Raw genomic sequence first — 65,605 nt, forward strand, 5'->3', positions numbered from 1 at the left:
CACTACGTACGTGGGCTTTCTTGGAATAAAATGTGCCACCTTGGTGAATTTTTCTATCACGACCCAATTCACTGAGAAACCCTTCGTTGTCTTGGGAAAACCCGTGATGAAATCCATGGCCACGCTCTCCCATTTCCATTCTGGCACATCCAATGGTTGTAGCAAGCCTGCTATCTTCTGCCTCGGGGCCTTCACCTGCTGACAGACTAAACATCTACTGACATAGTCAGCTATCTCCCTTTTCATATTATCTTATACACATCTAGATGTGTATAAGAGACAGCCTTTCGACTGAGGGCATCGGCTACCACATTCACCTTACCTGGGTGGTAGAGGATCTCATAGTCGTAATCCTTTACTAACTCGAGCCACTTGCGCTAGGGGCAAGCATAGTAGGCCGATAAACCGACACGACCAACCAAAATCGGCCAAAATAGGGTCGATCGGTCAGAAATCCATCAAAAATCGGGCGGGGTCGGTTTGGGAGGGAACCGCCGACTGTTGCTATAAGTCGGACACCCAACAGGTCGGGTTTCGACCCTACCCGACCGACTTCATGAATTAAAAAAATTATTTAATATATAATCAGTTCAGTGTTGTCGCCTCCCTCGCCTAGGGTTTATTTTTTCATTCCTTGCCTTCAATTCACACTCGCAGTCGCCCGCCCCTACTCGAATCGCACCACAAAAATCGTTCCTTGCCTGCAGTCCATGACTCCAAGTTTCCAAGTCTCCATAGGTCTTCCGTTCCTCTTTGTTGCTCCGGACTGCTCGTCTTCTTCCATTCCTCTTCGCAATCACTGCTGCAGGCACACCGTCCAGTCCTGAGTCCATGACTCTAAGTCTCCACAGCTCATCTTCTTCAAGACTGCTCGTTTCAATATACACACTATTTTTAAAACAGTGTTTTGTACCTTCCTTGCTCAGTTGCTCGTTTTCGATTTTCAACCCGAGGTCCGTTTTCGATTTGCAACTGTAGGTCCGTTTTCATTATCGATTTGCAATACATATTAGATGAGTTGATGTCTACATGAACAAATTTTTGGAGTCATATGCCAACACTAAATAATTATTATTATTATTATTTTTAAGACTGAGAACCAAAAAGACAATTTTGTCTAGAAAATATGTCAAAATAATATAACAAATTAGTGGATGTCGACCTGAACAAATCTAAATGTATGTATGTGCATGTGTGTGCAAATACATATTGCACTTCAATGATTAATTATCCAATTAGCGCATCTAGTGTAGTGAAAATGATGATAAAAAAATTTATATATATTTGGCATAGAACTGATGCTTATGTAAAGCTGAAATCCTTTGAATTTTTGTGAATTGTGTGATACTGATGAGTGATGTTTGTCATATTGTGGTTCAGTTACATGGCTTCAATGGATATGGAGTTCGATGGAACTACAACTGATGCATCAAAAAATGAACGAGATGCAGAAGGAATGGATGCCAATACAAATATCATTAATGTTGATTCAGCAAATGAGACATCAGACGTTCCAAATCCACCGAAAAGAAGGAAGGCGGTGAAAAAATCCATGGTTTGGGATCATTTTGATAAGCTAAAAGGTGATCCTAATGACCCTCATGCTCAATGTAAGTACTATGGAGTTATCTATCAGTTCATTCAAACGTAATGGTACTGGACTATGAAGAAATCATCTGGCGAAAATTGCTAAAAAATACCTTACCAAAAAAAGATGAGATGCCAAAACACAGAGATGACAATGTATCTATTCAAAACGTAAAGCCAAAGACAATTTTTGGCAGACTAAACTGGTCACAACGTGTATAGTGAGTCATACTTAAGTTTGTTAGGATGTTCAGGAGTAGCGTTGGTGGGAATTGATAATTTATTGACGGAATTTCAACATTCAAGTTTAGGGAAGTAAAGGGATTTAAGAAATTGTCGATAGATTACACATGTTGCAAGTCAACCTAGATTTTGATTGTTCCGTCTCGTTACTATGGTAGAGAATGTGCCTTAAGTTGTATGTATGAGAAAAAGCATTTTCAAAGAACATGTTTGTGAATAGGAAGTATAGAGTTTCTCTCACTACGGATTGTGGACATCGGGGACAAAATATAAATTACATTGATCCTAACTGCCATTTCATAGATTCTGATTGGAGATTACATAAAGAATACTAGTTTTGTCAATTGAGAATCATAAAGGCGATACTATTGGAGTAAAACCATCGAAAAGAATTTTGAAAGGATGGGGCATTGAAAGCGGTAATGAACTTGACTGTTGATATGCAGCTCGAATGATTATGCCATTGCTTATCATTTTGAAGATATCAATAAGGGATTAATTGTTTGGTGGAGAATTTTGCATGTTCGTGTTGTGCTTAATATTAAATCTCATAGTTCCATGCTGATGCTTTTAAGAACATAGATGATTGCATTGAAAGGATCGATCACTGCTTACGGTTTTATAAGTTATCATTCTCACTCGCACGTTTTTTGAAATTTAAAAAAGTTGCAATGAAATTGAAAAAATTTCTTCTTGTAAGAGTTATGTGTGTCTTGATGTTACCCACCTAAGATCTAGAACTCTGACATTATTTATTGCTTGATGCAGCTGTAAAGTTTGAAAAGGCTTTTGATAGATTAGAAGATTGAAAGAGCTTCTTATAGACACCGATTGTCACCAAAATAAGGAAGATTGGAACAAATGCTAAGATGTTGATTAGGTTTTTAAAGGTCTTTTATGATGTGACATTGAAAATTTCAAGGTCTTTGTACACCATTTCGAATATGGTTTTTCATCAGATTACAGTGGTTCAGAATTGTATACGTTTGAATGCTGGTAGTGCAAATGCAATGCTAGTTTGAATGGCCAATAGCATGAAGGCCAAATTTGAGAAGTATTGGGGGAACAATGAAAAAAATAATCTGTTGTTGTATGTTTCTATTGTGCTAGATCCTCGAAAAAAGCTAAGGTTCGTATCTTTTTGTCTTAAAAAATTTTTTGGCCCAAAGGTTGCCAAATCTATAGGAAATGTAGTGGAACAATGTTGTAGACGTCTCTTTCATGAGTACAGTATTACTCATACTCAGAGTGGGAGTGGGAGTGGTAGTACTTCTACTAATACACCAAATGTCACAGCCTCGGAGACCATGATTGATTGTGATCTAACTGAAAAGATGGGTGAAGACTTTGTCTATGATACAATTGATCTTGATTTTGAAGGTGATAAGACTACACCTTTCGAACAGGGGTCAGAGATTGATATTTATTTGTTGGAAGCGAATGTTAAGAATGAAGGTGATTTTGATATACTTCGATGGTGGAAGAGGAACAGTCATCGGTTTGAGGTTCTTAGTCGTATTGTTAGAGATATTTTGGCAATTCTAGTATCTACTATAGCATGTGAGTTGGCTTTTAGTACAAGAAGACGTGTTGTTGATTCATCATGTTTTTCATTGGCTCCAAAAACAGTGGAGGTTCTCATTTATATTCAAAATTGGCTAAATTCTGATCCAATAGATCTTAAAGTTCAACATGACATGGAAGAAGCTTCATTATTTGAAGAAGATATTTATTCATCATTTGTATTTTGTAGTAGTAACTTGTTAGATTAAAATCTTAATGAGGTTGTCTTTCTCTTCTTGATCTTAATTATATAGGATCCAGAGGGGTTATGGACAATGAAAAAGACATTCAAGACCTTCCAGATTTTGCGAAGTTGTCCGTTAACAATTAAGTATTTATCATTTGATTTTATTGTAATTGGGTTGTATTGGACGATTGACTTTATGTTTTATTGTAATTGGCTTGTATTTGACAATTGACTCTATGTTGGAATTTCTATTTTCTAGTTTGATTGTATTGTATGTGTCATGTGACATGTGAGTGTGACTATGTGTCATGTGATATTTCTATTTATGACATATGTATTAAATGTTTGTTTTCAATTATATTAGTTTTGTTTTGCTTTCAATTATATTGTATGTGAGTGTGACTATGTGTCATGTGACTCTCGACTCTCATATTAGTTTTGTTTTCAATTATATATGAAATATGTATTAAAGGTTCTATAAGCAATTAAGTGAAGCGAGCAGTAACACAATCTCAAACAATGTACACGTTAATTTTTAAATATTAAGGGTTGTCAAATCAAATCATTCGCTCATATTTTATTTTTAATACCTCTAGGCTAGCTCTATTCCATAAGTATTAAAAAAATAAAATGTGAAATAGTATCTTGAATTTTGACTCACAATCACAAATTAAAAGAGAAAACTAAACATGATTGATAAGGAAGTTAATAAATAGTTGGTTTTTTTTATTATTAAAAATTGCTATTTATAACGACTTGTCGACTTCTACCTAATAGCCAAAAAAATTTATAACGATTTATAATTTATAATTGCAATTTTTCTTAGAATTTTAATAAATAAATATAATTTCTTTTAAAGGAAGAAAAAAGGAAAAACCAAAAAACCAAAAAAAAAAAAGTTCTAACCCGACAAAAACCAACCGACCGACCGATTGGCTGGTTGTTTTTTAGCTCATTCGCCGGCCGGGGCCGGTTTGAATATAGTCCAAACCAATCCTGGTTGTTCGGGGTCGGTTTGGTCGAAAACCCGACTCCGGCCGGCCGATCATCACCCCTAACCTGCGGTACCTCATATTTAACTCTTTCTGGGTGAAGAAGTATTTCAGACTCTTGTGGTCGGTGAAAACTTGGATCTTTTCCCCCATACAAGTAGTGCCTCTAGATCTTCAGGGCAAACACTACCGCTGCCAATTCCAAGTCATGGGTAGGATAGTTGCACTCATGGTTTTTCAACTAGCAGGAGGCATAAGCGACCACCCTACCATGTTGCATAAGCACGCAACCCAAACCCTTCTTAAAAGCATCACTGTAGATCACGAAGTTCCCGAAGTCGTCTGGTATGGTGAGAACCAGGGCTGAAACCAACCTCTGCTTGAGGTCCTAAAAATTGTCCTCACAAGCTTTGCTCCACACAAACTAAGCTCCCTTCTAGGTTAGCTGAGTCAACGGTGTGGCCATGCTAGAGAAATTCTCTATAAACCTACGATAGTACCCAGCCAATCCCAGGAAGCTACGCACCTCACTGGCTGTTGTAGGGCAGGGCCAATTGGTAACGACCTCAATCATAGCTGGATCCACTAAAACCCCGTCCTTCGACACCACATCCCAAGGAAGGACACCTTCCGTAGCCATAACTCGCACTTAGAAAACTTTACATACAATTTGTTTTCCCTCAGCGTTCCTAGGACCTTCCTAAGATGTTCCTCGTGTTCTGCCTCTGTCTTGGAGTAGACCAGAATGTAATCAATGAAAACGATTACAAAGGTGTCTAGGAAGTCCCTAAACACCCGGTTCATCAAATCCATGAATACCGCCGGAGCATTTGTCAGACCAAAAGACATCATAATGAACTCGTAATGCCCGTATCTGGATCGGAACGCAGTCTTCGGGATATCGTTGTCCCTGATCCTCAGCTGATGGTAACCTGAACATAGGTCAATCTTGGAAAATACAGTAGCACCTTGTAGCTAGTCAAACAGGTCATCGATTCTAGGAAGCGAGTATTTATTCTTGATGGTCACCTTATTCAACTCCCTGTAGCCTATGCATAAACGTAACGACCCATCCTTTTTCTTCACAAAAAACACTGGTGCACCCCACGGAGAAACACTGGGTCATATGAACCCTTTATCAAGCAGTTCCTACAATTGAACCTTTAGTTCTTTCAATTCGGCCGGAGTCATTCTATACGGAGCTTTGGATATAGGAATAATGCCTAGCTCCAGTTCGATCGTAAAATCAAGCTCCCTTGGTGAAGGCAATCCTGGAAGTTCTTTCGGAAATACATCGGGATAATCTCTCACAACTAGCTCAAAGGTTAATGCAACCTCGATTTCTCTTGTGTCAACTACGCTAGCCAAGATACTCCAGACACCTTGGTTAATCAATCTCTTGGCCTTTACTGCTGAAATCACTTTGGGTAAAACTACCGTCTCGGCCCCTTTGAACATAAAACTGGCTTCTCTAGGGGGGTTAAAATTCACCTCCTTACGAGAACAATCTATACTAGCATGGTTGGCAGCCAACCAATCCATGCCCAAAATTACATCAAAGTCACACATGTCTAATACTGTCAGATTCACATCAAGGGTGTGGTTCGTTATTTCCAACTGACACGCTTTTATCTTTTCACTTGCTATCATAATTTTTCCTGACGTGTAGACACTGATAAAACATAACCCAAGGGTTCCAAAACTAGCATGGAATGCTTTACGAACAACGAAGAAATGAAAGAGTGGGACGAGCCAGAGTCAAACAATGCCAAGGCATAGTGCCCTAATATTGGAGCGTACCTGTCATCATTGTTCCCGAGTGCTCAGCTTCCCGGCGACTGGTGGCATAGACCTGACCCTGCTGCTGCTATCGGTTTGAACTACCCTGATGCGAACGCGGGGGCTAACCCCCCGCACTTTCGGAACCACTACTAGGGCATTGGTCTGCGGTATGGTAACCCGAGGCCCCAAAACTCATTTTATAACCCTAATTCCCTTCTCCTTTTCCAAATTAACTATTAAACCCCCCCCTCCCCCCCTTTTTTTTCCTTTCCCTTTTTTTTTTCCTTTTTTTATAAACATAAAAATATGCATAAATTCCTGGGGTTCACACTCTTCCCCCTTCATAAACTTTCGGCCTTGGAAAATTCTAAAATCCTGGAAGACTCTGGATGCAGTGCTCTCATCTCGTTCCTCTCGCCTCCCAAGTTGCTTCCTTCAAACTGATGGTTCTGCCACAGAACCTTCACCAGTTGGCAACCTCCTTGCTATTGCAAAAACATTCGCTCCGCCTTGGCCACAATTTTGCGCAGGCTTCTCCTTCGTAACTCAAGTTTTCATTCAGGCTGCAATGGCTCAAAGTCCACCACATGGAGACGGGTTCGTTAGATACTTCCTCAGCATGGAGACATGAAAGACATTTATGGACCGCCGAAGAGGGAAATTGGTTGCAGGGCCCCAAACGTAAGCCACAGAGCCTGACCTGCTCCAAGATCTCGAAATGGCCCTACAAAATGCGCGACTTAGCTTACCCTTCTTTCCCGAATCTCAGGGACCACCTTCATCGGCGCCATTTTCCAGGTACTTTTTGTCACCTACTTCGAACTCCAGATCTTTTACGTCTAACATCTGCGTAACTTTTTCTGTCTTACTTGCGCTACAGCATTCTTAGCCCTGATCTTCTGCATAGCTTCATTTTGTCAAACTCCACTAAACTTCAGTTCCCACCAGTTTCCTCTCCCCAACCTCTCCCCAGCAAAAGGAGACCTACAACAAACAACTCTCGTGGGCCCGAATCAAAAAAAATAAGAACCTCTAACTGTAAAGAGCTCAAACGGCGACATGCCAATGGTTAGCCTGATAGCTATTATTATAAGCAAACTCTGCCAAATGCAAGTGGGAGTTCTAACCCCCTGAGAATTCCACACACGAGCGGCGCAACATGTTCCTCCAACGTTCTAATTTAAAACGTTTCTGTCTTGCCATCAGATTGGGGTGAATAGTTGTACTGAAGTTCAATCACCGACCCTAAAGCTGCTGGGAGGCTCTTTTCCAAAAACTAAGGGTGAAACGAGGGTCCCCCTCCCCCCCCCCACCCCCCCATGTTCGGACCACAATTTGGATACTGGCACACCATGCAATCTTACTATCTTCTTCATATAAAGCTGAGCCCACTTACTCACTACTTTACGTGGGCTTTCTTTTGGAATAAAATGTTGCCACCTTTGGTGAATTTTTCTATCACGACCCAATTCACTGAGAAAAACCCTTCGTGTTCTGGAAAAACCCGTGATGAAATCCATGGCCACCGCTCTCCCATTTCCATTGGCACATCCAATGGTTTGTAGCAAAGCCTGGCTATTCTTCTGCCTTCGGGGCCTTCATCTGCTGACAAAACCTAAACATCTACTGGGACATTAGTAGCTACTCCTTTTCATATTGGGCCACAGTAATTACCAATTCACATTCTTGGCGTACATTTTGGTACTACCTGGTGCATCAAAAACGGAGAGTTGTTGAGCTTCTACCAAACAGTCCCCTTTCAGCCATCATCTGCTGGGACCACATTAACCATCCCTGATACAAAAGACCCTTGTCCACCGACCACAGAAAATTCACTTTTTCTGACCCAACCCTACCTGACAAACATTTCTGAACCAGGTCGGGTTCACCCTGCGGTGCAACAATATCCTCTGCCTTCAAGGGTTTTGGTTGCACTGTTTACACTGAGCTAGCTATGAAGTGACTTCCCCCACTGCCACCGCGATCTCTGCTCGCTCCAGATTCTTTACACAACTGAGCCTGTTTAGTTTATCAAGACGGCCGAATGAGCGACCTTTCGACTTGAGGGCATCGGCTACCACATTCACCTTACTGCGGTGGTAGAGGATCTCGTTAGTCTAATCCTTTTACTAACTCGAGCCACTTTGCGCTAGGGTGGCGAGCTATGGTAGGTCCGAATAAAACCCGACACGACAACCAAAACCGGCCAAAAATAGGGTCGACCGGTTCAGGAAATCCATCAAAAATCGGGGCGGGGTCGTTTGGGAGGGAACCGCCGGACTGTTGTATTTAAGTTGCGACACCCAAACAGTCGGGTTTCGACCCTACCCGGACCGACTTTCAGGAATTAAAAAATTATTTAAAATATATAATCAGTCAGTGTTGTCGCCTCTCTCACCTAGGGGTTTATTTTTTCATTCCTTTTGCCTTCAATTCACACTCGCAGTCGCCCGCCCTAACTCGAATCGCACCACAAAAATCGTTCTTGCCTCTAGTCCACGACTCCAAGTTTTCCAAGTCTCCACAGGTCTTCCATTCCTCTGTTGCTGCTCCGGACCGCTCGTCTTCTTTTTCGTTCCTTCTTCGCAATCACTGCTGCAGGCACACCGTCCAGTCCTGAGTCCATGACTCTAAGTCTCCACAGCTCATCTTCTTTCAGGACTGCTCGTTTCAATATACACCACTATGTTTTAAAACAGTGTTTTGTGCCTTCCTTGCTCAGTTTGCTCGGTTTTCGATTTTTCAACCGAGGTCCTTTTTCGATTCTGCAACTGTAGGGTCCGTTTCATTATCGATTTGCAATACATATTTAGATGAGTTGATTGTCTATATGAACAAATTTTTGGAGTCATTATGCCAACACTAAATAATTATTATTATTTTATTTTTAAGACTGAGAACCAAAAAGACAATTTTGTCTAGAAAATATGTCAAAATAATATAACAAATTAGTGGATGTTCGACCTGGAACAAATCTAAATGTATTGTATGTTGCATGTTGTGTGCAAATACATATTGCATTTCAATGATTAATTATCCAATTAGCGCATCTAGTGTAGTGAAAATGATGATAAAAAAAATTTATATATATTGGCATTAGAACTGATGGCTTATGCTAAAGCTGAAATCCTTGATTTTTGTGAATTTGGTGGATACTGATGAGTTGATGTTTGTTCATTATTGTGGTTTCAGTTACATGGCTTCATGGATATGGAGTTCGATGGAACTACAACTGATGCATCAAAAAATGAACGAGATGCAGAAGGAATGGATGCCAATACCAAATATCATTAAATGTTGATTCAGCAAATGAGGACATTCAGACGTTCCAAATCCACCGAAAAGAAGGGAAGGGCGGTGAAAAAAATCCATGGTTTGGATTCATTTTGAATAAGCTAAAAGCGTGATCCTAATGACCCTCATGCTCAATGTAAGTTACTTATGGAGTTATCTATCAGTTCATTCAAACGTAATGGTACTGGACTATGAAGAAATCATCTGGCGAAAATTGCTAAAAAATACCTTACCAAAAAAAGATGAGATCCAAACCCAAATGACATTATCTTTCAAAACTAAAGCCAAAGACAATTGTTTGGGGACTAATATGGTCACAACTTGTATGTGAGTTCATTATAGTTTTTTAGAGAGTTCAGGAAGCGTTGGTGGGAATTGTAATTTATTGACGAATTTCCATTCAAGTTTATGGTAAGGTAAAGGGATTTAAGAAATTTTGTCGATAGATTACACATGTTGCAAGTCAACCTAGATTTTGTTGTTCCGTCTCGTTACTATGGTAGAGATGTGCTTAAGTTGTATGTTATGAGAAAAAGCATTTTCAAGAAACATGTTTGTGAAATAGGAAGTATAGAGTTTCTCTCACTACGGGATTGTGGACATCGGGGACAAAATATAAATTACATTGATCCTAACTGGCCCATTTCATAGATTCTGATTGAGATTACATAAAGAATACTTAGTTTGTCAATTGAGGAATCATAAAGGGCGGATACTATTGAGTAAAACCATCGAAAAGAATTTTGAAGGATTGGGGCATTGAAAGGGTAATGACTTTGACTGTTGATAATTGCAAGCTCGAATGATTATGCCATTGCTTATTCTTTTGAAGATTCAATAAGGGATTATTGTTTGGTGGAGAATTTTTGCATGTTCGTTGTTGTTGCTTATATATTAAAATCTCATAGTATGTGATGCTTTTAAAGGAACATAATGATTGCAATTGAAAGGATTCGATATCTTACGGTTTTATAGATCTTCTCCTGCACGTTTTTTTGAAATTAAAAAAGTTGCATTGAAATTTGAAAAAAAATTTCTTGTAAGAGTTATGTGTGTCTTTTGATGTTACCCACTAGATAGAACTCTGACATTATTTATTGCTTGATGCAGCTGTAAAGTTTGAAAAGGCTTTTGATAGATTAGAAGATTTGAAAGATGCTTCTGTTATAGACACCGATTGTCACCAAAATAAGGAAGATTGGAACAAATGCTAAGATGTTGATTTAGGTTTTTAAAGGTCTTTTATTGATGTGACATTGAAAATTTTCAAGGTCTTTTGGTACACCATTTCGAAATATGTTTTCATCAGATTTACCAGTGGTCAGAATTGTATACGTTTGAAATGCTGGTAGTGCAAAATGCCATGCTAGTTGAATGGCCAATAGGCATGAAGGCCAAAAAAATTTGAGAAGTATTTGATGGAACAATGAAAAAATAATCTATTGTTGTATGTTTTCTATTGTGCTAATCCTCGAAAAAAGCTAAGTGTTCGTATCTTTTTGTTCTTAAAATTTTTTTGGCCCAAAGGTTGCCAAATCTATAGGAAATGTTAGTGGAACAATGTTGTAGACGTCTCTTTTCAATGAGTTTACAGTATTTACTCATACTCAGAGTGCGGAGTGGGAGTGGTTAGTACTTCTACTTAATACACCAAAAATGTCACAGCCTCGCGAGACCATGAATTGATTTTGTATGATACTTTAACTGAAAAGATGGGTGAAGACTTTGTCTATGATACAATTGATCTTGATTTTGAAGGTGATAAGAACTACAACCTTTCGAACAGGGGCTCAGAGATTGGATTATTTATTTGTTGGAAGCCGAATGTTAAGAATGAAGGTGATTTTGATATACTTCAATGGTGGAAGAGAGGAACAGTTCATCCGGTTTGAGGTTCTAGTCGTATTGTTTAGAGTATTTTTTGGCAATTCTAGTATCTACATATAGCGTGTGAGTTGCTTTTAGTACAGGAAGACTGTTGTTGATTTCATAAATGTTGTTCATTGCTCCAAAAACAGTGGAGTCTCATTTTATATTTCAAAATTGGCTAAATTCTGATCCAATAGATTCTTAAAGTTCAGCCATGACATGGAAGAAGCTTTCATATTTGAAGAAGATTATTATTCATCATTTGTATTTTGTAGTAGTAACTTGTTAAAGATTAAAATCTTAATGAGGTTGCTCTTTCTCTTCTTGATCTTAATTATATAGGATTCCAGAGGGGTATGGACAATGAAAAGACATTCAAGACCTTCTTAGATTTTGCGAAGTTTGTCCGTTAACAATTAAGTATTTTATCATTTGATTTTATTGTAATTGGGTTGTATTTGGGACAATTTGACTTTATGTTTATTGTAAATTGGCTTGTATTTGACAATTGACTCTATGTTGAATTTCTATTTTTTCTAGGTTTGATTGTATTGTATGTGTCATGTGACATGTGAGTGTGACTATGTGTCATGTGATATTTCTATTTTATGAATATATATTAAATGTTTGCTTTTTCAATTATATTAGTTTGTTTTTGCTTTCACATTATGATTGTTATGTGAGTGTGACATGTGTATGTGACTCTCGACTCTTCATATAGTTTTGTTTTTCAATTATATACATAATTAAATAATAATAAATAAACTAAAACAAAAATAAAATAAAATAAAAATTTACCGTTCGAGGTACCCTTAAACCCAACTTTAAAATGAAAAGCAATTAAATAGTCAATTAATAAAATTCATGAATTTTGCATGAGAGTTTAAAACACCTAACTCCTAAACCAGACTCCAAAACATGATATTAAGTGCGGAAGCAGTAAGTCGTCCTAATGGTCAGGTCATGGATCTCTCTTGTCATGCACCGGTCTATCATTACCGTTACCTTAAAAATAGGAAAAGAAAAAGGGTGAGTATGAAAGTATACTCAGTAAGCGGCCCACTACTGGGCCCATTCAGTGATCTGTTAGTCTTTCCATTGGACCAAAATGCACAAGGGCATCATAGGCATAAGCATAGGCATAGACATAAGGGGCGAACCCGAATGCACGCTTTCATAAATAGTGACACAAAGGTCACAGGCATAAATACAAATGGTGATCCCAAAAAGGACACCATACATAAGCATAAGGTGTGGGCCCGAAGGCTCACAACATGCGATGTGCATAACCCAATGGTAACACTAATAGTCACTAAAATCCCATATGGACATAAGCATACAATCATGAATCCTGGAACTAACAGTAATTAAAACCTCAGACAGACATAAGCATGCAATCAGAATCAGCATCAAAGTTTATCACAGTTACCCATACATCAACTCTATCATAGTCTATTCATACATCAACCTTATCACAGTCTACTCATACATCAACCTTATCACAGTCTACTCATACATCAAACTTTACCACAGTATTCTCATACATCAACTTCAGCACAATTACCCATACATCAAATTTTATCACAGTCTACTCATACATCCAACTTTACCACAGTATTCTCATATATCAACTTCAGCACAGTTACCCATACATCAAATTTTATCACAGTTACATACAATGACATAAGAATTTTTCAGCAAGCTTATCAAAATCGACAGTAAACCACTTACCTCGGGATAACGAACTGTCCCGAAACGAACCCTTACTCCGCTCGAAAACTTCCTTCACCACCACACGTTGAACCAACCAAAAACTCCATAGGTGAAGGTTAGCTTAGGCCTAAGAATCCCAAATGACAATGGGATGCCAAAAAGGGAACCAAAGCTTACCGCAACAGGGGGGCGGAGAGGACAGCGTGGCCGAGAGAGAGAGCGACGCAGCTCCAAGTCACGGCTTCAGCTGTTCGATCGCCGTTTCGGGTCGACGGCGAAGACGAGCGTCTCACGACTTTAGCGGTTTCAGCGTTCGGGGGCTTCGGGCTTGGTCGACGGTGAAGACGAGCACGGCTGGAACGACTGGAAACTTGCGCGGCTGAAGACCCACGATTGAGCGGCGGACGATGGTGAGACACACTGGGCAGCAGGCACGAGGAGGTGGCGTCGGAGACGCACAGTGAAGGGGAAATGCGAGGCTGGAAGGAGGAAGAAGAAGAGAAAAAAAGAAAAAAGAACTTTTCTTTTTTTTTCACATAAATATGCATAAATCCTTGGGGTGTCACATACTCACTCTCTCTTTCTTTATTTGTTATAATGTTACTATTTCCTACACATACTAAAATAATATGTACTCAAACATAGATTATTATGATCCAAACTAAGATATCTGCACCCTAAATATACACTAGTATAATCTATAAATTATTATAACCCAGTCTATAATAACTAACTTAGTACCCCAAACATCCCTTTTTATACTCATCTTCACCAAGATAACTATTGAAAAAAGAAGTATTACTATCTAATTGGAGAACTATAGTTGACAGAGTGAACTAGATCGAAAAATATTAGCTTCAACTATAGGTGGATTTTGACTAAATGAAAGATTTCTCAAAAACCATTCTTAGATTTATGGCAGGTCATATAACTAAGGTTTAAAATGTCGATGTCGACGAAAATATCAAAGCCTTAATTTTATGAAAATTTCGATAGAAATATCGATACAATTTCAATTTTGATGGATATTTTTAAACAAATTATAAAAACAAAAAAAATAATAATTAAATTTAAATTAGTGCATAAACATTTTCTGACCTTTAAACAAGTTAACAAGCCTATTATTTATGTTATATTTACGTTAGTGACGTTTTGTTATTTAATTATTATGTTCCAAAAAATTTTCTATGATATAATAAAAATATCGATATCGAATCCACGAAAATTTAGAAATACCGATCTAAATGTCAACATGTCAACGAAAAATTAATACAATACAATATAACAATACTAATAAAACTTAAAACTTTTTTCTGAAACTAAATTTAAGCACTCAAAATAATTTATCTAAAACTATCATAAATAACATTATAGGGGTACAGAATTTCAGCACTCAAAATAATCTATCTAAAAAATAAACTTCTCACGAAAAAAAAAAAAAAGAAATAGAAGATGAAACTTTGAAGAGATGGGAGATGGTATAAAAAGAAAGAGAAAAATTAAAATTAAAATTAAAAAATAATAATAATAATAATAAAAGAAAAAAACATGAAAAGTTATTTAAAAAAAGAAATATTCAGATTGTGACAATTTTTTTAAATGGATCCATGTGTACCACTTCTTTCAAATCTTCTTTTAATCTTAACTTGTTGGTTAGACATTGGATTTGAACACAACGCTATTAATACTTTAAAGCACTAACAAAAATGGGACACTAAGATTCAGTTTGTTTGGGGTCTATACGACTTTAATTCAAAATTTGGTTCGACTTTGGATGGGGATAATTTGTTTAGAGTTGCTCGGATTTCAAATCACGAAATTCAAACAGCTAAATTTCTCTTGAACAAACAAAAACAAACCTGTACACAGTGTCCACAAAATTTACAACTCTAATAACAAAAAACGAGTGAAACAAATTCGGTACCAACACATAAAATGACCAAATAACAGATGACAGATCTTAATTTGTGAGAAAAAAAAATATATTAAAATTTCGAGGGCATAAGAAGCAGTAAGAAACAAGATTGAACGATGGAGCTAATATACCCAGCCTTGTTTCTTTTGTTTCTTTTGTCCCTTTTTGCAATCACTAAGCTTCACTCTCTTGGAACCTTGACCTTGAACCTATACATGAGCTTCTTCTTCTTCGAGGTTGGATTGTCAATAGTAAATAACACCTTTCCCAATTCACAGACTTGGAAACTTTGAGAGATGACTGGTTCATCCGTTGCGGCCATTTTTCTTGTCTTTTGTATTATCAAAGTGTATGCTTCTTTGGTATTAGGCACAAATTCAGCACTGTAGCTCACCTCCCATCCCACAACACGTAGCTCCCAAGCAATAATGCACTTCTGTAATGCAAGATACATACAAACGCATGTATTCATAGAAAGTAAAGAAAGGCTTGCATAAAATGAACATAAAACATGAAACAGAGACATAACACGACTCTCAATCACCACCTCATAAATTATAATTTCAACAGTTTGCTTAGTTGATGGTTTAATTGAGACTTCCGTTGCTTGATCAGAAGCATCGAAATCTGGGTTGCAATCACAATAATCAACACTCAAGCCACCATATTCAATTGGAACTTGTTCGGGAGAAATATATCTGCATGGTTACATCGTAAGCCATAAGCCAACTCAGGAAAACTTCAAATTCTTTGATAATCATTTAGGACTCATGGCTAAAAATGAAATTTTTTGTTTTTTATTTTTGAAAATTATGTCTATTTTCTCCTTATTTTTCTAGGATGATAGGCATCGTCCTTAAGTATAGCCACATCCCAAATACAAAAACAAGTTTTTAAATACTACAATTTTTAGTTTTCAAAATTTAGTATCTTGATTTTTAAAACTTATGGTTAAAAAATAGATAATAAATGAAGAAATTTGAAGGTACAAATAGTGTTGATAGCCTCAATTTTAAAAAACAAAAAACAAATGGTTATCAACGAGACCTTTAGCTTTTTTCGCTTTTGTAAAAATAAGTCTGTAAACCCCTACTTGTATGCAATAAATTTCGTGTGCTTTTATTCAAATTCAAATGTTGCTTTAACAAAAGTGAAATGCATTATTGAAACATGGGGAGAAACATGCATAAACTTACCAACAATGAAAATGTTATCAAATGAGTTTAACTTAATAGAAAACACTTCATAAATACATAACAACAAATTCTTTGTTAGAACTCAAGGACACCAAATAAACAAGCCAACAGAACTGATGCTGTTCAAAGTAAGAGTCCTGTCGTTACAACAAATTCTTTCTTACTTACTTGAAAGGGTCTCGGCGGATCTAGATAGGACCCGGCGAAGATATAATTTGCTTTTGTCCTCTGGGTTAGAAAAGGGTTGATCATAGTATAAAATGCAAGATACCACCAAGGAACGTTGATAAATACCTTGTGAGATTCCATTCAATAAAATCAGCAAACATCAACCAAAAACTAAGTATATTATATTGGAGAATAAAAACACAAACACACCACAAAGAATACATATAAGCAATGCAAGAAAATAATTCAAGACAATGCATGAACCTGTTTGGCTACGAATTCAGGATAATTGTCCTGAAGCACCTGAACTGCCTGTTTGGTGGCCAGTCGAAGCTCTCGCTTACCAGGGCCAGGGGAGTTTTTGAGGTCATTAACCTGAAACAAAGTAGAAATACCTCCCGGACGAAAATCAAGTTTCCTAATACTCCTTTCTAGGAACTGAATCCTCCAACGCAAGAACTTGGTTCGCTTTTCTTCATCGGAGAACATTTTTGAATATAAGTCCTTGTTCTGGAACTCTCCAAACACATTGTAACACACTGGATGACTCTCCCTGCTGTAACCATGCATATACACCACCTTCTCTAAATCATCCCCCAGATTCTCGTCCACGAGTGAGTCGATACCAAACTCCTCCCTCCACCGAATTGTGTTTCGAAACATAATGAATGCATCCCTCACTTTGAAGTCCCTCGCCCTCAAAAACTTCAGCAGGATCACATCCGTCCTGTCATCTTCAAGAAGAGGAACCCCCCAAATTGACAGCTTCTTCTCTGGCAAACTTGAATCCTGGACTTCCTTTGCTCGATTTTCCTCAAGTTTGGAATTTCCTGTTGGTGGACTGGGAGGCGTGGTATCAAATTGGAATACATGGTTCTTCGTACCTTCTTCAACGAGTTGCCTGAGCTCCTGAAGAGCTTTCCTCTCCGGATCTGCAAGATCATCCACTCTGTTACTTTCCTCCTTGAAAGAAACCGAAGTCTGAGGAATCTTCTGCTCCTCGATTGCATTGAATTTAGTAGATTCAACAGAAACAGAGTCAAGTTCTACTGATCGACATGGTGGCTGCAGTGGCTCTTCTTTCTCCACCACTGCTGCCGGAGGAGGTAACGAAACCAGTTCGTTTTCAGCAGTAGCCAATGATACAGACTCCAGAACAACTTCTGATGGTGAAATGGAATCCTTCTCGGGTAGAACAGGAGAATCAGCCACCGCCGACAAAGATTCAACAAGAGGCGGCGGGGGATTTTCTTCCTGAGTGCTAGATGGTGGGCGGTCCGAAAGGGGTAGAACCGTCGGGATCCGGTCGTCCATCAAAACTTAAGGTGTAGAAATCAAACGAAAGTGGAACTGAGTTGGAAAGGGAAAGAGGGCGTTAAAGAATTTGCGGCGAAGTGAGGAAGGCGGCTGCAGAGGTCTATGGCACAGATGAAGGGTAAAGTAGCGCAGAAAATGAGAACGAGGAGAGGGGGGGAAAGCGGGTCCGGCCGGAAGGAAGCAAAGAAGTGGAAGCGGCAGCGGTGGCGGTGGCGGTGGCGGTGGCTAACATGATGAGGGTCGGTTTTGAACGGAAAATTGATAGGTGGGGGATCGAAGACATCCGGCTTGGAGGATGAATTTCATAGTGCGAGGAGAGGAGAGGAGAGAGGAGAGGAAAATGTGTTTGGTTGTGCTGTAGAAATTGTATAAAAATTTTATGGAAATAAATTATTTTTATATTTAATTTATAAAATTAATTTCAAAACTGTGTAAAATTTTAATAGATTAATTGATAAATAATAAATTCAATTTAAAATTTTGAGAAAAATTAATTTTTTGATAGGACTATTTTCAAATATAGAAAAATTAATCAAAATATTTACAAAATATAATAAAATTTTAAAACTATCAATGATAGACGTTGATAGATACTGATAGAAGTCTACCAATGTCTATCATCGTCTATCATTGATAATTCTAAAATTTTGTTATATCTTGTAAATATTTTCAATAGTTTTACCATTTGAAATAATTTTCTTATTTAATAATTAAATAATATTATTAATTACAAATATTTGTAAAATGAGAAATTAATAATTAAAGTTATTTGATTACATAATTTGATAGAATCAATTTGATGAATTTATATAATTATGATGTATTAATTAATAAAATAACTAATAAATTCTAATTAATTCATGATAAACTAATTATAATTATTAAAAAATAAATTGATATGATTTTACTCAGAATGATCATTAACTAACTACAAATATAATTAACTTGTAGTTTTATTGCATTAATTTAGATTAATTAATTTTAATAATATATAAAATAAAAGAATAAAGAAATGTATTATAAGAGGAGAGAGAGTGAGAATGGAGAAAACCCAACTTTTTTTTTTTATGGGAATCATTCATGGGTATAATGGATGCATGGGAATAACTTATTCCCATGCCAAAGCTACAAAACTTATACAAAACAATCCCTTACTCATTCCCAACCTTATTATCATCCCAATTCCCTTAATCTAAATGCCTCTTAAGAGGATTGGGGCTAAGGCGGGCAATCCGAGTATCCCCGATGAAGATGCCTCTTCCGCTTCAAACCCGAACCCAAACGATATTTCTTATTAAAATTAAACTTCGAGTGAGACAATACATAATTCAATGGTTCTACACAAATTATGTTTTTTTTAACAAGTACAATTGTGAGGATGGAGGATCGAACCTCTCACCTTTAAGATGAAGGGTCATGCTAATTATCCCTGACTATTAATTGTATTATATTTGGCCAATTGTTTTGATAGCATGTCTTGGTGCTATCTCGACCAAGGTCGATACTGAGATAAAAGATTTAGGGTTTAAAGTTTAGGGGTTACAGTTTATGATTAAAGGCTCGAAATGCACTCGATTCAAAAAATTCCTCTACACCGTTGAGTATCTTAAGTTTCTTACTCATATGGGCCCGAGTTTGAGATTGGAGATCGAGTATTTTTTTAAGTTATCACCATGGAAAAGAATACTCAGATTTGACAGAAAAGGTAAGTTGAGCCTAAGATATATAGGACCTTATGAGATAGTTGAACGGGTTGGACCAACAACTTACAGATTAGCCTTACTTGCAGAGTTATCTAGGATACATGATGTTTTCCATGTATCTATGTTGAGGAAGTACGTTCCAGACCATGCTCATATTTTACAAACATAGCCAGTATAGTTGAAGAAAAATTTAGCTTATGAAAAGGAACCAATACAGATTCTAGACAAAAAAGAGCAAGTATTGAGAAACAAGGTTATTACATTGGTTAAAGTGTTATGGAGAAATCATGGAATAGAAGAAACCACATGGGAAGCTGAAGAACAAGTGAAAAGCATCCCCATTTATTCAGTTAACTGAGCTTGGGGCAAATTTCAAGGACGAAATTTCTCTAAGAGGAAGGTAAATTGTAAAGCCTTAAACTTGTTTTATTAGTTAATCATGTTTAAATACTTTTAATTGTGTATTTAATGTTTATTATGTTGGGGTTGATGCCCTAAATCTCATAGAGTCCTATAGTTTGTAAATATTATTGAACAAACTCATTGTGTATTTAATAAAATATATGATATTTTATTCAAATTCATTGTCTATAAAATATATGATATTTTAGTTGCATTAACCACAAACAATAAATTAACATCCAAGGTTACCTTGTGTCACACCCCGCCCCAGATTACTCTCTTAACCTGGAAAGAAGTATGACTGCAATAGTTACCAGCCTAATGTCGCCACTTACTACCTAACTTAACCTCTTAACCTGATTCAAACCCTGAGTGTGTCTAGTTGCTGAGGTTGAATTGCCGAAAGGGAATTCCATAGGAATCGAGCTGGAGAGTGAAGAATCTTGCTGAAGGTCGAGCTCTCAGGTAAGCTTGGGCCAGTCTTGATTATTTGAGGATTCCGACCAAACCATAAGTAATTCTAGGCTAAAATTTTAAGATAAGCTTGCTAAGATATTTTAGAGCAAGTTTGTAGAAGGAAATTTTTTGAGAAAAAGCCTGAAAAATTAATTATTAAAATTGTAAGTTGAATCTAGAATCTTGAACAAGCAGGCAACTGCTTTGGTTGAACAAGCAAGCAGCATGAAGGGCCAGACGGTGATGTTGAACGCACATGTTGAGGGCTGAGTTGCATGTAAGGGATAAGTTGGTGCAAGGTTACGCTGCAGCATGAGGTGTGCCACTAGGTAAAAGCATCGAGTATGTGTTGATGTGCCACAAGTTAGGCACATAAGCTAAGCGATTGGTGAAAAGGTTTCCATACAATGGTCAGTCGGCGTGGGCTGGAAACTTGAACGCATAGAAGGCTTGAATGCCTAAGGCAAGACATGAATGCATGGTGACGGACGCATGGTGAAGAAGTTGCTGCCTAATCAAGTTAAAGCTTGAGAATTTGGCTAAGTACTCAATGCATATTGGTGTTGGGCGTTGGAGGGTTGACATCAAAGACTGTGAGTGACTCTAAATGTTTTCTAAAAGCTTTATGAATGATTGTTCAACTTATGTTTATTGAACATACTTATATGATGTTTACTATGGCATTGATTGTGATGTGTGAAAGAATGGCTAAGTGTTTCACTAGCTATAAATAGGCAATAGCCCTAGGTGCTATTGAGTTACTAATCCTAGTAGAGCTAGGGTTGTGCCGTAAGAAGTATGAGAGTCTCAGTATTGAGGGACCGGAGGAGAAGGTACTTGAGCCAAGGACTAGATATGAGTTGGAACTGGAAGTCGGGCTATGAGAGCTTATGGCTATTTGGACTTGGACAGAGTAGCCATACACCTCAGGTGATGAATAGAGAAGTCACACCTTGAGGGGAGACATTGACAGAGGAGTCATGTCTTATCCTGGGAGCCATACCTCATGTGTTGAACAGAGGCGTCACACTTGAGGAAGGTGTTGGACAGAGGAGTCACACCTTAACCCTAGGATTGGTTGAGTAGAACTAGGTGAGGGTAGTGGACGACCGTCATCCACCTTAACCTAAGGATTACTTAGAGTAGAAGGTTGGAGTAGGGGTTTCCTTCCCTAACCATACAGTGAACCAACGGGGATGGAGTAGAGAGTAGAGCTTACAAGCCACTTTCAGATGAGAAAATGCCGATTATATTCTAGTGCGAATACATTGTGATGTATTATGTTTGCACTATGTTTTATATACTTACTGTTTATTAAGCTATGCTCAATTTAAGCTTTCAGTATTGATTTCCAGCTTCAATGCATAGTTTATTTTAAAAGCTAGTCACTCAGGGCTTCTAGCTCATGTTTTCAAATGTAACGACCCTACTTTCCTACTTATTTCTAGGATGCTACTTCATGCATGCATAGGCTTAGCCGTACATTTTCTTTTAAACCATCAAATAAAAAAACCGAAATTTTATTTAATAGTGCTCAAATGAGCAAAGATAAGAAAACATAATTAAATAATAATAAATAAACTAAAACAAAAATAAAATAAAATAAAAATTTACTGTTCAGGATACCCCTAAACCCAACTTTAAAATGAAAACAATTAAATAGTCAAATAATAAAATTAATAAATTTTGCATAGAGTTTAAAAAGCCTATCTCCTAAACCAGACTCCAAAAAAACATGATATTAAGTGCTTCAGTCAGTCGTCCTAATGGCCAGGTCACAGATCTCTCTCTTATCGTCGGTCTGTCATTACCCTTACCTGAAAAATAGGGAAATAAAATGGTGAGTATAAAAGCAGCCCACTACTGGGCCCATTCAGTGATCTGCATAAGGGGCGAACCCGAAGGCACGCAAGCATAAACACAAGTGATGAATCCTGTAACTAATTCCATAAGCATGCAATCAAGGCCATGAATCAGCATAGTTACCCATACATCGACTTTATCATAGTATGCAATCAAGGCCATGAATCAGCATAGTTACCCATACATCGACTTTATCATAGTCTACTCATACACCTACCTTAGCACATTATCCCAGTCTACTCATACAGCCTTATTACATTGTCACAGTCTACTCATACATGACATAAGAATTTTTCAAAGTAAACCACTCACCTCAAGATAATGAACTGTCCCAAAACAAACCCTCACTCCGCTCGAAAACTTCCTTCACCGCCACACATTCCTGAAAACAAATTCCATAGGTGAAGGTTGGCTTAGGCCCAAGAATCCTAAATGACAATGGGCTGCCAAAAAAAGGAACTGAACTTTCCCAACAGACAAATCGGTCGGAACTACCGCAATCTTACAGCGACCAGAACCGGCGACAGGCGAACGGCGCTTAGGGTTTAGACCGGCAGCTGGCGGACGGAGAACGGAGACGGAAGAAAACGATCGAAGAACTCGGCGCGACTGGAACGACTGGAATCTTGCCTGGCTGTAGCGACTGGAATCTTGCGCTGTTGGAGACCCACGATCGAGCGGGTGGAGGCGGTCGAAGCTTCAAGTCGTCGAAATGACCAGAACCTACGATCGATCGACGGACGGGGAAGAAAAGGCGATCGGCTCGCCGCTCGTCGCTTCGGTTCGACGGACAGGGAAGAGAGAAAAAAACGATCGGCGAGACATGTTGGGTTGAGGAGCGAGGAAGCGGCGTCGGACGAGCACTGTGAAGGCGCTTCGCGAGTCTGGACGCAGGAAGAAGAAGAGAAGAAAAAAATTTTGTTTTCTCTTTTTTTTTTCCTTTTGCACGCAACCCAAGGTCCCCAAATCTCATTTATAACCCTAATTCCCTTTTTCCTTCTCCTAAATTAACCATCAACTCTTTTTAAATAAATGTACAAATCTTTGGGGCGTCACATTAAATGTTTCCCCTCCCCAGGTAGTGGTCAATTCCCAGAAGACGTCTCTGGTGCTGCTCTGCCATTCAAGACTTAGGTTGATGGAAGACAGAATTGTTGTTTTACTTTATGTTTGCACACATGTGTGAGTGTTCAGGGACTAGGATATGTTGTTGGGCTCATTGTGTAAAAGTTGTATGTTGTAATGTAAATAGTCCTGTAAACCTTATGTTATGTTAATATAATAAAGTTCTGGTTAAGCTATGCATTGAATGTTGAGATTGTATGTATTCAGGGTTTGAATCAGGTTAATGTTAGAGTGTAATAACATGCAGCGGAAGAATCAAGGATCCATAAACATTCATATTCACTAATTTTGACAGAAACTAAAGCATGCTCATCTAAATAAGAGGGTTTTAGATCATACCTTTGTAGAAATCTTCAAGATCTTAATCAAATAGCAACAATCTTCTCCAAAGATCACCATGAACTACCTCAAGATCTTCTCCACTATCCTCTTGGAGCTTTAGACCGAGTTGTGGGACTCAAGAACAACTTGAAGCAATATAAAACCGAAGGAGAAGCTCACAGCACCCAGTTTTTGAAGAACTCTTCTTCAGTCAAAATTTTCTCTCAAAATTTCTGTAGAATGCATGCCTCCAAATCACTCCATTCTTCTTTATTTATTGCAGATGAACATGCAAAGAAGAAATGTGCATGGCTTGCAGCTCATGCTTGGAGTTTAATGAAGAAGAGGAAGTGGGCTTTATGTGAGCATGAAGAAGATGATAATGGAAAACCATTATAGCTTAATGAGACGAATTAAATATTTGAATGGGATTCAAATATAGTTTCTATGAATTAGATTCATAGTTGTTAAATTTAATATAAGTATGATTTATATTAAATGTCATATAAGGGAGAAAAGAAACTATGGTTTATATTGTATGTGATCCAATATTAAAACTATGGGTTATATGTTATATTTGATATAACATATAATTTAATATATATATATATATATATAATATGATAAGTTAGTTATCATGTTTATATTTATATTTATATTAATTATTATTTTAATAATAAGAGAGGGAGCTACAACTCCTTTCCCTTTCTTTTTGCGTGGGTGATTGTTATTTTTGGCNGTTAAATTTAATATAAGTATGATTTATATTAAATGTCATATAAGGGAGAAAAGAAACTATGGTTTATATTGTATGTGATCCAATATTAAAACTATATGTTATATGTTATATTTGATATAACATATAATTTAATATATATATATATATATATAATATGATAAGTTAGTTATCATGTTTATATTTATATTTATATTAATTATTATTTTAATAATAAGAGAGGGAGTTACAACTCCCTTCTCCTTCTTTACGTGGATGGTGGTTATATTTGACATGTAGAAAAGAAAAGGTTTTTTCTTCTTTTTTGTTAAAAGAGTCAAATTTGATCGAGAGAAAAGACAAAACAGTTCTGTCTGTGTGAATTGAATTTTGTTGGTGAACATTTTCAATTCTTTCTTCCTCTCCACAAAATTCCATCAAATCCAAAATAGCCAAAGTCCACCACTCCTGGGTTCTCACCTTGAGAATACTGAGGAAACCTTTGTGGTTGTGTTCGAACTTGTTCAAGTTTTTTTAAAGGAGAAAGTCTTCAAGTGGTTCGTGTTCTATTCGAGGGAAATTCTTGAAGAAAGGTCTTCAAAGGTGAGGTTTCTAAAACCCTTGATAGGTCTTCAATTATGTTGCAATATCAAAAAAGAAAGAATAAAAGAGAAAAGGGGAAGTCGGCAATTGAATCGGTTAAAGATTATTATCAATGCTGTTGGGAGAAGTTGAGGTTTAAAAAGAAGGAAGAAACCAAAAGGGAGGGCAGTGAAGTCTGAATATCAGAAGTGAGGAAGGGGAGCTCTTGAGAGTGGGAGTTCGGAAGTCTCTATCGTGGAGAGTTCATCATAGTGTGCCGCGCATCGTCTACTTCTACTAAGCGATCGTGTAGTAGAGCTCAACGATCGTGTAGCATTTGGTAGGCAATCGTATAGTATTTGGTAAGCGTTCGTGTAATGTTTTGTAAGCGATCGTGTAATACCTTGTACGCGATTAAAGGGTGTTTTATGGGCAATCGTCTAGTGTTGCTCAGCGATTGTGTAGGGACTTTAAGCGATCGTATAGAGTTTTATAAACGATCATTTGGAGTTGTTAAGCGATCATCTAGTCACTGTTTGTCTCTTATCATTTAATAAAGAGTTTGCTCATCATTTAGTTGCTATTCCGGAAGTTTGTACCAACTCGTTACGTTAATAAAGACTTTCAAGAATCAGTATCCTAACAAATTGGTATCAGAGCAATCACCTGGACAAGCATGGTTCAGAAACTTTTTGAGGAGAAATTGAAATTATTAGAACAAGAGATCTTGGGATTCCGAGTCGAAATAAAGAAATTGCCAACTATAGAAGAGAATCTGGCATCGTTAGCGAAGAGCATTGAGAGTTTGGGATTGCAGGCAGAGAAACATCAACAAATACTCATTTCTTATGTTACAGAAATGGCCAAGGGAAAGGCAAAAGTAACGGAAGAGGCAAAAAGATCGAATACTCATAATGTGTGCGAAGCAAATAGTTTGGTGAAAACTGCTGAAGAAGATGCGATTTGCGACCGAAGAAAATTCAAGAAAGTAGAAATGCCGGTGTTTAGCGGAAGCGATCCAGACGTGTGGTTATTCAGAGCAGACCACTATTTTCAAATTCATAAGTTGACTGAATCTGAGAAGATGACGGTGGCGATTGTGAGTTTCGACAGAGCCGCATTAAATTGGTACCGGCCGAAGGAAGGTAGAGAGTCGTTCAAAGACTGGGAAAATTTGAATAAAAGGATGTTAGTGCGATTCTGATCTTTAAGAGAGGGATCGATCTATGGAAGATTCTTGGCTATTAAACAGAAACGACGGTGGAGGCATATCAAAATTTGTTCGACAAGTTAGTAGTGCCACTGCCGCATCTACTAAACGAAGTTCTTGAGGAGACATTCATGAACGATTTGACGCCATGGATAAAGGTGGAAGTTGAATGCTGGGATCCCACCGGGTTAACACAAATGATGTCGCTGGCACAACGTGTTGAAGATAGAGAAAATGCGCGAGTCGAAGCAGGACGAGCGCGAACATGCGAAGGTAAGTTCCAAAATTCGAACTCTTCAAAACTCAATACTGAAAATGTGAGTAAATCAGCAAGCGGAATTGAGCCAAAAGAGGGAGAGAAGACTGGAGAGCCATTTTCGATGAGGACCATCACCTTGCGAGGAACATCAAATAATGATAACTAGAGAGAAATTCCAGCAAGAAGATTAACAGATGCTGAATTTCAGTCGAAGAGAGAAAAAGGGCTCTGTTTCTAGTGCGATGAAAAGTACACTGTTGGACATCAGTGCAAAGGGTGGGAGTTGAGAGAATTGAGATTGCTTGTGGTGCAGGTGTTGGGTGAGGAGTGGGAGTTGCGTGAAGATGACGAAGTAAGAAAAGAAATGTTTGAATTGCGTATGCTGACGTTAAGTTAGGAAATTTCATCTATTGTTGAACTGTCAGTGAACTCAATTGTGGGATTGACAAACCCATGAAAAATGAAGATTATAGGGGATATCAAAGGAGAATCGGTAGTGGTGTTGATAGACTGCGGAGCTACACATAACTTCATATCGGAGGGTCTAGCGAATCGTCTACAGTTGAACATCACAGCCACGACCAATTACGGGATAGTTTTGGGATCTGGAACTACTCTGCGAGGAAAGAGAGTATGCAAAAATGTGGAAATGAGGCTAGGAGATTGGAAAATGTGTGACAGTTTCATACCATTGGAGTTGGAAAGTGTTGACGTGATTTTGGGGATGCAATGGCTACACTCCCTGGGGGAAAACAGAGGTCGATTGGCAGAACCTAACAATGTAATTTGTTCATGAGGGTCAGAAAATTAGTCTGCAAGAGAATCCAAGTCTGACAAAGGTAGGGGTTAGTCTGAAATGTACGATGAAGATATGGGATGAAGCCCTGCGAGTACTTCAAAAGCGTTTGAGGGTGGCTCAAGAGAGGATGATGAAGATTGCCAAAAAGGTAGTTGGACAAACAGAACTTTACCTTGAGGACAAGGTAAAAGTGGAGGGGAGGTAATGATAAGTCTCTAATTATGTTGCAATATCAAAAAAGAAAGAATAAAAGAGAAAAAGGGAAGTCGGCGGTTGAATCGGTTAAGGATTATTGTCAATGCTGTTGGGAGAAGTTGAGGTTTAAAAAGAAGGGAGAAACCAGAAGGAAGGACAGTGAAGTCTGAATATCAGAAGTGAGGAAGGGGAGCTCTCGAGAGTGAGAGTTTGGAAGTCTCTATCGTGGAGAGTTCATCGTAGTGTGTCGCGTATCGTCTACTTCTACTAAGCAATCGTGTAGCAGAGCTCAGTGTTCGTGCAACATTTGGTAGGCGATTATACAGTATTTGGTAAATGATCGTGTAATGTTTTGTAAGCGATCATATAGTACCTTGTAAGCGATTGTGGGGTGTTTTGTGGGTGATCGTCTAGTGTTACTCAGCGATCGTGTAGGGACTTTAAGCGATCGTATAGAATTTTGTAAACGATCGTTTGGAGTTGTTAAACGATCATTTAGTCACTGTTTTTCTCTTATCGTTTAATAAAAAGTTTGCTCATCGTTTAGTTGCTATTCCAGAAGTTTGTACCAACTCGTTACGTTAATAAAGAATTTCAAGAATCAGTATCCTAACAACCTTTCATTAGCATGCTGTAATTTATAAACAAATGCATATCTTGTTTCTTGTTTACTGTAAAATTTATATTAAATGAAAAATGGTTTTTGGTTGATCTTGCTTCCATTCAAGGTTCTCTTCTCTAAAAGTTCCTTCATATTAATGTTAATGTATTAAGCCAAGTTGAGTATAATGTTAATGTGTTATATATATGTTAGGAAGAAGGAAAAGTTTCTAAGTATGGGATGATGAACTCTCGAGTAGTATAGAGAGGAATTGACCCTTAGAAGGAAACGAAGAGTCTGTTGCAGTGAAGGCATGCCAGGCTATGTGGCCAAACATGTCAAGTTATGTGGCCAAAAGTCCAAGAAAGGGACATTACGGCTAAGTATGACCCATGAAGTATGGTGAAGGCCATAGAAGAAGTTAAGCTGGCTCTCGTGTGGGTAAGAGTTGGTTGAGGTTGGTAAAGATGTATGCAACCAATCTCATATGAGATTGGTGAGGATAAATGTAGGTGTTGTGCAAGAGGCTTAGTTGCCTAAGCAGGCACTCGGAGAGGATTCTAAGGCAGTGTGTTAGGCGAGTCGCAAAGTAAGTGTTGGCTGAGAGACTTAGAAGTTAACAAACAAGGCTATCATGGATTGATGCAATGATGGATAGGAGTATAAAATGGTCAGAAAAGGTTTGAGTGGAAGCAAACCCTATGAGATGAAGTACAATTGATAAAGATCAACTTAATCATTTGGTTGGTGGGCTAAATGGCAACCTTAGAAGTGTTAACTAAAGATTAATAGGCCAGTTGGCACTTAATTAAGCCAACTCTCCATGCAAGCCTAAGTATAAATAGGCCTTATAAAGAAGGAAACTGTTTTGCCATTTTACCGTGCTAAGGCTAGAGAGTTGCTATGCACTTGAAACTTGATCGCTGTTAAAGATGATTTTGGGCTGCCAGGATGAGATTCAAGCAATTGAAGGTTTAAGTTAAAAGAAATGGTAGAGGATTCAAATCTTAAAGAGTTCTCGGGCTAGCTTGAAAGATTGAAGGATTTCTAGTGTGGCAAGAGGATTTTGATGCTCAAAATTTAAGGTAAGAAAGTTAAGATGTTTATGAGTAAGTTCATAGAAGGAAATTTAGTAAAGATTGGACTAGATTGTAAGTTATTTAATGTGGAAGTTGAAATCTAGAAATGGTGTTGTTGATGAATAAGCAGGCAGTTGCATCTGAAGAATAAGCATGCAACTGACCGATCAATGGTATGCGATGATGTGCATAAGCATTGGCTTCCATACTTGGCCAATTTTCCTTCACCAAGTGCTCTTTAGCATATTACCCAAGAGCCTTATTTCAATAGGTAGAACTTTCTTCTTTACTTTTCTCATTCTCCAACTTCCCCCACAATATAACATTAACTTATTTTTAATCTTGATTATCATACTAATTACTTACTTAAGTAGAGAAAATAGTGTTTCGAGCTTACAGTAAGGTAACGAAAATAAAGTAAGACCCTAAATGGACATTAGAAGTTCATTCATAATGAAATAGTTAGTCACATAAAGTGTACTCTTCCAAGTAGATTGAATACATAGTAATACATGGAAGGTAATTCTTGACATATAAGAGATTTTGTCACCACGACTCTTGTGTTCAATTAATTTGTTTGAGGATAAAGTTGTTTGGAGATTTTTGTTATATTTAATGGCCAACTGGGAGAATGTAAGTTATTTAATTTATTTATATATGTATATACATATACACATGTATATATGTATATGTGTACATATATGTATACATACACACATATACTTATGTAGATGTACATATACATATATGTATATAATAATTTGAAAATTTTGATTTTCCCTCCTACCATTGGTTAGTGGTCTACTACCCAAAAATCTCTCTTAAGTTATGAGTGGTTACACGGTTAGATTTTTTATTTAAATCGATATATTCCTTATAATTCTTCTCTGTGGAAGAATAATATACGAAGAATTTTTTTTTTCTTTTTTTTTTTTTTTACAAAGAGTTTAGGATATCTAGCCTAACAAAAGAAGTTTGTGTTTCCATCAAGACACGAATTAAAGCATTGGATAAGCTAGCAATGGTATAGTCTAACTTTAATTGATATTTCGAATTTGATTTCTATGATTACAAGTATGTAATTTATGATTTTTATCTTACTGTAGGGTCTCCAACCCAACCTTCTTCTTCGTTTTGCCTGTGAATTCTTTCTTTGGCTGTCGTTGTTGGGAGCTTGAGTTGCATAGACCCGCCATGTACGTAATGTGCGAACAGGCGAGTGAAAGGTTATGTGAAGAAGGAGATAATTGGAAATGACTTGGTCAACGCCCATAGCAAAATACAAAAGTTAAGCTTGAGGAAAAGAAAAGGGATTTGTCCCACCTTGAAAATTTTAACATTGCTAATAGGGTATATATATAAAGACATGCAAGTGAGCTTTCAAATTGTGGTTGTGGTGGAAGTAAGAACTTTTTCGACACACACATGCGTTGCCGCCATATAATTCGATCAGGCGGGAAAGTGGATTCGGGTAACCTAATCGTTTTTTCATCTGCCCCTTTCTTCTTCTTCTATACACTTATATATTCTCAAATCTAAAAATAGATTTTTTTTTATCAAGATTTTCTTCTTCAAAGCAAGCTTTCCTCCAATTCCATTCCTTTCTTTGGCAAGTGCACGCCTGAGTTTAAAGGTTGTGTAAATGTTGGGAAGTAATAGGCAACCGCGATTTAGCACTGCGGTCGTATCAAATTTTTCTTTCAATGCAGTGGATCTCCCACTACACAACAATGATATACGTTTAGTCCTCAAATTGAAAGAAAATTTGAGCTTCACTCATTCTTCATTCCAAACATCGATCAAGAACGATAAGGTACTTCCAAATCTGTCAAAGTTGGAGCCATTGGACAAATCCAATTATCGATGCTAATCTTAAAAGCACTTGATCTTCTTTGAGCAATTAAAGGTCGATCACATCCTCATCTCCGACAAATTTGACAAAGATAAGGCTACTACGGTGATTGATTCAAATGTATCCAAAGCCAAAGATCCAAATAGATCCAAAGTTGCAGATCCAACAGAATATGGTCAGTCCAAATCTATTCCTGCCATAGATAAAAAAAAATACGAGAAAGACAACAAAACAATTCAGGGTCATCTTCTCAACCACATGAACAACACATTGTTTGATTTGTTTGTAGTTCAAAAGTCAGTAAAACAATATGGGACACTTTAAAATCCAAATATGAAAGAGGTGATGCACGCCAAAAAAAAGCATGTTGTCGGCAAGTGGGTGCATTTCTAGATAGTGGATGACAAGTTGATTATGGACCAAGTTCATGAGTACGAGAATTTGGTGGCAAATGTAATGATCAAAGGTATGAAGATATGTGAAATTCTCCAAGCAAATGTGTTGCTTGAAAATTTTCCTCATTCCTGGAGCGATTACCATAATCACCTGAAACACAAGAGAAGAGAAGAATTTAACACTGTAGAAATTGATTAGTCACATGCATACTGAAGAAGCCAATCTACAGAAAGATAAGCTTGTTTCTGAAACTTTAAATTCAGTTAATACTAGCCTGGTTGATCTACTATTGTTAACAAAGACAAGTTTAAAAGTAAAAATAAGTAGTTTGTTAAAGATAAATCATCTCAAAAGAAGGGACATCACAAGGCTACTGGTGGGAGGAATGAAGACAATGTCGATATGCTACGTTTGTGGTAAACAAGAGCACAAATCCTACCAGTGCAACCAAAAGAAAGATAGGTCAGATCAACGACCTGCCTCACAAGCAAATCTTGCTGAGCAAAATGACATTATAGCTATTGTGGTTGGCCAATTTAGTGGAAAACAAATTTGACTGGATTCTCAACACTTTTTCTCAAACCAAGAACTCTTTCATGACTTCTAGGGTACTGTCAGCGCGAGTGTATGTTCATTGGGTAACTCTGTTACTACAAGAGTACTTGGAAAAGGAAAAGTTCTCTTAAAACTCACTTATGGAAAAACTTTATCATTCAATGATATTCTGTATAATACTTTCGTTACGTAGCAACCTGGTGTCTGGAAGTTGTTAAATCAGCTAGGCTTAGAATTATACTAGAAGATGACATGGTTATCCACACAAAAGAATGTTGACTTTGTTGGTAAGGGGAGACTTAGTTGATGGTCTATTTGTTTTAAACATCATTATTAATGTTTCCAATTTTGCTTATACTGTTGAGTTTGTTGATGTGTGACATGATAGATTACATCATGTGAATGTTGTATCAATAAAAAACTCAAAGCATTAAATCTTATCTATACATCTTAATCACATGAGGATGGTAGATATTCTATATGTTAGAAGCAAATTTATCCAAAAAAAAAAACCTTTTAAACATGTCACTACTATATACACAAATTTATTTGAATTAATTTACTAAAATTTAGCTTTAAAATTAAAGGATGAAGTTGATCGTATGTTTTTGAAATATAAAATACAAGTAGAAAATCAATTAGATAAAAAAATTAAAAAGTTAAAATCAGATAGAGAATGAATATAGTGATGAATCTCTTAAAGAATTTTGTGAATTAAATGACATTATTGATAAAATGATTGCACCTTATTTATCTCAAGAAAATGGTATAGTTGCACATGAAAATATAACAATTAAAGAAATGATAAATACTATGTTTTTAAGTTTTGGATTATCTAGAGAAATCATAAATTTAGTCTGCTAATAGAATCATAAAATTAATTAAATAAACTAGTGTTCTAGCATAGCATGTAAGACAGCTTTTAGTAAGAGCAACAGCTTCGGATATTTCAAACAAATTAAACAGGAAGATGTCCGCTTTTACAATACCATCATCTACTGCCTCTAAGAGGCTCTAGATAAGTTGTTTCTCGTCTTATTATCCTTCCCTTATTTAAATTCAAGTTACAAACAAGATCCCGTTCTCCTTAATGGTATCGATAACAATGCCAAGTTTACCTTCAATTCTTTCATCCTTCCTAGGCTCGTACGAAATTGCATATACATCTGCTTCCTTTGATCTCTCTGCAATAAGCTTCCCTATTACCCTACATGCATTGTGATCTGTAAGAGATGGTAGACTGTTTCTAAGATCCTTCGCATTTGTCGTCGCCACTGATATCACTTTGCTAGTTCCTCTATGCATTACCTTTGCATGGATAAATTTCTTCGAAAAGAAAACATTTAGTAAAAATGGCCTCATATACATATCTGTCCTTTGTTTCCATGATTTTTTGTTTGGTCGCTTTGCAGCCTCCCCTCGAGACCTTCTTGTCCAAGCTGATTGTATAAATAAAACCTACAAGTGTAAACATGCTGGCTCTTTATCAAAAGAAATGCAAATCTTAACGGTTATCTGGCTCTGTTTAAAGAGTGAATACAAACAGGCATGGATTTATTGACTAAATGTGCTTACAAGTTACACGGTCTTGCTCTAAATAAAGTAGGCCTTACCCTATATAGTGTCTAGCCAAAGCTAGCAACGAAAGAACTTGCTATTTTTAAAATAAGGCAAAGATGACGGGATAATAAGTACATCTGCAATAATTTTTTTTCTTGAAAACGTGTCGATTGAATAATTATACCTCAGTAATTTCTGTTATATTTTCCTTTCTTGTATTTTTGAAGAATCTTTTCTGTTATTTGTTTGCTCTGTACTTTTGTGACACGTTGTTTTGTTATCTTTAAATATCAAATACCAATCGATATGCCGTACACTGACCTTTTCACATAATTTCCAAGCAAATACTTTTCCCTCTTTTATTCTTTTATTTTTAATCAAGGGATATACTTTTCCTTAACAGAATGAAAAGAGACTAACGTTCCAAGATACAGTAGGATGGAATGTAACAAAACAATAATAAACCAAAATAAGGGACTTAAAGCATAAGTAGTAATTAAAGCAAAAACCAAAAAGAAACTTAAGCAATGAACTCTTTAAACTTAAGCAATAAAAGACTTTTCTCTCTTTTATTGCACATGGTACCAGAGCACAAACTCTTTAATTTCTCAAATTTGGCATAGCTCAAATAATTAGGCATTTAGTAACTCTACATCGTTTCGAACCCCTTCCACTTTATTCATAATACAATACTTATTTTGAAAAAGCTTCCACTTAAAAATCTAGCCATTCGTACTTGAACTTAGGGAGGCATGTTGACCTCAAACAAAAAGTCATGGATTTGAATCTTCACCATCACATACTGTTTGACCTAAACAAATGAAAAATTTTACTGACTCCTGAATAAAAAAATAAATTAAAAGTCTAACCACTTGGTGTAATATACACACTGACTTTGTCAAAATGATGTCGTTTAGTGTACAATAACTACTCCATGGACAAACTGCACAAAGAATCGAAGCCATTTTCCCTGTTCTGGAATTCCTTTCAACACTTCAAACAAAAATTCCCAACGGGAATAAATTAAAGGGACAATTGCAAATATAACAATTTGGCTCAAAGTATTAGCAGATATAGCACAATGCAAAAATAAATTGTAGATATAGCAAAATTTAGATCCAACTTTTAGAGTCTGTAAGTGATAAACTACATCGATGGTAGGAGTCTATCAACGATAGAGTCTATCACTAATAGGGGTCTATCGCTGATAGATTTTGCTATACTTGCAATTCTTTTAAAATGTTGCTATACAGTATACACTTAATAATAATCCCTAAAAGTGCTACCCATTACAATTACCCTACAATTAAATTCTCCCGTGACATTGCTCTCAACTTCCATTACTTCACAGTCCAACACCAAAGTATTTACAATCTCTTCGATTTTCTCCTTAACAAGTCCACTTTAGAAGCTTCCCTCTTCTTGAAAGAGTTCACAATTCCTTCAGTGGTAATAACCACCTTCTTCTAAATCGTTCTTGAACCTTTGAGGTATTAAAATATTCAGTATCGAGAATTCCATCCCAGTACCAATCTCCGCAGGCAACTCTTTTGCTGGTTTCAGAATCTTTTGACATGTAGAATTTCTTGCATTTGTTCTATTGGTGTTGAACCAGTTTTGCCCGACCCTCAGCTTGAAGGGACTTGAGTAACTCAGTTACAACACTTCAAACAAAATTTGTTTTTTTTCGTGTCAAATGAAAAATCCCCATTCTTTGCTTGCTGCAAATTAGGTCACAGAGTACTTTTCCATGCTCAATTAGAGCTCTCCTTCTGGTCTTTTTCTTTTTAGTGGTGAAGGGCATTGTGATTAGCTCATTTCCTAGTAAGAGGAAGGTGACAACAGCGGCTGTGCAAGAGAGGAGAGGGGCGTTGGCGGTTAATTGGAGGGCTGGGTGTGAGAGAACTAGATCTGCAATTAAAAGTTGCCAAAAAACTTGGACGGAAAACTACCTCACGTTTCAAGATATCTTTCAATAAACACACCCTTTATAGTCATATATTTATCTATATCTCTCCTCAAATTGGCACGTGATCAAAAAGAGAAGAAAAAGAAACCAATTTCCCTCTACATTCAAAGGACATTTGGTTTTTTCAGAGAGGCAGAAACCCTTAATTGAAAGGGTGTTTCTATATTGAATCATTTCCGAAGAAATTGGCACCAAAAGAATAGAGACAAATACTTGGAAGAAAGAAATTTTTATTTAGAAAGTACAAAGATGCACACTTTTGAGAGAATAATGTTTCACTCTCTCAATACTCACTCACTCTTCATCACTCTTAAGTTTTTCTGACTCTTTAGCTTTTGCTTCTTTCTTCCTTTGTTTTTCTTGACTTAGAAGTGGGATACAACTCTGTGAGATCCTTGCAGCTCAAGCAAGAGGATTTCTATAAGCTCTTTTAGGATCTAAACTATTCTAAATACTTCTATGAGGTTTATCCTTATCTAAAGAAATTCTAGAATTCCTTGGAGCCTAAAGAAATACTAGGATGTTTCTACAACATTTCTTTTGAGATACTTATTTACAATCTTCTAGATACATCTAGAGATGTCTAATATTCACATTTAAGTTATGTAGATACTTCAAGAAGCTTCTAGAATAGTTAGTGTTGCCTTCTACTTTAACATCATTGATCTTACCGTAATAGCAAGCCATCATTAGAATTTAAATGAGTGAGGCATTTTCAACAGGAGAATCAGCAAGCACTTCTTGTTGACCTTGTTCAATATCTTTAGCCTAAAAGGGAGAAAAGCCAAAGGTTGAAGATTGGCACAAGTTCTATTATCCATGTAGCTAGAGAGTTTCATAATCACAGGCCACAACACAAGTTTTAGACCTAAATCCAAGCTTGCCAGCTAGCAACTAACTTTTGAAATGATAGTATGATATAAACCAAGGAAAATAACCACCATGAAAGCCGTGTAACAATGATAGTGATACAATTCTTGAAAGAGAGTTGAGAGCTTCTTGGAGCAATCTTGGAGGAGTTTTATTGATGTGAATAATGAATGAAATGGTAACAAGTTCCCTTTAAATAGATCCAAGGCAAAAGGTGATTTCACAACCAAACTACCTAACTAACTGAACTAAACCTAACCTCCTTTAAATATACCCAAAGGAGAAGGGTTTTGTCACACCTAATCTAAAATGTTAATATGGAAAGTGAATAAAACAAACAAACAAATAAAATACAGCCAATCTAAATTCCCAAAGTATCCCTACATCAGATAGCATTGCCACCAAAAGGAGGTTCTCTCTTCCTCTTCTTCAAAAAGGCAGGTATATACTTGGTTCAATGGAAATCTTCCTGAATATTCCACATTTCAAATCGGAAAATTGTTAACGTAACCTAGCTGAGTCCAAGGATTTTAACATAGAGGAAACTTCTCACAAACTTAAGTAAGTGATCATGGGTTCAAAATGTTCGTGGCCATTTATGTCACGAATTTCTAAGTTCAAAATGTTGTCCTCAATTTCACACCCAACTAAAATAGAAGGCCGAAAACGAAGTATTTGAAAGATGTGGAACTGGGACATAGATCAACAATAGCAATAAAGTCATTTGACCTGGAACGAAGCAGAAAATAGTTGAGAACTCTGTACACCATGGGACTGTCATTTCTGTCTTTTCCAGCCATATTAACAGTACCACTATGCTCATAAAATGACCGCACGTAGTATTCTTTTCAAATTCTCAAACCATATCCTGAAAAATTCTCATGATAATTCTTTAAAATTATCATGCAATTCTATGCCTCTCATTTTGTAATGAGTATATCTATTCTTTACTATGCAGCAAGTTTTAGGAAACTTGCGATATGGTGGAGTTCGTATTGACTATTGGCTTGAATACACAACTACCAGCAAACCCACCACAGATTAAACTTCGTCGCGAATAATTCTGCTTCTCCCAACAAAAGTGAACAACAATAGAGAAATTCGTGGCCCACAATCGATAAATTATAAACTTCAAAATGTAAATAAGATATCGTCCGGAATAGATGGGGAATCGAGTAGGATGGCAGTGAAGAAATTGTACCTTGGCATGCGCGGGACTGAAAGAGGCGAAAGGAGAGCCTCTGGATATGCTAACATGCGGAAATGAAGATGCCCACGAGAGAGACGATGATTTCGGTAATGGAACTGAACGCACAGAAGAACAAGACGGCAGTGAAGAAGATATTGCTGTGAAGGCCATCGTTCAGATTCAGGTCATTCATCCACCCACGGCTTTTGGGTGGAAGTGAGTGTGCGACTTGTGAGGGAATCGGTTAAATCGATAATTTGGATGTTAGAGTTTAAAAAGAAAAAAAAAAAAAGTGTTAGAGCAAGTTTTGGTAGACTTTGAAAACAAATGACTCACGTTTTTAGACATATATTTGGTAACGGATTCAGAAATTATATTTTAATTTAAAGAATTATTTAAAATATTTCTAATATTATATATTTATAAATTATACAACTAGTCGATATTTAGAATCATACAATTTTTTTTATTAATATAATTTATGTTAAAAAATATATAATTATTATTTCGTAATATTGTATAATTTAGGTTAAAAAATATTTTTGTCTCTAAACCTTTATGAAAGTAACAATTTAGTTACATCTGTTCAATCTGAAATTCCATCTCTACGGTTTTTGGTATCAGTTTGATTTTAGTTCCTTTGTTTAAATCAATATCTATGTCAGGCTTCCCTTCCCGGTTGTCCTGTCCGGTTCAATCCGTTGTTCTTCTGTCCAATCAAATATCCCGATCGAGCTGGCTTGGCTGGTACATCAATCGATATATTGCTTGTTTGGTACACATATCTTTCAATGTCAATCAAGTTCTCGAATTCACTCCCCTTGCCTTTTGAGCGGAGGAAAAAATGAAGAATTTCCATTTTATGAGCTTGTCTTTAAGAGAGAATAGGGAGTAAGTAAGGGGAAAAAGAGGCTATAGGTAGGCCGTTTGCTATTGCTAGTTGGGTTGCTCGCCTTTATATGGCTTGGCTTCGCTATTGCTCATGACTTGTATTGTGGTCGGCCTAAAAAGTTGTATTCCTACCATAAAATAATGTCGATTATCTAGTGCGTTAAGCTTCGCCAGAAGCAAGCAAGACGATGTAACGATTTAGTCTCTGTATTTTTAATTTTATAACAATTTAGTCCTTAAACTTTAGTATCTAATAATTTAGGCCTTATACTTTCAAATTTGTAACCATTTAGTCCCTAACATAAAAAATATTATCAAAATTAGATGTCAATGTAATGATGTAGACTTTATAACATGTTACCTAATACATAATATATGTTTTAGAAAATGAATGAGTTTATAATATTGTATTTCTAAATGTTTTTATCTTTATTTAAGATAATTCTGCATTTTAAATAAAATTCAAAATCTGGATACAATAAAAACATAAAAATGTTGTTTTTAGAATTTGCACGATTTGAATAACAGAATCCAAAAATAATTTTCAAAAATAGAATTTGAGTTGTTTGCAAAACACATATTTATTGATTTCAGATAATTTGAAAACATAAAAAAGAATCTATATTTTCTACCAAATAGACCCTTAATTTTTCATTTGGTGGTCGATCTCGATCGTAAAGGTTGAGAAAAACCATTTCAACGAATACTCGTGCTAGTTGTGAAAAAGGGAAAAAATTTAAGGGTTATTTCTGACAACTTTTCAAGAAATTTACTTGGGATTTTTGTATGCACGACCTATATTTGGAAGCCCAAATGAGGTTTAATCCAACTTCTTAAAATCTAAGTATCTTTACCTTCCACTTGCGTTATCATCGGGTAAAGTAAATCTAAGATTTCTATGGATGTCATCGAATTCAATTTAATAGAGAAGTTGTTTTAATTAAGGGGATTAATTAGTAATTAGGACGATTGCCTTGACTATTTGGGCAAGTTGACTAAGCATATTAAATTGAGAGAGATAATCCTTAGTAATCTTATGATTAATTGAACATTAGGTGCATTCTAAATCATGAACTAGCCCTTTTTTTCTTACCTTCCTGCACTTCAATTTTTCACAATTTAAATTTTTGCATTTTATTTTCCTTGCTTTAAACACTCAAACCATTCGAGCTTTATCGTGGTTCGATCTCAGACTTGCCGTTTGTGCTACTCAATAGTATAAGTAGTTTGTTTAGTGAATTATAAATATTATATAATTATTAGAGAGAGGTCTACGACGCCCATTCTTCGGTCCGACCACAAAGCTTAAACTCAAACCTCAAGTATCGAAATGTATTTTACTTTATTTTAATAGTATTATTTAGTGCAAATTACAAAATTCAGCTCTCAAGTATAGTGTTCATTACAATTGGACTCTAAAACTTCAATGGTAAACCTTATACCTTCCAATTTTTAAAGTGTAAAAATTGTATTTCTAAACTTCAAACCTAAAAATTTAGACTCTTGAACTATAATAGAGGTAAAAATCAAACTCAATCCATTTCACTTCATTTCTCTCTCATATTTCTTTCTTTTTTTTAAACTCTAATTTCTCTCTTTCCTTTCACATTTTCCTCCCACGGTCATTTCCCTTCCCTCACCAAACAACAAAATTTCATAAGGAAATTACCGATGCGGTAGCTAGAATTGATTTAATGCTTGCAAAACTATTTTTTGGCTCGGAAGAAACAGGGGTTTTTGAGAATATTGATATAATCTTGGTGGGTGATATCATGGAAGTAAAGGTTGGAACTAGTGATAAGAAGTTTATTTTTCTAGATGATTTAGCTTGCATGGATTGTGATTCCAGAGGGTTGGGTTCAATCAAGAACTCCTCTGCTAGCAATTCCTCCACCTTCTTCCACCTTTTGGACGAGGCTTTGCAACATGGAAAAGTAGAGAATGGGAAGCATTTGAGAATTTATGTCAAGTAAGAGCTTCTATTTCACCTTCATTACAATGAGGAATCATCGATTTGGTTGTTTGATTTTCTATAAAAATTGAGTTTTTATACTGTTGTCCCCTTATTAGGGTCCAAAAGAAAAATGGTCACCAATTTCAAATTGAATAGAAATTAACCTTCTGCTTACACCAGCACCATGTGAATTGACCGATTTACCTTTGAGATCCACCTGTGAGCATGCATATTGAGAAGGCCACTTGATGCTCGATGTTTGATCCCTCGATCCACAATACATACTAACTTTTTGTATGGTTAAGTACATACTCGTTGCTTGATAAAATATGCTAAGTGCTCATTCTTTGATGCTTACTAGTTAGATATTCACTCCTCGATGCTTGTTTTGTCACGTTCCTTTTGCTCTGTAACTAATTCTCTTGTACGAACATACACAAAGGAAAATTTTCTGACAATTCCCACAACCCTCTCAAATCATTTTAATGAAAAGTGAAGTAATTTTTCTATTAATAAAAAATAAACGTAACACAACATTTGAAAATTACTCTAAAAACATTTAAACTCACTATGAACCTAAAATTTTGAACCCAGAATCCTTGAATTAAATAGGTGTATCCACGTAAAAAATCATAGAAACCATTGTATGACTAGCTTAAACCTAAAAAAAATTGAGTCTGGGTCACTGGTTTTCAATTTTTCTTGGGGGAGTCTTCAATATTCCATAAACTGAACCCATGTACTGGTTAGAAACAAAATTTCAGGAGTTTTTCACATAAACTGAAATGTGGTCATTTTTTGGATGTGCTAGTATTTGTCATTTTTCGTCTGTTTTGAGTGGTACCTCTGTCCTCCCATAACGAGCACTCATTATAGTGCACCTGTAATATTTTGGAAACATCAACGGATAGAAAGGCATTTGGATCTTTATAAACTATCAATTACCCACCTCAAGTAAGTAAATATACACCTATAAGCTTCTTTTTTATTTTCTCGACCTTGTGTGAGACGTTTGAACGTAGCTAAGAGGACGAGTGTGTGTGAGGGTGTGAGGGTGACTATGCATCATGATTACTAGCGATAAGTGAGTAAGTGTTAGTGGCACGTCCCAAAAAGGAAAGAACAGGGTAAGGACTCGAGTATGTGTAAAGAGGATCGAGTAGCGGGTGGCAAGGAGCAAGGATCGAGTGATGAGCAGAGAATGAGAAGAGTGAGATTTTTATAGAAACTATAATTTTTCTAACTTGTATGATTTTTTTAAGGATGAACAAGAGGCATTTATTCGTGCAATATGGTGGTACATGGGATGACACGAAACAATGCTATAATGGTGGTCATTTTAAGGGTATCCTAGTTTCGAGCACATTGATGTATATAGATTTAAGAAATCTAGTATATAAACTTACGTAAGTTAGTTCGTTAGAGTTGAACTTCTAATGAGAGTGAAATAGAAGTTGGAAATTGATTCTCCTTCAATATGCTTAATAAGCGATGATGATGTCTAATTTCTCCTTTCAGAGTATGATTATACTAAACCTCATACATTTGTAAGTGCCAAGGAAATTCACTCGGAAACAACCTTCGATGATATGGAGAGAGAATGCTAACCCACGTGTGGAGTTAATGTTAATGAAACACGTGTAGATGAGAATATAGATGTTGCGCTCTTAAATGGTGTGATGAATGATAGCTTTACCTCGTGCTTTGAATCCTACATGAGATGAATGGTTTACTTTAAACGCAAATTTTTCATATTTAGACCCAAGTGCAAGTCTAAACAGAATAGTGTCACACCCCCTCCCAGAACCTCATTCTATCTTGGGAGGAGATGTGAAGATAGTAATTACCAATCCTCTTATAGCAACCAATGCCCATCTTCATATCCATCATCTGCTAGAAAATCCTTAGACACCCGATAACATAACATATATTTTATCGTAGACATCTCATGACTACACGAATTTAAACAGGAGTCCTAAAGGAACTCTTAAACAAGAATACCTATGAGCAGAAGCGGATCTTTCCAATTTCATTGTGACAGAATTACTACACATACATTCTAACAAACATATATGCATTGTAAACACTAATTACTGGCATGCTTTAAAAGATAAATACAAAAGAGATCGAGGACTTACCAGTTGAAGACTTTCTTCAATAAACTCGATCTCACCGTGAGTGAACTCCTCTCGTCCAGTAAGCAACCACCCAGCACCACCACGGTCGTCTACATGATCAGCAGTGCATGAACACCAAGCAACCGGGGACGACATTACCACTCGAAGCCCTCAATATTCTCAGAGTGAGAATCCAAAAGGTGGACTTTGATGGAATTGGTAAAGGGGAGGAGGAAAAGTGATCGTGTATTACAAACAAGCAAGTGGGAGAAAGGAGAAGACTATCGTATAGTCGGGTATGCTTAATCGTTTAGAGTGGGGTACATGATCGTGTAGTAAACGCTAAGCGATCGTATATCAAAAGGTAAGCGATCGTTTAGTTACGCTCGACGCGCTAAGAGATCGTCTAGCAAAGGTAAGCGATCGTTTAGATAATCACGGGCGATCATTTAGACAACGCAGGTGTGCGATCGTTTAGGAGGCGGGCACTATCATATAGGCTCTCATCACTAAGCGATCAAAGATTTTCACACTGTGAGCGAATTTTCGGATCTCTTTGAAAATGAAAAAAAAAATCATTTTATTCTTCAGTTACAAGAACTGAATTCAATTCCCATTTTCACATGAATCCGGAGAAAACTTCGGCCAATTATCTCATAACCGCCTAATTATTAAAATAATGAATATAATCATATTATATTCTTAACTTATAGTTTGATATCACATATCTACTATAATGTTTTCTCCTCTACTTAATATAAATCATATTTATATCCAATTTCTCCAAAATAATGTATCTTTATCATATCATATATAATTAACCAGTTCAATTATATCATATATAATCGAACTCCCTCTTGTCAATTTGAACATTTCAAATTGACCCAAAAACTGATTCTTAAGCTTTTATCCAAGCTACCAAGGAGACCTTATGGACCTATGGCTCAAGCTCCAATGGTACGTGAATAGCTGACTAAACTCTTTAGCCACGAGATCCACCATCCTCTAACTGCCAGACATTCCACTAAAGATCGACAGTTGAACTCTTCTTACCACAGAATATTTATGTGTCCATTGGATATAATCAATCATGAGTATAATAACTCTCCACAAATGCTCGTAAGATTAGTTGGGCCAATTTACCATTTTGCCCCTGTAGTTACATCTCACTCCTTAAGTACACTGATCCCTCTAATGAACAATACAACATAGTCTCAATTATGTGTGAACACCTCTTGGGCCATGAGAAGATGTGTGGCATCACATCATTCAAGCCCTGGAATCAACCCTTAAGGGAGCTATCTATCTACTTACCCCTGCTTTGGGGAAGGAGTGAATTCCTTCTTGTGTAGCTGAATTCCCAACTCCCAAATCAGACGAATCCCCAAAATGGTAGGTTTGAATCAGTGACCTGGCCACTCGCACCCATACAAATCAGAGGACCACCCTCAATGACAGGAGTTACCAACTCACTCAGGATTGAGGTCATGTTACCTATGGCCATCCTAGTGAAATGAAGTCTCTATCATGAACGGTGTTATATAATGAGACGTTAACACTTCGTGCTCAGGTCTTATACAAACTTTTTGTATAGGGCGCCCCCTACACGAATGATCAGGATCAGACCATCTGTGACAAGTCACAACACTTGTGACCATTCCATAAAGCGGGCCGCATTCGTAGCATTACCAGGATAAGATTTCCCTCCTATATCCATATACTACAAACCATTTTTGTTATCACTTAAGATATGATCCACTTGTATGTCACCATATACATGCTTAAGTTACATACAAATAATTAGGGATTTCAGGTTTATTGGTTTGTGGTAAAGAAAATAAAACATTCAGATGAGCAAAATGAAGAAGTGAAGTAAATATCATATATTATACATCACAAGCGTTTGTACAAACTGTTTACAAACTACAGGACACGAGACTTTAGGGCATCAACCCCAACAATCTCCCACTTTTCCTAAAGCAAAATAGGGTGTACAAAAACAAGTACAAAACAATAAACTAGGGCATAAATTCCTAACACAAGAAAATCTCCCACTTGCCCTAGTCCAGCCACGGGGGTCCTGTAGACCCATGCTCTAAAGGTGACCCTCAAACACTGTAGCCATGAGAGCCTTCGTAAACGAGTCAGCAACATTGTGCTCCGAAGCGATCTTCGTGACAATCACATCTCCTCGATGCACTATCTTGCGGATTAGGTGATACTTCCGCTCTATGAGTTTGTTGCGCCTGTGGTTCCTAGGCTCCTTGGAGTTTGCCACTGCCCCACTATTGTCACAATAGAGGGTAATGGGCCTAGACATATCTGAAACAACTTCCAGTTCTGTCAATAACTTCCTGAGCCAGACGACTTCCTTAACAACTTCGCAAGTCGCTACGTACTCCGCCTCCATAGTGGAGTCAGCGATGCACCCCTGCTTAGTGCTTCTCCATACTACAACTCCTTCGTTAAGAGTAAAGACTAACCTTGAAGTGGACTTGCGAGAGTCCCAATCAGACTGAAAGTCAGAATCTGTGTATTCAATAAGGATCAAATCCCTAGATCCATACACATGCATGTAGTCCCTCGTTCTCCGAAGATACTTGAGATGTTCTTCACTGCTGTCTAGTGACCCTGGCCTGGGTTAGACTGATACCTACTGACTATGCCCACAGTGTAGTAGATGTCTGGTCGAGTACAAAGCATCACATACATCAAATTGCCAACGAAAGATGCACATGGGACCCATCTCATCTCTTCAATCTCTCGAGGCATCTTAGGACACATGTCCTTAGACAAAGTGACTCTATGCCTAAACGGTAGTAGGCCCTTCTTAGAATCCTGCATCGAGTACTTAAACAATATCTTGTCAATGTATGATGCCTGAGACAGTGCTAGAACTTTGTTCTTACGATCTCGAAAGATCTGTATACCCAGAACAAACTGAGCCTCTCCCAAATCTTTCATTTGGAATTGGGTCGCTAGCAAGTTCTTAACTGTAGTCAGTAGACTTACATCATTCCCAATGAGTAGTATATCGTTTATATATAACACTAAGAAAACTACTAAAGTGTTGACGATCTTCTTGTAGACACAAGGTTTATCAACGTCCTGGTCAAAGCCATATGATTTAATCGCAGTATCAAACCGTATGTTTCAAGAGCTAGACGCCTGTTTTAGCCCATAAATAGACTGATTCAGTTTCCAAACTTTTTGCTCTTGACCTTGGGCAATGAATCCCTCGGGTTGCACCATGTAAATGGCCTCCTCAAGATTTCTATTCAGAAAGGTCGTCTTGACGTCCATTTGCCAGATCTCATAATTATAATAAGCTGCAATGGACAGAAGGATGTAGATCAACTTTAACATGGCAACAGGCAAGAAAGTCCCCTCATAGTCGACTCCCTTTCTAGGTGTAACCCTTTGCCACAAGTCGAGCCTTGAAGGTTTGCACCTTCCCATTAGCACCCCGTTTGTGCTTTTAGATCCATTTATAACCTATACGTCTTATCTCATCAGGCTGATCTACAAGATCCCATACTGAGTTGAAGTACATTGACTCCATCTCGAGATTTATGGCTTTGACCCATTCACCCCGGTCTACATCCTCCATTGCCTTCTGATAAGATAATGGATTATCAACGTCGCCATCTGCTACCATATCAAGGATTTCTGTGAAACCCAGATAGCGAACAGGCGGGTTCACAACCTTCCCACTATGTCGAGGGTCCTTCAGCTCTTGAGGTGGAACCGATCTACTAGATGAACTATCATCCAACTCTTGCTGATGAAGCAAGCTCTTCAACAACTCTTGTTGAAGTTTCAGTAGTTTCATTGGAAAGCTCACGCAACACGACTTTACTATGTGGACTGTGCTCCCTTATATGTGAAAGAGTTAAATAACATGCAGCGGAAGTATCAAGGATCCATAAGCATTCAAATTCACTGATTTTGCCAGAAACTAAAGCATGCTTTTCTAAAAAGTGAGTTTTAAGATCATACCTTTGAAGAACTCTCCAAGAAAGGATAATGACCTTTGTGTGAGGATGAAGATGAAGGTAATGGAGAAAATTTAATCTCCATTTTGTGCAACCATGCAAAACGATTTTCCATTTTCTTTTAAAACAAAAAATGATTTAAACCATTTTAATTCAAAAAATATTTTCTTAAATTAATTTCATAAATTAATTTAAAATATTAATTAATTTAATATCAAATATTAAATTAATTTTTTCACAATAATCATCTTCATATATTTATATATTCTCTTGTTCCGTTTAATTTGAACGTTTCAAATTAATTTTTCAAGCTACCCTAAAACTTATCCATTTACAAGCTAGTAGGGGGACCTCGAGGACCTATAGATCATGGGCTTCAACGATTTGAGATTAATCGGCTAAACTCATTAGTCCATCTAGTCCCCGTTCGTTAACTAATGAGACACTCCACTATAGCCCATAGCTGAACTCCTCTCACTATAGATATATTATGTCCACTTAATAACCATCATCAATAAGTCGATCCTTCACAGGTTGTTCGTAATCACAGGTAGGTCAAAAATACCGTTTTACCCCTGTGAATACATCTTGTTCCTAAAGTTCCTATTGATTCTCTATGAACAATTCTGACAATTCAATAATCCATAACTATCATCATAAATCATCTTTCTCTATTATGAGTGTCACACCCTGTTCCAGATTCCTTTCTAACCTAGAACGAGCGTGAAGACGTTAAACATCACTTCTCTTCATGACATCTAACGTCCCAACTTTTAACGTATCCTGTACTTAAGATCAAACCCAGACTTCCAAAACCCTATTTTAAAAAATACCATGTTTGTTGACAGAGTTTAGGAATTTGATTCAGTTTAAATCACAATACTGTTTAAAGAGAATTTCAAACCAACATAAGGATTATTTTGAACAAAACCTCCCATGACATGTAACTCACAAGTTCTAGCTGTTCTGGAATATTCTCAAATACATGCACAAACAATACAACAGATGTTTAATAACACTAATGGCGTTTGACGACTCAGCAGGCACCAGGAACTTGTCGCTACCTGGGGGTGGGGAAAAACATAAAACATGAAAAGCATGAGCTAAAGCCCAGTGAGTGGTAATTTAATATAAACATAAGCTATCGCTTTCTAAATCATCAATAGAGTTTTATCAAATCATTCAGTAAACTATTGGAACAAAGTATAAAAGATTCAACAGCATCTCAAACACGTGCTAGTAAAAAAAAAGTGGCATGATCAACTCTCATAAACACATTATAAAGCATTCAGTCGTTATCAGAAAATCACACCAACTCTGTACCCAAATACTCGTTTACAACGGCGGGATACTCTGGACAAAGAATCCCCCCCGCGGTGTAAACCAAATCACAAGGTCATACGTGCACGCAGAGCTGCCTCAAGGCTAAGCATAAATACACACCATAGGCCCAAGTTACTCAGGACTTCCCGATATACTCTGGTCACATCTGACCCCGGTGGTAGCCCCCTAATAGCCTGGGTGGCGCTACAGGCGCAGGTTCCTCTGGACTTCCTGGTATACTCTGGCCACATCTGACCCCGGTAGCCCCCCGATCGCCTGAGCGATGCTACTGAAACACATTCAAGTAGCACAGGAAAATAACCATCTCTCGAGTACAAGAATTAGTAGTTTGAAACCACTTTCACAAACATTCAGCATTTTTAAATTCAACATCAAGAGGTTTTCATATAAAACCATACAAGTCACAATTGTATAAACTTTGGTTCCAAACTACATTGTTATAAAACAGGTTCATATAAACCAATGAGAGTTCAGAAATCCTGATTTAAACATTTTTGAAATATTTGTCAAGTAAAACAGATCATGCCATCACATTTCATAAATCATAGCATACTATCATATATAATTACTTTCTATACCAAAACATTTGAAAATAGACCACTCACTGTTAATTGGCTCCTCCTCATAATTTCGGTTTCTCCATCTCCCGTTTATCCTAAAATTATATTGATAATCCTCTAATTATCCTTCACATGACCATAATCCAATTATTTGAAAATTAATCTTCAAGTATAACCAATTTCACTTAAACTTTTGTCAAATCCCTAATTTGATCTAAGGTAGAGTTTGCTTTGTAATTTGGTCACTTAATTACTCTAAAATTAACTCAAGACCTTAAAATTAATCTTCAATAAGAACTAATTCTATTCCAATTTTTCTCAATTTTTCTCATTAACCCTAATTAGGGTTTACTTCAAATTAACCCTTAATCAACTTCATAGTTGACTTAAGATCCCAATTTCTTCAAATTCAAGGTTTAAGGCATCATAACAATACCAATTGAACGTTAAGAGTTTGGACGTTAGATGTCATGGAGAGAAGAGAAATCTGGAACGGGGTATGATAGCTTGGTATCAGAGCATGATTTTGGGAAGCCTAAGGGTGTTGGGTCAGAAAGTCGATATGAGTTAGAGTTGCATTAGTAAGTTGCACTGGTCTTTTCACTAAGGTATGTGAGACATCATTGCATTGTATGAAACATGTATCATTGTGGCAAACGACAAAGTCAAGCATCAGAAGGAACTGTAAGTGCTACTTGTAAACCATGGTTGGAAAGAAGTGTTTGATGGCAAAATTATGTACTTCCAGACTGAGATTGACCTAAAGGAAATCAATGGAGGGTCATTTAAATCATGAAGGCGCTATAGGAAATAGTGATGGACAAGTTAGTCTAGAGAAAAGCTTTGAGATTGAATGCTTAAAAGTTTTCATAGCAACAGTTTTCAATAGAGCAATTGATTCTATGGATGCAAGAATCTGGTTAGCCAAGTTAGGAGAATGCTTCAGAATGAACTGTCCTACCCATAAAAGAGTAAAAGTTCTACATCCTTGTTTCAAGGTGAAGCTGAGAACTTATGACGCATGTTTGAAACCAGTTATGAAGAAAAGGGAGAGATAAGTTGGGAAAAGTTTAAGGAAACTTTCCATGAAGAGCCTGATCCAAAGTCTCTATAGTGAAAAACGGAAGTAAATTTTGAGGTTGGTACAGTGTTTAAAAACCGGATGGAGAAAAGTTTAAGGAATGATTTAAGTGTGCAATTGTTTAGTTTGAAAATGAAACTGATAAGTGTAAAAGGTCGAGAATGAACTATGAGATGAAATTTGAACCTTTGTCATAGTAAGTGCAAAGCGGAGAGTTTTCTCAAAACTAGTAGAGGTAACTAAAAGAGTAGAGAAAAGTTTGTTAGGAAGAAGAGATAAAAGGAAAACAAAAAGGGATGTTCATGTGGGCAATTCCTCGAATACACCGCATAAACAGTTAAATAGGAGACTTATACCTAGAGTTATGAGTAAAGGAAGTTTCAAGTCAAGGTATGATTGAAGAATGAAATCAAAAGAGAAACTAAGGGTCAGGAGACTCTATCTGTCCTGTAGTTATATTTGAGAAGCCAGGTATGACACAACCCAGAGAATTATTAGCAAGTGTAGATGTGCAATCTCATTTTTCATCTTGTGAAGAACATCATTGGGGTTGGTGATTGAAAGGGACCACTGTTTGTGATAATTGTAGACAACATGGTTGTTATAGGGAAAAACGTCCACAGTTGTTACATGGGGGTGTTATGTAAAAGAATAATTTGCTGTTTAGGTGTTCATTGTATAGGATATTTGTGGATTGTGTTCCTGTGTATTGTGTTGTTTTCTTCACTATGTGGGTTTGTTAACATTAATGACATAAAGGTGTGGTTTAATATCTTGATGTATCCAGAAGTGGATGTAATGCCTGGAATAACTTAAAGGAGTGGCAGGAGAATCCTTTAAGCTATTATGCACTCGCTAAAGAAAGAAGACAAGTTATAATAGAAGGATAGCATAATTGTTGAGTTATGTACTAGAAGTGTTAGTTAATAAGATTGATCGGTGGAGTGAAAAATTCCTAGATATTTGGCCTAAGTGGTCTAGCATGGTACCTAGGACAGTAATGACCTTTTCAGCAACGTATAGGTTGGTTTTGGAAGAGTTCGAAAGAGAGTTAGGGATCCAACTATAGGAACCAGTGGATAAGAGTTACTCCTAACTGGTGTATTATGTGTGATGGATCAATACATATTGGGTTTAGGAAAGGAAATCAATTAGTCTTAAGCCAGTACATGTTACGAGAATCTTAAAATTATTAGAGAGAGACTAAAGGCAACTCAAGATTGACAAAGAGTTATACGGCGGTGTGAGGAAGGATTGAGGAAAGAAATACATACCCTTATAACAACTACTGCTGAGTAGAAAGAATTTTCTAACTAGTAGAAGTAGCTATGTGAATGGAAAAGAGTGTGATGGAAGAAACTGGACAGGAGGAATAGTATATAGTGGTAATGGATTTAAATTCTCCAAGTCCATATGTTGAATGAACAAGAAGTGAAGGGAATAAAAGATTTGCATTTGGAATACCTAATAAAGGAACTTTAAAATCCAAGCATGGAGGTACATCGGGTTTCAATTTGAGTTCGAGTAAAGAAAATCGGGGAACAGAGGGAACTGTTTCTAGTGAGCAACTTAAAGAATCCGTTACTAGTATTAGAAGGAGACCTTTGTGTTTAATATGAACCAGGTATCATTAGGAACCGTGTTAGAATGAAACTCATACTTGTTATAAATGTGGACAACCTGGTCATCTTAAAAGAGAATGTCCACAGTTGATGGAAGTTTGTTACTCACAGCTATTCATCTGACTACCTTACCTGAATTTCGAGGACGAAAGTCTCAAAAAGGGGGTAGTAACTTGTAAGCCCTCTCTTCTTCTACTTTTTCTTGGGATATTAGGAAGCACATAGTTGAGATTGAACTCAAGGACTTGAGATAAAGTTTGATGTGGATCTCCTGTTAAGATTTATAATTAAAAATAAAAATATTTGGATTGACGTTTGTTTCATTCAGGAAGAGGAAGTAAGAACTCGGGGAATAATTTAAGGGTAATGAACTACTGTAGATCAAAGGATAATCCCGAACAAACAGGAGTTCATAGCTAGATTAGGATTAAGATCGAGTTAACCTAGGTTAGATAATAAATGAAATATTCAATTTTAATAGTAAACGATCGTTATAAAGAAAAGTGACTATTTTCGTGGTCCAATCTATATGCAAACTCATTACATAGGATGCCCCCACTCTCATGTCTCAAGATGAATGTTTTGTGGATCACATCGTTTGTAGCACCTTACAACTTCTTGTAACAACCATAGAGTGGGCCGCATCCAATAGTGTTACTGGGATGAGATACCCAATTTCATCCATATACTTATTAGACCATTTAGGCTATATATTGTCAACTTGATCCTGTTTATGTCACTATATAAAGTTATAGCATTTAGACTATGTCAGGGATGCGTTTATTGGATTTTCATAATAAGATGCAAAATCAAGAAGTCATTATTATTAATAAAATAGAATGTTTAACACAAACTGCGAGTTCTAGGACATTCCCAACAATTTTCCACTTGGACTAAAACTTCAGTGAGAACAAATATATACAATATAGTGTTGAGATACATAATGGGAAAAATACAATAAACTAGGGCATCTATAATACCATAGACATTTATTGGATTTTCATAATAAGATACAAAATCAACAAGTCATTATTATTGATAAAATAAAATGTTTAACACGAACTGCGAGTTCTAGGACATTCCCAACAATATGATCCTTCTCTAGGAAAGTAGCATTCGTAGAAACAAACACCCTATTTTCCGACGGATCATAAAAATAACCCCTTCGTGTGCCTTTGGGGTAGCCTACAAAGAGGCATAACCTCAACTGTGGTTCCAACTTCTTGGGATTTACCTCACGCATATGTGTTGGGCAGCCCCAAATGCGGAAGTGACGTAAACTATCTTTACGCTTGTTCCACAACTCTAGAGGTGTTCTCGCAACATTCTTGGAAGGAACACAATTGAGTATGTAAATCGCAGTCTCCACTACGAAACCACAAAACGAGTCCGGTAAGGAAGCGTAACTCATCATCAAACGAACCATGTCCAACAAGGTTTTATTTCTCCTCTCCGCTACACCATTTTGTTGAGGTGTACCTGACGCTGAGAATTGGAAAACGATTCCATGTTCTATCAAATAGTCCTGGAATGCCAAGTCCAAAAACTCTCCACCTCGATCTGATTGAAGTATATTAATCCATCTATCCAATGCGTTTTCAACTTCAACCTTGAACTCTTTGAACTTTTCAAAGTATTTATACTTCCGTTGCATTAGATAAACATACCCATACCTAGAGTAATCATCAGTAAAACTGATAAAATACTTATAGCCACCTCGGGCTCGCACATTCATAGGACCACAAAGGTCAGAATGTACCAACTCAAGAGGCTCTTTGGCTCGATAACTTTTTCCAGTAAATGGTCTTTTAGTCATCTTACCCTTAAGGCAAGATTCGCACACTGGTAAAGAATTTTTTTCTAACTCACTTAGAAGGCCATTCTTCATCAATCTCTCAATCCTATTGAGATTGATGTGCCCTAATCGAAGGTGCCAAAGTTGGGTATTTTCTTCTGGAGAAATTCGTTGATGTTTAGATTGAGTTACAACAGATTTAAACAACTCCGTGTTATGAAGGAAACTTAAGGCTAACGGTCTTAGCACATACAAGTTACTTTCCAGATAAGCTGTACAAATATTAACACCATCTTTATGAATAAAAACTTTATCCACATTGAAAGAAAGTATATATTTACATTGTAATAGACACTTTACAGACTGTCTCTTATACACATCTAGATGTGTATAAGAGACAGATGTTCTATCAAATAGTCCTGGAATGCCGAGTCCAAAAACTCTCCACCTCGATCTGATCGAAATATATTAATCCATCTATCCAATGCGTTTTCAACTTCAGCCTTGAACTCTTTGAACTTTTCAAAGGATTTATACTTCCGTTGCATTAGATCTGTCTCTTATACACATCTAGATGTGTATAAGAGACAGGGCAAAGAATGCAGGATTATGCTAACCTGGCTGCCCTCATCGATGGTAGACCCATTCAACTCTGCCACATTGAAGTGGACCATCATGTTAAGCACATGTTCACGAACAGAGCTGCTTTCTTGCATCTGTCTCTTATACACATCTAGATGTGTATAAGAGACAGGTTGAGAAGAGTTGTAAGGGTGTATTTCACTTTGTTAAGAATCACATTGCTAACAAAGTGCAAGAAGCTCTCCAGCTAAGAATGCAGGATTATGCTAACCTGACTGCCTTCATCGATAATAGACCCATTCAACTCTGCCACATTGAAGTGGACCATCATGTTAAGCACATGCTCATGAATAGAGTTGCCTTCCTCCATTTTAGAGTTGAATATATATTTAAGAGCCTCTTGCTTGAGCTATTCAGACGGTTATACAAACATCCCCCCGCAGGGACTCCATGATCTCACGTGTTGAGACCCTGGGCTCATGCTTCTTGGCCAACACGTCATTAAGACTTGCCAAGATATAGGCTCGGGCCTTCTCATTCACCCGTGTCCATCGCTCGTACGCCTCCCGAACATTTTGAGCGACGTTGGGAGCTGGAATAGAAGAACAGGCCTCCGTAAGAGCAAACATGAGATCCTCGATGATTAGAATAGTCGTGATCATATGTTTCCATGTTGAAAAATTGTCACCAGTAAGTTTCTCGGCGCTAAGCAAAGCTAAAGTGGCTGTAGCCATTTTAAAAACTTGTTGCTGAAAAACGAACAAAATTTTATAAGATTTTGCTAAACCACATTTTAACCAATTAATTTTAGCAAAATAGTTTGAAGTACCCTAAGTGTAAAGACTTTTATTTTGCAATGATGCCACAACGAGGCAGGACAAACGTCACCGGTGGGGTGATCAGATACCCCTTCATTGGGATGAGACCTTCTCAACCATTAGGCAGAACCAACTCTTGGAACTGAATTTAATAGCCACCATTTATTTGGTCTAGAACTGTTAACCTTTAAAAATTCCGCGTAAGTATGATCCCTTGCTTTCGGCACCAGAGTCCCACCCTAATGAGCCCACCATAGGGAAGAAGCAAATTAGGACAAGAGACTAAGTAACTTTATCCTCTTACAGGAGATCAAATAAAGAAACGTGCAAAATTGTCATCCTATAGGGGACACTCCCAGGGTGCCTCGAGGCGATGTGCCGAAACTTTATTCAATCCAACGAGGGAAACCGTGGGATATGCTGTCACACTTCCCACTCCCACTTACTATGAACATTCTCTCCATCCACCTTGATATTGACCTACCCAAACACCATCCTTTAGGGGAACACTCCTAAGGTGCCACAAGGCCGAGAGTAGATCTCATGGTGTGTAGTATATGGGAGAAACGTGAAAGGTTTAAATGAAGCATCATATGCCCCAGTACGCTTCCTACTGAATGTTCTACTAGGGGTTCATTAACCTAGACAATCCGGCTATTGATTTTAGTATAAGTCGTCTTTTTAAGTCCGCTCATAAACAACTTTTGTCTATGAAATGAACAAGTTCAAGTAGTCACATTTAAACACTTTAATTGACTATCCTTAACTTGCATGCATGCATCAAATCTATCTAATTCACCTTTCTAGGTAAGTTCCCAGGTAGGGTGTTACGTTTCCGTCAACTTAAATACCCTAGCCTAGACAGAACCCGCCTTAGACAAAAGGTTCAGATAGATTTGCTATACTTTAACCTTTTATTAGTCAATTTAATCCTATTAAACTGATTAAAAGATTAAAGCCTAAGGGTTACTAATCATATTAGAACCGTGATCTTAGGTCTATGTCATCCAAGTTTTACACATTTTAAAACCATGAATTAAACCTAAGTTAACATGCATGTCTTTCTTATTGATTTTAGTTCTAATTTCTCTTTAATCTTTAAAAAGAAACAACTAAAACATAATGCCACATAACCGGGTATTTATAACGCTTATAAAGTAACCTATGTGTTATGCTTCATGCAATGTCTGGTCATTACTATACATAACTTTTATATACATGTAATAACCAAGCAAACATACTTTCTATACACCCTTATACTATAACACTTATAATATAAAGATGATGCATGTCAATGCTTTTTATGCATGCATCAATATAACTCTTATATTATATGATGCATGAGCATGCTCTTACGTAATTTAAATCATGCTTCTCTAAATTATAACATTTATAATACAGAGATGATGCATGACCAATGCATAACCTAAGGTGAGATTTTGTATATGTGCATACCATATGACATATAATAAACATACATCTCATGTATTAAACCAAAGATTAATGGAACGGGATGAACCTTTACAAAATAGGAATGAAAAAAATTCTATCTATTACATTTTTTCATCGAGCAAACTGGTTCACAGGTGAACTGGGTCTTGAACCGCCGGGTAAAGCTCCATTGTTTAGTAAACGCCTCAGGTAAACGATCGCTTAGCACACACTAGAGGATAGCACGAAAAGCTAAACAATCACTTAGACGACAACGAGGCTACGAAGCCTAATCGTCTAGACGATCGCTTAACACGCGAAGAGGTAAACGATTTACCGTGCGAATTACTCCGTGATCGTATAGTCAGTAACTATCATATATAATTAACTAGCTCGATCACTCTGTGTTTTCTCCTCTACATGATATAAATCATATTTATATCTAATTTTCTCCAAAATAATGTATCTCATACATTTAGTTAATTATATCATATATAATCAAGTTTAATTATATCCTATATAATCGAACTCCCTCTTGTCAATTTGAACATTTCAAACTGACCCAAACACCGATTCTCGACTTTATCCAAGCTACCCAGGGGACCTAATGGACCTGTGGCTCGAAGCTCCAACGATACGTGAATAGCTGAGTAAACTCTTTAGCCACGAGATCCACCATTCGTTAACTATCATGAATTCCACTAAAGACCAATAGCTAAACACTTTTTACCACAAACATATTTATGTGTCCATCGGATATAACCAATCATGAGTACGATGAACCTTCACAGATGCTCGTAAGTACAGTTGGGCCAATTTACCGTTTTTCCCCTGTAGTTACATTCACTCCTTAAACACCACTGATTCCTCTAATAAACAATACAACATAGTCCAACTATGTGTGAACACCTCTCAGGCCAAGAGAAGGTGTGTGGCGCCACATCGTTCAAGCCTTGGAATCAACCCTTAAGGGAACTATCTATCTACTTACCCCTGCTTCGGTGGGAAAACATGAAAAAAAAAAAAGAAGAAAAAAAAACAGAAAAAAAAAAAAAAAAAAGAACCAAAGGGAAATAATACGCTTCGCGGGAAGGAGTTGAATTCCATGTTGCGTAGTTGAGTTCCCAGCTCCCAAATCAGATGAATTCCCAAAATGGTAGGTTTGAATCGGCGATTTGGCCACTTGCACCCATACAAATCAAAGGACCGCCCTCAATGGCAGGAGTTCCCACTCACTCAAGATTGAGGTCATGTTACCTATGGTCATCCTAGTGTAGTGAAGTGAAGTCTCTATCATGAACGGTGTTATATAACGAGACATTAACACTTCGTGGTCAGGTCTTATACAAACTCTTTGTATAGGGTGCCCCCGCTCGCATGTCCCCTACACGAATGATCAGGATTAGACCATCTGTGACAAGTCACAACACTTGTGACCATTCCACAAAGCAGGCCGCATTCGTATCATTACCAGGAAAAGGTTTCCCTCCTATACCCATATACTACAGACCATTTTGGTTATCACTCAAGACATGATCCACTTGTATGTCACCACATACATGCTTAAGTTACATAAAGATAACTAGGGATTTTATGTTTATTGGTTTGTGGTAAAGCAAATAAAACATGCAATTGAGCAAAAACAAGATGTGAAGTAAATATCATATATTATACAACACAAGCATTTGTACAAACTGTTTACAAACTACAGGACACAAGAGTTTATGGCATCAACCCCAACACGACAGAGTAGGCCGCATCTAATAGTGTTACCAGAATAAGGCACCCAACCTTATTCATATACTATAGATCATTTTGACTATTTACTCGAACCTGATCCACTTGTATGTCTCCACGTAAAGTTCAAGTACTCATGTAATAGTCAAGGGACTTTGGTTTATTGGATTTCTAAAAAACAATATATTCAAGAACAACTTATTGAATTTTTAGAATGAGTTCTACTGTTTACAAACCACGAGTTTTAGGACATAAAACCCAATAATGCGTCCACATATTCATTATCATACTAGGCATGTGGTCCCCAACGTCTAATTATGGAAATTCCTACAATGGCGGAATGGAAAATCCTTTCTGCTCCATGATCAATCCGTCAAAATTTCACAACAGAAAGCTGTACACTTGTCAGAATCGTCCGCGAATGCGTTGATCTTCACATCTTCGATCGATTTCCGCATGCGGTGTTGTTTTTGATTACCGCATGCGGTTGAAATGTGTTGATCGCTAAAGCTCTTGATCGATTGTCGCATGCACCGTCATTGCGTTGATCATCTTTTCGTTTTTTATCGATGGGTGCATGCGATGTAGATGCGTTGTACATTTTATCTTCGAGCGATTAACGCATGCAGTGACCTATTTCCTACAAAATAGAGATTGAAACATTCTATTTCGCCATCGCAATGGTGTTAGTGGGTGCATTTACGACATTTCATAATTTTCGTATTTCTTAGCCAATTCTTATACTATTGATGCAACTTTCCTTTCTTTTTGCCACAATATCTAAATAAAACAACATAAATAACTTGTATTTCTACAAGTTATCAGCATGCATCAAGTAAGCTTGAAGAAAACATGTTTACTTAGAAAATTCTTCATAAGACAAAAACTCACGCATGGTACATCATTAGGAAAACATCTTGTTAAAACTTGCTTGAAAGTAAAGCATGCGTTGGAAAACTTATTGAGAGAAACATTTATAAATTTTGTCACTCACAATCTTGGGCTACTTCCTCACGAGTGATACGCTTCTTCTATTGGCGTTTGCCTTTTGACATTGATAAATACTTTTGGTTAATGTCACTAGCTCCCTTTTGAGCTTAACTTACATAAATAAGCTTAATATCAAACTTAGAGTATCTTTCACACTCATTAACGCATCACCCCTCCTAGCGCATCCTACACTTAGCAAAAATACCTTATGTTTAGCTGAGGGATGATATGCAGCCATAAGCACCTGCCTATGAATTAGAACACGCTCACCGTGCCACCACACTGCACACTCACCTATGCATCCCTCAGTGCCTTCAACAATAATGCAGTCGTGCACTCATTCCTTGCACACCCACAGACAGTATTTTTGCTCAACCATGCACCCTCCTGTGTGCACGCTAACACCTATGCCTTGCGCTTAGCTTTGCATATGCACGTGTGCCTGCCAATGCTCAGCCTAAATTGCTAGTTGCTTAAAGGAACTCTAAAACTAGAGGGTCTTTGAGCGTAAACGGATCATTTAAAACTCCATTGTGAAAGAACTTAAACATTTACAATCATATAGAAACGATTATGCATTAATGATAAATTACAACATGCTTCTTAAGTAATTACAAGGGATCAAGTGACAATACCTTTGAAGAACTCTTTCTTCACGTATTTCCCTCGATCGTTCAACAACACAGCAAATAAGAATTTGAACGCAATGATCAAGAACTCGAACTCGATCTCCTTCGAACACCAGCAACGAGTATAACTTGATCCTCGATCAATTGAACACAACCATAAGATTACCTTGGTATTCTCGGTGTGAGAATTCAGGAGTTGTGGGCTCTGTATGATTTTGGATAGAGGGATGGAGGAAGTAAATGATTGAGCAGACGATCGAGTATCAGGCAGCACTATCGTGTAGAAGAAGGAAGTCTATCGCATAGACTCGATGCTCGATCGTTTAGTAAACGAGTACTATCGTATAGACACTACACTCGATCGTTTAGGCTCTATAAAATAATCGTATAGTAAACTCCTCTTACTTGATAGTGAATTATGTGAGACGTTTTCGATTGAATGATTGGAAAAACTATTTTTCCTTTTACCTCACAGTTACCATAAAACCGTGTATAACCAACCACTAAGGTCGGTTATATAGAAAAAGAAATATTAATTATCATATAATTAATAAATTGTAAATAAATACAATAACTAACTTATCATATTATATTTATAACCTATAGTTTTAATAGCATCATATCAACATATAAACCATAGTTCTTTTTCTATTTTATGGCATTTAATATAATTTATATTTATATTAATTCCTCCAATCAAATAATGTATCAAATACATCATATCAATTATATCATATATAATTGAATTAATTTAATTATATCATATATTATATAGTTCTTTCTTGTTAATTTGAACATTTCAAACTAACCCAAAAACTGATTCTCAACATGAATCCATTGAGCTACCATGGGGACCTTATGGACCTGTAGCTTGAAGCTCCAACGGTACGTGAATAATTAATTAAACTCTTTAATTACATTATCCACTGTTCGTTAACCGTCGGGCACTCCACTAAAGAACAATAGTTGCATTCTTCGCACTACATATATATTTCTGTGTCCATTGGATATAACCAATCAACAGTGCGATGACCCTTCACAAATTGCTCGTAAATATAGCTGGGCCAAATTATCGTTTTGCCCCTGTAGTTACATCTAACTCCTTAAGTACCACTGATTCCTCTAATGAACAATAAGTCCATAGTCCACTATGACTGAATCCTCTCTGGCCAAGAAAGGGTGTGGCCACTATGTTCAAGGCCCCGAATCAGCCCTTAAGGAAGCAATTTATCTATTGCCCGCTGCATCGAGGAAGGAGTGAATTCCGTCTTGTGAAGCTGAGTTCCCAGCTTCTTAATTAGACGAATCCCAAAATAGTAGGCTTGTTGAGTTGGCAATCTGGCCACTCTCACCTATACAAATCAAAGGACTGCCTTCATGAGTGAGGAGTTCACAACTCACTCACGATTCAGGTCATGTCACCTATGGTCATCCTATTGAAATGTAAGTCTCTATTATCGACGGTGTTATATAAAGAGACTAATCATTTCGTGGTTTGGTCTTATACAAACTCTTGTATAGGATACTCTCGCTCGCATGTCTCCACATGAATGATCAGAGTCAGATCATTTGTAGCACTTTACAACACTTGTAACACCTACAAAACGGGCCGTATCCGTTGTGTCACCAGGATAAGGTACCCAACCTTATCCATCTACTACAGACTATTTAGGTTATTATTTAACACAGATTCACCTGTATGTCTCTACATACTTGTTTAAATTTACATAAAATAACCTCGAATCTTAGTTTATTGGATTGAGTAAATGCTTATAAAATAACACTTATTTTTATTAATAACAATATATTTATACAAAGTTTACAAACTACGAGATTACAAGGAGATTTAGGACACCATTCCCAACACTGCTTGCTTGTTCCCGGAAGGCAACTGCTTGCTTATTCAACCACCAATTTCCAAATTTCAACTTCTAGCATGAATAACTTAAATCCATACATCATTTCAAAAAATTTCTTCTACAAACTTGTTCATAAATGTCTTAACTTCCTTATCTTAAAATTTGAGCCACAGATTCCTCATATTAAGCTCAGAATCCCTTAAGCTTCCTACCTTCCCTGAGAACATCCAAAAGCTTGAGACACTTAAGAATTCCTTCAAATTTCAATAGAAATTTGTGGGAATCTCTTCCTCAACATTCTCAACTCTTCATCAGCATCCTTCAAACTTTACTTCAACAAAGTTTCTTTTCTCTTAGCACAGGTGAAAAGGCCAAACTGATCTATTCTTTCAAGCTCTCTTATATACTTGGAAGTGCATGACTATCTGTTAGGTTTTATGCCCTAAAACTCGTTGATAGTAAATGTTATTAATTGACTGTCATCAATAAAGAGTTATCGATGTTCAATCAATAAATGTTATTGTTTGCATTATTGTCTAATTTGTAGCGATAACCCAAATCTAATAAACTAACATCCAAGTCTGCCTTATGAGTCTTGAACTATATGTGGAGACATACGAGAATCAATGTTCAAGATTTAGCCTAAAGGGTCTATAGTGTAGGGATAAAGGTAGGTACCTTATCTTGGTAACACTATGGATACGACCCACTTTGTATTCGATAGAAATGTAATGATCCAACACGTTCGTGTAGGTGACATGTGAGTGGGGGTATCCTATGCATGGACTGCAAAATAGTAACCATTAGATGTAACACCGTTGACTAGTTTGGTTCCTATTTCAATAGGATGACTTAGGTGACTTAGTTTCAATCCTAAGTATATTATGAACTTTTGTTCATGAGGGATTGTCCTTTGATTTTCATGGGTGAGGGTGGCCAGATCATTAACCCAATCTCCACTTTGCCAAGAAGCACCAAATATCATAGAACGCTTCTACTAGGCCATTTCATGCATGACATGCAATTTTGAGTTTAATGAGAATTTGACACTAAAAAAACACTAAGTCAAAGTGGGATTAAGTGGGACAAGTGTCCTCAAATGACGACAACACTTAGAAATTCAATAGTTGGAATTTCCCACTCACATATGTTGGATGTTTCCACTAACTTGGTCAAAGTTTGATTATCAAAGTCCAAAGTCAACAAATTTGACTTTTTGACTTTCAAAAGTCAAAAGTCAATAATTTGACTTTCATTGCATTTTTGACCTAGTCAACAATTTGACTTTTAATGCAATCTTGACCAACTCCATTTAATTTCAAAATTAATTCTAATAATCAATTTTAAAATTAAATTAATATTAAATAATTAATTAAACAATAATACTAATCCCAATTTATATGAATCTCTATTCATAATCTTGATATTTAAATCTTATTTAAATATCTCTTATTTTCTCTCTCTTTATATTTAATTCACAATTAAATATTAGGTTATATATATCGTATATATTTAATGCTTTGCTCCAAAAATCAATTTTGAACACTTCAAATTCGTTTTTCACACTGTTCTAAGGTTTAGTCTGATATGAGCTAGTAGGGGGACCTCATGGACCTACAGATCATGGGCTCCAATGATCCACGATTAATAGACTAAACTCTTTAACCTAATTAACCACCATTTGTTAGCTATCGAGTCACTCCACTAAAGTCCAATAGTTTCACTCCCTTCACTGTAAATATGTTATGTCCACTTTATATAACCATGATTAGTATGTTAACCCTTCACAGATTATTCGTAATAACGACTGGGTCAAAAGATGTTTTACCCCCGAGATTACATCTTGCTTTTTAAGTCCTACTGATCCTTTAATGAACAATTGGTTTGTGATCCAATCACTAAACTGAGTCCCTCTCGAGCCAATGAAAGGGTGGGGCCCCTTGTTTAAGACCCAGAGTCAACACTTAAGGGAACAACATCTCTACTATCCCTAAAAGTGGGTAGGAGTGAATTCTGTCTTGCACCCTGTGTCCTCAGCTATCTTCCCGGTCTTACCCTTGAAATGGGAGGCTTATTGTGCCGGCGCTGTTGAGCCAACCCTCACCCATGAAAATCTCAAGATAATCCTGAATAAACAAGAGTTCATATTTAGCTCAGAATTAAGGTCAAGTTACCTAGGTCATCGCTTTAAAATAGCCAGTCTTAAATAGTAAATAGTGTTATAAAGTAAAAGTGACTTAATTCTTGGTCTAATTTTATGCAAACTCATTGCATAGGACGCCCTCGCTCCTCATGTCAATACATGAATGAATCAAGATCACTTCATTTTTATCACTTTACAACAAATTGTAACAACTACAGAGTGGGCCACATCCAATAGTATTACCAAAATAACGCACCCAACCTTATTCGTATACTATAGATCATTTTGACTATTTACTCGAACCTGATCCACTCGTATGTCTCAACATAAAGTTCAAGTACTCATGTAATAGTCATGGATCTTTTAGTTTATTGGATTTATTTCTAAAAGAAATAAGTAATTCATATATTCAATAATAACTTTATCGATTTATAGAATATTGTTTACAAACCACGAGTGTTAAGACATAAAACCTAACAAACTCCCACTTGGACTAAAACTCCAGTGGTAACATACATATGAATACATTGAGTTTTTGAGTTTTACAGAGAAATACAATAAGCCTAGTAGTTACATTCCCCTCACTATAGATATATTATGTCAAAACCATGATTAGTAAGTTAACCCTTCACAAGTTGTTCGTAATAATGGCTGGGTCAAAAGCTGTTTTACCCTTGAGATTACATCTTGCTCCTTAAGTCCCACTGATTCTCTAATGAATAATTGGTTTGTGATCCAATTACTAAACTAAGTCCCTCTTGAGCCAATGAGAGGGTGGGGTCCCTTGTTTAAGACCTGGAGTACGCATTTAAGGGAACAACCTCTCTACTATCCCTAAAAGTGGGTAGAAGTGAATTCCGTCTTGCACCCTATGTCCCCAGCTATCTACCTGGTCTTACCCCTGAAATGGGAGGCTTATTGAGCCGACACTATTGAGCCAACCTTCACCCATGAAAATCTAAGGATAATCCCAATAAACAAGAGTTCATAGTTAGCTCACGATTAAGGTCAAGTTACCTAAGTCATCGCTTTGAAATAGTCAAGTCTTAAACAGTAAACAACGTTATAAAGTAAGAGTGACTGATTTCATGGTCTGATCTTATACAAACCCATTGCACAGGACATCCCCACTCCTTATGTCATAACATGTACGAATTAGGATCACATCGTCTGTAGCACTTTACAACTCCTTGTAACAACTACAGAGTGAGTCGCATCTAATAGTGTTACCAGAATAATGCACCCAACCTTATTCATATACTATAGATCATTTTGACTATTTACTTGAACCTGATCCACTTTTATGTCTCCATATAAAGTTCAAGTACTCATGTAATAGTCATGGATCTTTTAGTTTATTGGATTTATTTCTAAAATGAAATAAACAATTCATATATTCAATAACAACTTTATTGATTTACAGAATAAGTTTATTGTTTACAAACCACGAGTTTTAGGAAATAAAACCCAACAGGTAAGTAGATGAGTGTTCCCTTAAGTGGTGTCTCAGGGACTTGAACAAAGGGTCCTACCCTTTCATTGGCTCGAGAGGGGTTTCTGTTTATTTGTTGGACTATAAACAGGTTGTTCATTAGAGGAGCGCTAATACTTAAGGAGCTAGAGGCAACCCAAGGGTAAAATGGTAATTTGACCCAGTTAGTTACAAACCCTCATGAAGGATTAACTCGCTCTTATTGGTCTATACCCATGGATAGAGAAATATATATGTAGCGAGAAGAGTGCAGTTATGGGTTTTTAGTGGAGTGTACCCGCAGTTAACAAATATTAATTAACTTGGTTATAAAGTTTGACCAATTAATCTCACATCGTTAGAGCTTTTGATCTATAAGTCTACCAGGTCTTCTTGTTAGCTTATTAGAGGATACTTAAAAGGGATAAAAATTATTCAAAGTAATTCGAGGAAACTATATATTAATGTGATTAATATATAATTAATTATGGATATGATCTATAATTAATTGGAAAGTAATATTTGAATAAGATTCAAATTAATTAATTCAAGTGAATTAGATTCATAAAAAATTAATTAACAGAGAGGCATTGCACATATACATGCAATGTATATGATAATTAAATATATATATTAAATTGGGATTAATGTATAAATAGTTATTTAATTGTTGTGCAAATTAAAATTAAATAAGTGTTATTTAATTGGACTAATTAATTAAATACGTTTTATTTAATTAATTACAAAAAAGAAAAATATATATTTATAGAAAAAGGAAAATATATATTAGGAAAAGGAAAATATATTTGGAAAGATCCTTGACCCTTCTGTTGGGTTTTATGTCCTAAAAATTCGCAGTTTGTAAAATAATAAACATTTTCTATTATCAATATACTTGTTATTGATATCATAAATTGTATGAAAGTCTAAATCCAATAAACTAAGACCCATGACTATTGTATGAGTACTTGAACTTTATGTGGAGACATAAGAGTGGGTCGGGTTCGAGTAAATAGTCAAAATGATCTATGGTACAAGAATGAGGTTGGGTACCTTATT

General features: G+C 36.7%; 2 protein-coding genes, 1 long non-coding RNA gene and 1 pseudogene across 3 annotated transcripts; all 4 read right to left on the bottom strand.

The window, feature by feature from the left end:
- Window positions 1-15,036: 15,036 nt before the first annotated feature.
- LOC120075645 (patellin-3-like) lies at window positions 15,037-18,186 on the bottom strand. The gene is given in 5 exon segments (XM_039029228.1): window positions 15,037-15,581; window positions 15,693-15,843; window positions 16,506-16,534; window positions 16,537-16,635; window positions 16,774-18,186. Coding segments are annotated over 5 exon segments (1,584 nt in total). The 5' UTR covers window positions 17,824-18,186; the 3' UTR covers window positions 15,037-15,326.
- A 3,790-nt stretch (window positions 18,187-21,976) lies between these two features.
- On the bottom strand, window positions 21,977-23,536 carry LOC120075213. The gene is made up of 2 exons (XR_005481224.1): window positions 22,563-23,536; window positions 21,977-22,204 (listed from the first exon to the last, which is right to left on the bottom strand). It is a non-coding gene; the product is annotated as an uncharacterized LOC120075213 (long non-coding RNA).
- A 9,323-nt stretch (window positions 23,537-32,859) lies between these two features.
- On the bottom strand, window positions 32,860-37,790 carry LOC120076525 (50S ribosomal protein L18-like). Its single transcript, XM_039030379.1, has 2 exons — window positions 37,540-37,790; window positions 32,860-33,397 (listed from the first exon to the last, which is right to left on the bottom strand). Exons 1-2 carry the CDS (start codon window positions 37,696-37,698, stop codon window positions 32,999-33,001), a joined length of 558 nt encoding a protein of 185 aa, XP_038886307.1. The 5' UTR covers window positions 37,699-37,790; the 3' UTR covers window positions 32,860-32,998.
- On the bottom strand, window positions 34,499-35,317 carry LOC120076524 (annotated as a pseudogene).
- Window positions 37,791-65,605: the final 27,815 nt, after the last annotated feature.

Source organism: Benincasa hispida, chromosome 4, assembly GCF_009727055.1.
Source record: "Benincasa hispida cultivar B227 chromosome 4, ASM972705v1, whole genome shotgun sequence".
Lineage (NCBI taxonomy): Eukaryota > Viridiplantae > Streptophyta > Magnoliopsida > Cucurbitales > Cucurbitaceae > Benincasa > Benincasa hispida.

Bases quoted from the DNA above. Each gene is read 5' to 3' on its own strand.
- LOC120076525 (XM_039030379.1), bottom strand. From the start codon at position 37,698: ATGGCCTTCACAGCAATATCTTCTTCACTGCCGTCTTGTTCTTCTGTG. The intron at 33,398-37,539 runs GTACAATTTCTT...TTACACTTGTAG, and splicing joins TCAGTCCCGCGCATGCCAAG to GTTTTATTTATACAATCAGC.